Source organism: Pagrus pagrus (genome assembly GCF_965226575.1).
Source record: "Pagrus pagrus genome assembly, chromosome: 3".
Lineage (NCBI taxonomy): Eukaryota > Metazoa > Chordata > Actinopteri > Spariformes > Sparidae > Pagrus > Pagrus pagrus.
In genome coordinates, this window is record NC_140187.1 from 3,378,368 (window position 1) to 3,442,269 (window position 63,902).

The 63,902-nt window shown below is 43.8% G+C and overlaps 1 protein-coding gene across 1 annotated transcript; it reads right to left on the minus strand.

The window, feature by feature from the left end:
• Positions 1 to 34,309: 34,309 nt before the first annotated feature.
• mych (myelocytomatosis oncogene homolog) lies at positions 34,310 to 40,796 on the minus strand. The gene is made up of 3 exons (XM_084349020.1): positions 40,465 to 40,796; positions 38,281 to 38,830; positions 34,310 to 37,306 (listed from the first exon to the last, which is right to left on the minus strand). The coding sequence occupies exons 2-3, from the start codon at positions 38,813 to 38,815 to the stop codon at positions 36,708 to 36,710; spliced, it is 1,134 nt and encodes a 377-aa protein (XP_084205146.1). The 5' UTR covers positions 38,816 to 38,830; positions 40,465 to 40,796; the 3' UTR covers positions 34,310 to 36,707.
• Positions 40,797 to 63,902: the final 23,106 nt, after the last annotated feature.

The following is a 63,902-nucleotide window of genomic DNA, read 5'->3' on the forward strand; positions in this document are numbered from 1 at the left end:
TTGATCTAAAAACAAAAGAAGAAGACGATGATGAAGGTATCAACATGTCGAGTGCTGAGAGCGAGAAATACACATTTTTGGACTCATGAATGTTTTCACCACTCGCTGTGTTTTACCTGTTTGCTGCTTCTCAGCTTGTTTGGTATGTGACGTAGCAGGTCGACTGGATGAAGGTCCAGTCGGACACATTTGAGTCAATAAATCGGTTCTCCCTGGTGCTTGTATACTGGGACGATGGCAGTAGTCCAGTTAAATGTCCTGATCGAGCTCGTACTGACTGATTACTGCTGGAACAAACAGATATTTAACACTTATTTTAATAAAAAAAACACTTACAGCGTTTGTATTTCTTCATGTGCACAGAAGGAGCTGTTTGTTTCTTGTATCTGAAATATCTACGAGTAACAGCAGCCGTCTTATAAGTGCAGGATTAAAGGGGCACTACGTAGTTTTTAGGGAAGAAATTTTAATCAGATTTAAGAAATCATTGACTGATTTCTTTCTGCTTAAGCAAACTAAACAAACAAACTGTCTTTGTTTTCATGACTGAATAAACAACTTTCCTTACAGGACAACACAATTTCATTCTGTTTTACTTTGTTTATACGTGGCGGACCCTGCCACCTTTCTGGCTTCAAACAGTGTTCTGGCACCTTATTTTCAAATGAGAGCAGCTGGTTTATTCACTGATGGAAAACAGTTTGTATTATTACCTCATTATGTTGTAAATATTTAAACTCTTTAAACTATTTATTTCTCCAAAACCACACAGTGTCCCTTTTACCTGTTAGGGAGCCCCGAGGAGGAAAAAGGTGGTGCATGTGGTGACGGTGGACAGTAGAAGAAGAAAACAGGGTTTTGGATGAAGAGCAGCAGACTTTGAGACGATCGCTGCTCAGGGCGTCTCTCGACCGCTCAGACGAAAGACGCCCTGGGGAGGAAAGGGAAGAGATACAGGATGTGATCCATATTAGCCCGGATTGGACTGAGGGCTGCTCCTGGCTGATGTCTGGTTGCAGGAAAATGAAATGGAGGAGATAAGACAGACTCTGAGCAGAGAGCCGTCTCCAACACAACATCTCAGATGAGGCTGTGGCACTGGATGGATGCAGGATCCCGGCGATGCTTGGTGCTGAAACACAGTCAGAGCCGGTGGACGGTGGATTTGCAGGATATAATTGTTTCTGGAGCTAAAACTGACAATCTGCCAATTAAGCTAAAGCTGATTATTGATGCAGCTTGTGTTTGCGTGTGTGCATTGTTCAGTTTGTTATGGAGGAAAATCCAGAGTCCGGTAAGTTGATGACGTCGGAGGTGCTGTACAGACCTGAGTGGGCTTCCACCGAGTACGTTTGAAACCCGGTGGACCGACACACACACACACACACACACACACACACACACACACACACACACACACACACCCTTTATCTGTTTCTATATGTTTCACCGCACACACCCACATAACGGGTCCATATACAGTGCGAGCACACACAAGCAGAGAAAGTTCCCCTGTTGTATTTTCAAGTGTGTCGGGCTCATTCAGTGACTCAGAGCGACTGGAGGAAACCACACAGCTTCAGTTCAGGACTGACTCTGGGTTTTTTTTCAGTCCTCAGCCTTCGCTGCTGAAAGATGGAGAGGATGATCAATCAGTGGTCTGCAGAGGGGGACCGCCGAGCAGAGGGAGACTGATGGATGGCCCACAGCAAAAGGTTGCACTGTTTCTGAAGTGGATCTTAGGTGTTCTGCTCCATTTACTTCCATTTAAATGATCTTTCAGTCTGTATATTTGTGGTGGGTGACGTTTAACCCCGGCAGGCAGCAACAAGCAATTTTCCCGCTGCTCTGTGTAAACTGTATCCACGGCAGTGGCGCATGACGCAGGTTCACTCCGGGCACAGAGAGCTGCGCTGGAAATAAACAAGGCTGGAAGAAAAAAAAACAAATAACCAATTTCTACCATAAAACAACGTCTCCTACTCGAGATGGAAAGAAAGTCTCTTTGGAGAAACCTGCCTGCCAGCTGAACGTTATATAACGAATAAAACAACCGCAGACTATAAAAATACACGACCCATCATCCACTGAGCGCTTGTGGTCAACCGTGCGCTGTTGTATTGGAGGTTTATTCACCACCGCTGGCTTCAGTTGGTAGTTATCAGCCCTCAATTCAGCCTGTCAGCAGAGTCAGCAGACAGAAAGCTGCTCTCTGATTGGCTGATCAACCAGCGACTCAGTCAAAATTTGCCATAAGCAAAACAACAGCAAACAAAATCGTCAGAGTAGATGCTGGTTTGTTTTTTGCAAACCACACGTTTGTTTAAACTTCTGTATGTTTCTTTCGATTCAAATGTAACTTGTGACGGCGCTGTGGGTCTGGTCTGGTAAGGTTGTCTCTGGTAGCCAGCTCACCCTGCCGCTAGCCACTAAACCACCAACATCCCCTCCGCCTCACAACGTGAAAGTCTCATACGCATGAAAAGTGAACGTGATAGTAGACATGTACAAATGTGAACATATCTGTAGTTTGCACAAACATAAAATGCCGACATGTGCGGACCTTTATAGCTCGAGTAACATGTAACATCCTTTTCAACAATGGTACACATGTCAAATCACCAGACTCCCTTTAAAAAACGCTCAATTTTGTGAGTTGTGGAGTTCAGAGAAACTTTATAAACATTGTGAAACGCTGCCTCCAACGCATTCTTAACTATTTAGGTCTTCTTGTTAATTCGGCAAACACTGAATGAATATATTTCTTTATTTGAGTAAAAAAAACAAAAAAAAAACATCATATCCGTTTGGTCCATTGATGTATATTTGCATGAAGTTCTATATAAGACACATATAAGTCCCGATGTCACTTGAGTCATTTCCTCAGACTTGATAAAACTTCTCCAGAACATGAGAAGTCATTCTGTCACTTCACAGGCTGACTACACTCCCCAGTGACTAGTAAACTTGCCTTTGATATGTAAAATTGGTGGAGTCCCTCTTTAACATAGACAGATCGCCTGTTTGGTTTTTTTTACTGGGTTTTTTGTGCACAAAAAAGAGGCAGAGGGATGGTAGGAAACATCATCGTGTGTTGTCAGCCGTCTGTTATCTTATTCAAAATAATTACATCGAAAAAGTGACTTAAACTGAAACTGAATCGTCTTTAAAATGGAAAATAACGCTTTAAACTGCAAAGACAGGTTTTCTTGTGACATTCAATACATTCAAAATACGCCAATACGAGTTCAAACACACGTGAAGTGTAAAGACGTAAACTGTCGCTTTGAGGTCACACAGCAAACTGAAGACACATTTCTTGTGTAAACCCGTCTCTTCTTCTAGGAACTGGCTTTCCTGTGTGTTTTCTGTTCCTGTTGGGCGTGTTCAGAACCTTCCGGTAACAGACCCGTGACCCAGTTTGTGGCCAAGGGCCGCAGTTTGAGCAACTGCCGCAGGACAGTTTTTGGAAGTGCGATGGTTAGAGGTTTTGAAGGTGGGAAGGAATAGAAACGGTTGACTGGTTTCTGTATGAATGGATGTTTGTGTGTTTGTTGTGTGTGGTTGCTATATGAGGCATTTGAGGCTACATTTAACAGAACCCCATTTCTCGATATGTCTTGGAAAACCAGAGGTGTGAATGGCTTTGTGTTAGTCTTGTGACAGACTGGAGGCAGAGTGCTTGCTGGGTAAATTTTGTCAGATCATTTCCTTCAGGATGAATAAAGTTCTGGGTTATCTTTTAAAACAGTTGAGTTTTGAAGGATCTTTAAAGGCTCGCCGGCATCCTCAGGGAAAAACACGCAGATCCAGTTGTTGGCACTGGACGGACCTTCTTGGGGGTGTTTCGGCTGATTGAACCGGTAGAATCGGCGCCGGCTTGTCGGTGAGAGAAACCACTCTGATTCAAAAATCATGACAACGGTTTGTATATCCGCAGAGAGGCATTTCCTCTCACGTAGGCACAGAACGTACGAGCGTGTTGGCCATCGACTGGTTGGTGGTCTTTGTGGTGCGTTCAAGTGCGGCTTTTTCGCAGAGAAACAACAGTCGGCCTTCAACGCATCTAGCTGTTGATGTAAGTTCGGTGTGACCGGGCCTTAATGAGACTGGTAACCTTATCTTTTGGCTGTTTATCCACACACTCCATACGCCGTTCATCAACACTTACAGTGTGTGTGAGCTTGCTGAAAACACTGCAGGTTTTGGAGGATGATGTCCACACAGGGTCCGTTACAGTCTCACTTTATGAACTGTTTAACATGTTTTGTTTCCTTTTAAAACTTTCTTGTGGAGACAAACAGGCTGATGAAGCTCAGCGTTGGCTTCACCGACAGCTAGAGGCTGTAAGTGAAGCACCATTAACATTTTTTATTGTTTTGTTTTTCAGGAAACTGCTCTTTTTGAAGTTAGGGCCGCACTCACACTTGGCCCAGTTGCTCCGTACCATCCTGAAGCACGACTGTCCCTCCTCCCCAGTCCCCCCACTGACCTGCACTCACATTGCTCCGGCCAGAACCGGGCCTGAGATGGGGAACAACACAGAGATCATGACTTTACTGACTTTTTTGTGGCGTATTTCCTGTCGTTTTGTTCATAGATGTCCTCTTACATTCCTGGATTTCTTGACTATGCAAGGCGGCGTAGTACACATGATTATACTTCATGTCCAGGTTGCGTACCTGTGCTTGTGCTCGTGTTTGAGCAACGGTACCGTGCAGAAGCACAACTCTCCACAAGTGTACCGGGCTTTGGCACGGTACATGGGGCCTTACTGTGAGTGCGTCCTTAGTCTTCGGCTTCTTTCACTGATCATTCGTGATAGAAGGATCATCTTTCCATACCATGAACCCCGATCTATATCTTCCACTTTTAACGAGCCAAATCATGAAACACTACATTATTATTTCATGAGCTCTACCAGCCTGAATCAGCCCTGTGAGCACAGATCCTCCGGTCGTCTACAGGATGTTTCGTGGTCAGAGTGATCAACAGCCAGACTGAGGGACTCATCATGTATTATGTATGTTTGTTGCTGGGTTTACGAAGGGCTTATGAGGGGTCGTCCACCCCAGAGGAGCACCCTAAGTGTGCATCATTGATCTAATAGTGCAAAATGCACTTAGAGACAATAAGATGATGATAATGTGAAGCTCCACGGCCTCTCTTCAGCTTCCTCTGCTGTGACTGTAACCTGGTGATTCAGAGTTTAAGAGCTCGCTGCTGGAAAACTTCACAGTTTACTGTCACAACATTTGTCACCGGAGCAGCTGTGAGATGAAGGAAGTGTGACACACACACACACGTTCGAACAAACAAACAAGCAAACAAACAAAACAGCTGTTGTGACGAGGAACGACTTCCTGTGCAGTGTGAAGATTAACATGCACACGCACACACACACACACACACACACACGCACACACACACACACACACACACACACACACACACACACACACACACACACAAAAGGAGTGTGTGTGTTTTGAGGTGTTTTTTTGTTTCCATCCCTTCAGATCTTGGAAACACTGTCCGTCTGTCGTTCAGGGTTTGGTCAAATTATTGATTATTAGAGAAAAAGTATCATCAGCTGTTGTTGGCAGCTTCATGTTTATATTTTTAATCAAACGGTTTAATCATTTCCTTCAGGCTTTCTTCACTTTTCTCCTTTTCTTTCACTTCTTATAGAAAAACAAGCAGACGTGAAAAGATCTTTCTCTCTTTCCTTCTTTCTTTCTGTTTCTTTCTCTCTCTCCTTTTTTTCCTTCCTCTCTTTCCTTATTTCCTTCTCGTTATTCCTCTTTCTTTCTTTCTTTCTTTCTTTCCTTCTTTGCTTCTTTCCTTCTTTCTTTCTTTCCTTCCCTGCTCCCTTTCTTTATTTCCTCTTTCCTTATTTCCTTCTCTTTACTCCTCTTTCTTTCTTTCTTTCCTTCCTCTCTTTCCTTATTTCCTTCTCTTTCTTTCGTTCTTTCCTTCCTCTCTTTCCTTATTTCCTTCTCGTTATTCCTCTCTCTTTCTTTCTTTCTTTCTTTCTTTCTTTCCTTCTCTTTCTTTCTTTCCTTCCCTGCTCCCTTTCTTTATTTCCTTCTCTTTATTCCTCTCTCTCTCTTTCTTTCTTTCCATATTTCCTTCCTTCTTTGCGTTTTTCCTTCACTTTCTTTCTTTCTTTCTTTCTTTCTTTCTTTCTTTCTTTCTTTCCATCTTTCCTTCCTTCTTTGCTTCTCTTTCTTTCTTTCTTTCCATCTTTCCTTCCTTCTTTGCTTCTTTACTTCTCTTTCTTTCTTTCTTTCTTTCTTTCTTTCTTTCTTTCTTTCTTTCGTTCTTTCCTTCCTCTCTTTCCTTATTTCCTTCTCGTTATTCCTCTCTCTTTCTTTCTTTCTTTCTTTCTTTCTTTCTTTCCTTCTCTTTCTTTCTTTCCTTCCCTGCTCCCTTTCTTTATTTCCTTCTCTTTATTCCTCTCTCTCTCTCTTTCTTTCTTTCCATATTTCCTTCCTTCTTTGCGTTTTTCCTTCACTTTCTTTCTTTCTTTCTTTCTTTCTTTCCATCTTTCCTTCCTTCTTTGCTTCTTTACTTCTCTTTCTTTCTTTCTTTCCATCTTTCCTTCCTTCTTTGCTTCTTTACTTCTCTTTCTTTCTTTCTTTCTTTGCTTCTTTCCTTCTCTTTGCTTCTTTCCTTCCCTGCTCTCTTTCTTTCCTTCCTCTCTTTCCTTATTTGTTTCCTTCCTTCCTCTTTCCTTTCCTTCCCTTTCTTTCTATCTTTCCTTCCTTCTGTCTTCTCTTTTCTTCTTTCCTTCTCTTGATTCGTCTTTCTTTCTTTCTTTCTTTCTTTCTTTCTTTCTTTCTTTCTTTCCTTCCTTGCTCCATTTTTTCCTTCCTCACTCTCCTTCTATCCTTCTCTCCCTCCTTCCCCTCCTCCCTCCCTTCCTCCCACTCTCCACTTCCCAGTACCTCCTGTTTTTCTGTGTTTTGGGATCTGTTTGGCTCCACGTGGATCAGCGTCTCCCTCCTCGGCGCCCCATTGGCCCCTCGGCGGAGCTTCCTCAGAAGCTATTGGCTGAGAGAAAGAGGGGTCCCCTCGGCTGTGATTGGCTGTGAGGGAAACACTTAAACTGGCCTCCTGCTCTCCCCTCACATGCAGCGGCACACTTAAAATGCAGGCGCCAACACACAGTGTGCAGTGTGTGTGTGTGTTTCTTGGAAGAGCTGCTGTCTTCTGGCTACTCTGAGTTCAACAGGTGGTCCGACGGACTTCTTCACTCGCTGTTTACATTCACTCTAACAATCACATCTTAACCACATTATGAACATTGTCACCGTCTCTCTGAAACCTTTGGCTCCTGTTTTTTAAACATAGTTCTGGTTATATGATGTTTTTCCTCGATGCTCAGCAGGAGCCTCTCAGCTCAAACTCCACTGCTTGTCGGGGGTTGGGTTTATCATTGACAACGTTCAACAGGCACAAAGGACTCTGGTTTGTGCCCTTATTTCTGAAAAAGACAGTATTCCCACCGAGATGAATAACCACTAATATTCCTGTGCACATGCAGCCGTGCATATTCCCAATAACAAACAACAACAGTTCATTATTGTTCAACCGGCTTCTGACAACATCCCACTGTTTGTGCATATCCAGAAAAGTGTTGATTTCCAAGTCAAGTAAATAAGCACAAACTGCAGTAAAAAATCTCAAGTGAGATTCTTAAAGGTCCAACTTTTAAGACAGTTGTGGCTCAGGAAAGTAGAGCAGTCGCCCACCAATCGGAAGGTTGGTGGTTTGATTCCTGACCCTGCAGTCGACATGTTGAAGCATCCTTGGGCAAGATACTGAAACCCAAATTGCTCCCGGTGGTTCTTCCATCGGTGTGCATGCGTATGAGTTGTTATTGCTCCTGAGGGGCAGGTGGCACCTAGTGTGGTCCATTCACCTCTGTCACCAGTGTGTGAAGCGCTTTGATTGGTCGCTAAGACTAGAAAGGCGCTATACAAGTCCATTTACTGTAGTTGGTGGTAGCCTTCCAACCCAAAGCATCAGTGTTTGGCGAGTTGGGAATGAGACACAACTATCAACTATCTTCGAAATTGGACCTTTAATTGGAAAAAGTTCAAAATAAGGTCTGATTGAGGGAGAATATGTTGTTTACATGACCCGTATCAAATTCAGAATGTTGTTCATACATAGTTGGAAAAATAGTGGAATATTATTGTGCAACCAGAGTCATTTGAAGGACCATGCTTGAGTGATTGTACACCGATTCATTCATTCTAATTTTGTAGTGTTTACCTGAATTGCTGCACCGTGCAAAAATATAAGACTTGCGTATCTGCTGCTGAAAGGTCCGGACTGCCGGAGCTGCAACAAAGACCAATAGAAGTATTAAAAAAAACGACTTTTTCTATGAAAAGTCAGAAATTAGCATCTTTAATCACAGTTAAATAAGACAGCCAGGTGTTTAATATAAAGTCTGGGTAGAGGAGAAGTCGGATCACCGACCTGCAGCCTGCAGCATGTACAGAATAAGCAGACGTACAGTAACTTGGTATCTCTGACTCCAACGAGAAGCTTCTGACTGTGTGTTTAAATATTGCACATTACTTAGTTTTTCTCAATACTATTGCACATATTAACAATCTTTGAAAACAGTTTCCCAGCGTCCACGGTGAATGTAAAGCACGTGTGTGTTCACTTTAACATACACACAGTGTGGGCGACAGCAGCAGCAGCAGCTTTTTTTCAGGATGTGGATGGAAAGAGGAAAAAAAAAAAATCTATGAATAGTGAAAGGGTAAAAAAGGAAAGAACACGTGAGGAGGGAAAGAAAGAGGAAATCTATTGTCATCTTTTCTTGCTCTGGCCTCCCACCTCTCCTGTCAGCCCCATTGTCCTCCATCATAATGGAGGCCGTTTGATCATCTTAAAAACTGCTGATTACCAGTCAGGACGCTTTCAAGGTCCGACCTCAAAACAGACTCAACAATACAGAACAGAGAGGGAGTTCCTCTGAACAGTTTGGGCCCCTGCAGATTATAAAAGGACATGGCTTTAAAGGCGACCCCCTCCTTTCTCTATACCTTCCCCAAAAAAAAACCCACATTGGAAACGCCGTAATGCAGAGGATTGTGGTTATGAGTGGCGGCGGTGGCAGGGGGGAGAGAGGGAATCCAGGAGTGGGACGCATACCAGGAAAATATGGCTGCTTCTTGGAAGGAGACGTCGAGCACATGTTGGAGTTTTTTCTTCTAAAACAACATGCCAGCTTGTTTTCTCCATAGTGGGGTCAGCATGTGTGTGTGTGTGTGTGTGTGTGTGTGTGTGTGTGTGTGTGGCCCACAAGACGGTTTCATAAAGTTTCATGAAATCTTTCAAACATCAGACGTTGTTCTTGTATTTTTAGAACATTTACATTAATATATTGAAAGTCAGATTCAAGTTTTTGAACTTGTCACTATGTCACTGTTAATGTTCCTCCTGTGCACGCTGGCTGTGAAGACACAAACTGAGCCTTTCATGAAACTTGAATCCACTTTTGAAGCTTTCATCAAATTTGCAGCATGACAATATTTCTTGAGACACATCTCACTTATTAAAACAGACAAATACCTGAGGCCTCTGCATGAGAACGCATCAGGATCCCCTTTTCTGTTTCCACCGTGAGCTCGAACGATAATACGCTCAGGCAGCTCTTTAAAACACGCCAGCATGTTCGTTCCACCAACAGGCTAAATGGTAGCAGATTAACATGATAACTGAATGCGTGTTAAAGGAGGAGTTCATCCAAAAATATGCATGTTCCTCCATGTTGGTGGAAAGTCAGGTGACGTTTCGTAGTCCACAAAACATTTCTGGAGCTTCACAGCAAAACAGCGTTGCAGCGTTCTCCTAAACAACTGTGGTAGCTGGAGATGGAAGACAGTAAAATAAAATGGCTCCATGCAGCTTAACATGTTTTCAATCAGTCTGAGATCTCAGGACATCCAGAGTCTCCATCGGCTTCAGCTGTTTAGTGAACGCTGCAACACTGTTTCGCTGCGAAGCTCCAGAAATGTTTTGTGGACTATAAAACTTCACCCTTCTCTTCATCACCTCGGGGGTGACGGTAATAGATTTAATAGACAATGGCTGAACTTTAATATGCTAAAGTTAGCGTCCTATCCTGAGCCAGAGTTCCCAGTTTAAAGCATTTTAGCATGACAGCATATGTAATGCCCACAGTCCATGGTTGTCTCTATGACTTTACCGGCTGGTAGAGAGTGTTTATACACACACACACACACACACACAGACAATCACATACTGTACATTTCTATAAAACCCACAGTCAGCCCCTATAATTTTATAGGCAGTTAGCAAAGAGGAGGACACACAAACACCATCCCCTCAGTCCTCCAATCTGTCCCTGTAATTTTATAGTGGGATGCTGAGTTTTTTACACACACACACACACACACACACACACACACACACACACACACACACACACACACACACACACACACTCCTCCGCATGTCCCACATGTTTGGATGGCACCAGTGGTGGTGTGTGTCCGTGTGTGTGTTCTTTCTTCAGTCTCTAATTTCAGCCGTCCTGACAGCACGAAGCAACAAAGACATGAAGTCAGTTGTAATGTTTTATCAAAACTTTTATAATTATGTTTTGGCAACAAACATCAACAGAAAGAAAAAAAAAAACAAACAACACAGATTCATGGACAGAAGGAGAATATCGAGCGAAGACTTCAAAACTGAAGAGATGCTCAAACAACCGACCAGTAACTTCTTGTTGGAGTTGGAAGATAAAGACGGTAAAGACAGCAGCAGTTTGCTTGAATAAATAATGCTTCTTCTTCTTCTTCTTCTTCTTCTTCTTGTTTATTTGCAGCAGTGTTGATGCAACATGCCTCCATTTGGATCAAAGACCAAACAAATGAAAAATGATCAGAAGAACGACAACAAAGTGAAACATGGTGCAGACAGCAAACAGATTAACTCATAAAATGATTTAAAAATATAGAAAATACCTTTTAGTTTATTTATTTTTTTAATTTAGTTTCTCTGATCTCTGGATTTTGTATATCTGTGTGCTGATATCTTTACACTTCTTATTTATATGTCATACGTGCGCTCACAGCAATCTTTTGTACTGCAACTGCTGCACAACTGTTTCCCTCTGGATGAACACGTATCAATCAAATCTCGTTCAGGGGAGAAGTCACAATGCAAATTCGTTTTATTTCCCATCATTGATCTTTGGGAAATGTACCGTCCGCTGTTCTGCTATCTAAAAATATGAATAAAGAAACAACGTGTGTGAAAACTCAACTCTCAGCTCTCAGTACCAATTGTGATGGACACCTGTTGGTTTTCATATGAATGTCAGTTTCTGATGTTCTATGTGAACGAAATGATGAGATCTTGTCCATCCGAGTGTGAAATCAGATACCTGGAACATGGAAACAGTCTTCATGTGTGGGAGGGGAACACTTTTGTCATGTGAATGTGAATCCACGCATCTGGAGTAAAAACCTGTGACTGAAACTGTGATTGTGAAAACTTCCCTTAAAAAAATCTGCAGCAAATATATTATGACAAAAAGCTGCGATTACCAATATAAATATTATAGTCTTTCATGACACCAACTAAAAGGAAAAATGGTCATAGACGATTCAACACGCAAGCGATGTGATGCACCTTTTTGCTGACGACACCATGCGTTTTCTTTTAAATGCCGATCAACAGTTTGAGTCAGTAGCATGTAAATAAACACACTAATGCAAATCACAACAGAGGCGGTGAATGAACAGAGCGGTGGCTGACAAACAGAACAGGTTTTGAAACATGTAAATGTTTTATGAGGAAGGAAATTTATTCAACACCTCAGTCAGTGTTTAACATAACTTTGGGAATAAAGATGAAGCGCCGAAACTTTAGTCTTCTAATAAAAGTTTGTGGTCCGTGAAAACCTCTCTTTCTCCCAGTGGTCCAGAGCGCCTGTGCTAACGGTGTAAACACCAACACTCCCCTGGCAGTCCAGCTAGCTGCACGGCTAACTGAGCTAACAGTAGCTGCAGTCATGGATGTATAATAAGAGCCCCTATTTGTTTCCCAAAACAACAGTGAAGAGCAAATAACCACAAAAAGCTGAAGTCTGTTAATCGTCGGGCAGAAAACGACTGGTTCGGGTACATCTGGACTCTGGTGAAGGTTCTGGGATTAGAGTTAGTTCACAGTTTCATGTACTGTATGTGTACGTTGTTAACAATCATGGATTTCAATCATCTTGTCATTTATGTATCAGTACGTTGAAGAGAAAGAAAAGACAAGATATAGAAAACAACATGTGGAGGAGGAGATGACAAGGAGAGGAGGACAACGATGAAAGACACTGAGAGTTTAGTTGATAAATTATTTGTGGTGAGTTTCTAAGTTAAACCCCAAAACTAAGAAACACTCCAGATTCAGAGCTGCTTAAGATGCTCTTATCTGAGGAGAAGGAGGAGGAACAATCTTTTAAGCTACAGAGGGATTAATGATCCTCCTTGAGATGCTCTTGGAAAACTGGGCCTAATTAAATGTTCCAGTCAAATCAGTTCTCGTCTGATTGGCACGCTCGGAGAGAGTTTTTAACTCACACCGACAAGGAAAATTACCGCAACAATTACATATTAAAGTTCGAGTCAGAAACTCGTCTCCACAGGAGGCGTCGTGGGGTCAGAGGTCGGTGCTCTGTAACTGAATGGACTCTTCCAGCTCGGAGAGAAGAACAGGACTCTATTGTTTCCTGGAAGTGGATCCTCAAAAGACCTTTGACCTGTCACGGATTTAAGATCATTAGCTGGTGACCCCCCTCCCATCTCCTCAACACCTAACTCACCCTTTCACCCCCAAATCCCCCAGCTCCCCCACCCCAATCTCACCCCCGACCCCCTGAGGCCAGTTTAAATCCTGACAGTGAAGTGGCTCAGGACGGACACTGTGTCCACACTGGATTAGGTTTTCATACCGACTCAGTGTTCAGATTCTAATCAGACTCACTAGGTAAAGTCATTTTGTTGCTTCTGATGCAGGATAAACATTCAAAGTTGGATGTAGCCTCACTGCAAGAAGGTCCTGGGTTTGATTCCCGGTCGTTGCATCGTTTCCTTCACCATCAAAAACACGTATGTAAAACCCTAACTTCCGGTTTAGCGCCCGGCTAACTGAAGACGGATAGAATAATTTCATTTAAATAGTCAATGCACGATTTTTTGGCTGGTTGACTGGCGTCTAAAAAACCTGTGTAGACCCGCTAATGTTGGTGGAAAAGCAGCATGAGGGCAGTACTCCTCGTCTCGGCTTTTTGAATCTGTGTACGTCTGGTTGGACGATGACTTGTTCAGAGATTTAAACTCCTCTGCTGGTCTCTGAGCTACAAATATAAAATGTTGTTGTATGACTACAATGACAAATGAAGTGTCTGATGTCTTATTTCCATCAACTAGTTTAGGGCACGTATTGTCGGGTGGTTTCATCAGCATTCGGCGATACAGGCTACTTTATGCATGGCTGCAACAGAGAAGACGAAGTCGAGGCAATGGACAACAAAACAAAAACAGTAGTTTGCTGACCACCGAAGAAGAAGTAGGAGAAGAAAACATGAAGAAGAAGAAACCACGAAGAAGCAGAATGAAAAAGAAGAAGAAGAAGAAGAAGAAAAAGAAGAAGAAGCAGCATGAAAAAGAAGAAGAAGAAGGAGAAGAAAACATGAAGAAGAAGAAGAAAAAGAAGAAGCAGCATGAAAAAGAAGAAGAAGAAGGAGAAGAAAACATGAAGAAGAAGAAGAAAAAGAAGAAGAAGCATGAAAAAGAAGAAGAAGAAGAAGAAGAAGCAGCAGAAGAAGAATCATCTACAAGAAAATGTGGGAATGAATTTAATGGGAATCAACAAGAAGACACCATCAGCAGGAACAGCTTCATCTTCTTCTCTTTTTTCCTGCATCGATGGACAGATGAAGGGATGAACAGAGCAGAGAAGAAGAGAGTTTATCTTTCCCTCACAGACACATCTCTCTCTCTCTCTCTCTCTCTCTCTCTCTCTCTCTCTCTCTCTCTGTTTTGTCAGTAAAAGTTATGTGTGCATCTGTCGCCTCCATTCGTCTTGCTGTCAGACAGAAGGATCCCACTGTGACTGTGTGTGTGTGTGACGACTGACCAAACACACACACACTCACACCTGTTGTCACGCCGTGTGTGCAAACACACTGTAACCTGAACGTTACCCCTCACCTGTCCTCAGCTCCTGTTGCACAAATCACAGCCTGTCAGCCCGACAGATCCATCCATCCATCCATCCATCCATCCATCCATCCATCTATACATCCATCTATACATCCATCCATCCATCCATCCATTCATCCATCATCTATACATCCATCATCTATACATCCATTCATCCCACCACATCAGACCTTTCAGCAACATCATTCTATCAATCGATTATTAGATCTGTCAATATGTCATCAATCTTCACACGCTGATCTTTATTTTAAGAAGGTTTTGTGTGTTTCCTTCAGTGTGAGTGAAGCCTCAAGTGTCAGTGTGTGTGTGTGTGTGTGTGTGTGTGTGTGTTCGGACATCCAGCTGCTCTGCTGTGCAGCTGTGATCAGTGTGTGTGTGTGTGTGTGTGTGTGAGATTGTGTGTGTTCTGCACGTGACAACATTATATCCATCTATAAGGTCGAATGTCAGACGTGTGTTCGAATGTATATGTGCTGTGAGACTGTTCTCTGTGTGTGTGTGTGTGTGTGTGTGTTGCAGCTGTGCATCATCCTTCACCTCGGCGACTGTTGAAGATGTTACTGCTGCTGTCAGAAGGTGAACCGGAGCCATTTGGTATTTGACAAATGGCGGCACGCTAACGACAAGATGCTGTCGCAGGCAAGCTAATGATGCTAAAGGCAGCGGGCTAACAGCAGAAGCAGACTGAGACAGAAAGCTGCAGACGCCACTGATGACTTCCAGGTTTCATGATTCAGGTGTGTCAGCTCCACTGCAGGAGGAGTTCAGGTGTTGGAGGTGTTTCAGTAAAAGATGAGCAAAGTTGGAAAATTCTGTTTTCACAGGAGAGTGAAATTTGTACCGAAGAGCAAAGGTGTCATTTACACTGGGGACATGTCAGACTGTGTCCCCTTCACTTTTTAAAAGCATAATTTGATTAAATGATTTTAGCAGCATTCAAGTTAGCCTGCTTGGGCGGCGATCCAGGTATTTACATATCCGGGAAGTCGAACATTTTGGGCTTCGAAACACCACCGAGCAGCTTTCATAGGCCGAGCCGAGGTGATAAAGACCCGGGTCTACTGCAGAATCAACTGACCCGGGTGCAAAGACAGAGTTCACACATTCACATTGGACACAAAAACTGATCTTAAGTGGGTTTAAGCGGGAATTTTGACCAGAGGAAAGGGGCGTTATAAAGATTTTGCACACATGAATTCAGCACTCTGCTCCTAAATGGTCTTCAGCAGGACAACTGACAAAAGTGAAGTCTAACGTAAAGAACAGGAGTGTTGTCTGTCAGCAGCTGTCCTCCATACATCTTGCTGCCAGAGCGAATCCACATACCATGAGTGAGAGTGTGTTGTGTTGTGTGAGCGTCTGTTAACGCACCGAAACCCTTAAACTGCATTTTAATCCCGTCATAAAACACTTCACAGCGTTTATCCGATGAATCATTTGTTCTGAGTAAAAATACAAGACGTTGAGTCAGAGGAGTAAAGTCGAGGATAGAAACACATTTAAGAGAGCTTATGGAGTAAAGAAACAATCAGAGGGGAGAAGTTCAGGAGAAGTTTAAGACTAAACAAACGATGATTTTATTAGGTAGCTCTGACACAAGCAGCCCGCTGAGGGACGAAACGCAACAAAGCTTTTCATTTCCCTCCACTGATTGGAAAACTCTTCCTGCAGAGTCACTCCGGCTCTCAGACCGAGCAGCAGAGGAATGTGGTGAAGGTGAGGAGGAGGAGGAGGAGGAGGAGGAGGAGGAGGTGGAGGAGGAGGAGGAGGTTAGTGTCGTCAGGTCGTTTGATATTCGACTGATGCCTTTCATCTTCGAGTGGGGACAAGAGAAGATAAGCTGGCTGGAGGGAGGGAGTCGGGAATTGGTGGAATTTCTTCGCATTTAATTGACGTTCGGGCTGATTAGAAAAAAAGCCTCCAGTCAAATAAGACAATGGTCGGTGCTGGTGTTGGTGGACGCGTTGGTGCAGGACGATCAGATATAAACCAGGAGGTCCAGTTCAAACACCAACAAAACCACAGAGCAGTTTTTAAACTCAGAGCTTCACACTTAAAGTCACGTCTCCATAAAAAGGTCGATAGCAGGAAGCAAATCTAACTACTGACCTGCTGCGTGTGATAACTTCACATTACAGTTGTTCGGGTTAACACTGACGTGTTTGTCAGTTCTCATGAAGTGTAATATTTCACACAAAGATAAATTTCCCTTGTGCTTTTTTATTGACTCATATAAGACTTGTGAGTCAAATATGGATGTCCACATCCAACCGTTGAGCAGAAGTTTGCAGACATGTGAACATTACATTGAAATGTGTTTATTGATCTTAAAACAGTTTGTACTAATCTGCAGCTATAACATCCTCCAGGTTTCTGCAGCGGCGTGTGAGGACACAACGAGGAGAGTGTCATCGTTTGGTCCATGAGCTCCAGCTGGATAGCGTCCAGGAGCAACAACTCTTTTAGATAAACTTTGCAAGTATTAGTCGTCTCATTTTACCAGCCGGTGTGATCGCTGGCTCATGAGAGCAGGATGTCAGGTTGCATTTCGATGAAAGTCGACTCTGTTCCTGGTTCGGTTTGTTCACTCGCCACTCGTGAGCCGTCCCATGAGCGACTCTTTGGGTTGTGTATGGGGTTACACTTCTGCAGGCAGAGAAGTTAAATGTTCCTCCGCTGCTCTCTCATGATCTGGCCCGGTTTGGCCCTGCTCTGGAGCGGGTCCATCGCCAGTGCAGCTCAGCACAACACTGCTGATGGAAAAGCAAATCGGCGCGGTGCGATTTGACTCGGAGCGGCCTAACGCGCTGGTGGAAATATGGTCATACCTTCCGTCGGCGTTCCAGCTCATCCCAAAGGTGTTGGCTGCAGCTGAGGTCTGGACTCTGTGCCGGCCAGTCGAGTTCTTCCACAGCAAACTGTGAAAACCATTTCTTCATGGAGCTGGCTCAGTGTGCGAGGGCTTTGTCACGTTGGGATTTCCCCCAAACAGAGTCAGATTACTGTCTGAAATATATTTATATGCTGGAACATTAACAGCCTCCTGATTCGATCTAGCGGCTCCGAGCAGCCTCAGACTGATTCTCCTGAAGACACAAAGTAAATAAAAGTGTGACGGCAGTTTAATGTTTACTAGATTTTCAGGGTTGTGGTCTGGTGAGATAACAAATACAGCGTGTGTGTTTTCTGTCTGTGGTGATACCCCGTCTGTGCCAACGCTGCAGCGGTGACACGGACATGAATGAGGAGGCTGCTGCTGTCAGTGTGAAAGGGCCGTTAGCACACACACACACACACACACACACACACACACACACACACACACACACACACACACACACACACACACACACACACACACACACACACACACACACACACACACACACACACACACACACACACACACACACACACACACACACACACACACACACACAACCGTTAGTGTGTACTCACCCCACTGCTGCTGACTTCCTCACACACACACACAAACACAATTGAAGCCCACTTTCAGTTCTGTATTTGAGTTCCCATCAACGCATCAGGTCTTACAATAAAAGAGGTGGTGGAGGGGGTGTGTGTGTGTGTGTGCAGGGTGTGTGTGTATGTGTGTGTGTGTGTATGTGTGTGTGTGTGCAGGGGGTGTGGGGTGTGTGTTAAGTGTGTGCAGGGGGTGCGGGGTCTCTGAAGTCTTCCTGTTTCCTCTAAAGACTCGTGTCTCTTCTTCTCAGTCTAAAAAAGTAAAGTTGTCACATAAACCTCCTGAAGCGACGAACAGAGAACGACAACGTCAAAAGCCCTTTTTTCTTTACACAGACATCCTGCAGCATCTGCAGCACCGCCGTGAAGACGACCCGTCATCGTGCCGGCTTTGCTTGTCTATACCGAACCGAACGTGCCGCACGACGCCGCCTCAGGGTCTGATTCTGCATAACATGCCACCAATCCGGAGGCAAAAGAAGCGTGACGTGTGACGCAACAGCATCAGTGTCTATTGAGTCTTACAACACGTATCAGACATGAGATTTTTAATAAAGATGACGGTGCTGTGTGCGTCTGTGCAACGTGTTTTTGCGACTGGTTACTGCTCCTCATTGAGTCCGCTGCTAACTGCTGCTAGCTGCTTTTTAAATTCCTCCAGTGACGGACCCACAAACATAACATGTCGTCATGTCGATCGGCTCCGTTAAACCTCAAAAACCTGGAAAATGATATGAGTACTTATTAGCTGAACACTAACGCCAGTCTACTGCAGTGACAATGTTAATATGCAGATGTTTCGCTGGTCAAATGTCTCTATCATACTTTAACTTGTCAGCATACTAACCAAACAATCCAAGCTCTGCAGGCGTTCATTCATAAATCAAAGTATTGGACATTAGTAAATTAGGAAATGATCACAGAAAGTTATTAGAAATCATCCGGAGGGGGTCTGTTAATGTCTACAACAAAATTCATGTCAATCTAACTGACAGCTGTTGAGATATTTCAGTCTGAAATGAAGAAGCGAACCAACATTAGCATCCACAGAGCCGTTGGATAATTCATAACACTTGGAGGGTCGTTGTGAATTATACAGGAGTTACAAGGAATAACAAAACACAACAACACTCAGAGCTAACATCAAAACTAAAGTTGAATTAAAACTAGAACACAGCTCCAGTAAAACCTGATGGAAACACCTGCGACCCATCTGCTCGCCTCCTCGGGCCAAAATACCTCCGAGAGACGCTCTGCACGCTCCTGGAAACAACAACGACCTGAACTTGACACTTTTTCCTGGAAGATGCTGCTCGTCTTCTCTCAAACAACTTCAGTGGTGTTTTATTTACCCTGAAACAACTTCCTGAGGGAACGAGGATATTTTTCTTCTCATATTGATCGTCAACTCGTTCTGTTTGCCTTCAGACTATGTTATTCATCCCTGCGTCAAAGTTTTGGTTTAAAAGATCCGATCAGGTGATTCACAACCTGCAGGAAGCGCACAGGTATGTGAAGAGCGACAGAAATGAGGACAACAAGAGTCGTTGGGCTGGTTCATGCGAAACCTCCAGTTTGAGCATTTGTTGGAGCTTCAGCCCGTCGTTAACGCTGCAGGCACCTCCCTCTTTCATTTTCACAGGTTTAAACTGACCGGAAACAGTTTGTTGAGGCAGTTAACGTTCATAATGACTTCGCGTTCCAGGTAACGTTCTCGCTTTGACTGTGTTCCTGTAGAAAGTGAGTTTATGAATGATAATCTTAAAGCTCCTCTTTGTTTTCTGCTTGACTAAGCGCCACTTTTGTTTTCTGTGTTTGAGGAGTTTCCACATTTTTTCCGCTCGTAAACGGGCTTTAAAAGTTAACGACAGCATTTCACAAGCAGTCAGCGAATCAGTGTGATTCTGTTGAAACTGTGATTAGACATTTTATACGGACGTCCACAGCTTTTTGTGAGGGTTCCTGCATTTTTTCCACTGGCGCATGCTTGGCCACAGAGAAATGATGCAGACTTGAAAGAGGTGAAGGGAAAAGGAGGATGAAACACGACGACTGTCACGATCAGACCTACATAATGTGAAGGACGTCACACGATGTGGAGCCAGAACAGGCTGAAATTTATAAAGAGAGACTCCAATCAGGCTAATCAGGAGCAGGCGTGCACCAAGTCAGGCCTCAGCAATCAGCAGGAGCAGCTGCGTCCGACAACCGTGACATCAACTCACCTGAAAAGAGAGATTTTTAGGTTTGGTTACCTTTCACACATCTGATACTCATGCTTCTGGATCTCTGTGATCAATACAGTGAGAGAAATCAAATCAGAAGATCAGTCCATCAATCAGTTGAAACATTAAAACTCAATGCACAAAAAAAAAAGATAAAAATTGTTCAATCATTAGAAAAAAAAACAGTCCAAAGTTTGAATCAAATATGAGATTAAATGCAAAACATGTAACTTCTGTCGCTCTCAAAGAAACAAACATGTAGTCTGATGATTATGTTAAACAGCAAAGGATCATGGGAGATGTGTTTTCTTCGTTGTTAACAGCCACTATTTCATAAATGTTCACAGACGAGGTCACGGTTTAAGAAGTTGTTGCTACAGACGAACCTTGAACAAAATGACAGTTTTCTCTAACAAAAGTCTTTTTTAGACATTTTAGTGCAGAAATGTTACATATTACATCTTTAAAAATATGAAAGATTAAAGAATAAAGAAACCTGAGGAAGTTTTTATTTTGGATATTAGTTATATCATTTATTTTGTACTGTTTGTGTATTTTATTTATTTATTTTACCTTTATTTTACCTACGACATAAAGGAACAAGCAACTGACTTAAAACAATCAGCAAGACAATGAATTTCAGCTCTCAAATAATCTTTAATCTTATCTTTATAATCTTCGATGCTTTGTTCGACCAGAAACAGCCAGAAACAGCCACTAGTTTTGCAGACTCCATCTGCAAAACTAGTAATTTTATGATTGCACAACATTGATTCATTTAAAACTAAATAAAACTCACCAAAACGATCTTGGTTTGTCTTTTCCGTTGTTCTGACAATCACCAACTCTGCTTTGGTTTCATAATTGAGCCTTATTTCACCACATTACATGTAAATATTCTGTCTCTTCATGCAGTTTTCTCCCACTGACTCTCTGCTGTCGCTGCCATATTTTCACATCTAACTGGGTGAGTTAAGCATTTATTTCAACCAAAAACTAAAGTCTGTGATTGTTGAAGGAGCGGAAAGACAAACCAAGATGAACCATCGGTATCTAATTTTAACCAAACCAAAAATCATAGCGGCATTAAAATGGATGTATTTTCTGCAGTGGTTTGGTTTCTGAAGAAACAGATAAACAGACATCCTGCTGATGGAAACTTTGGATCAGAAAACACTTATTTGTGTCGTTCTTGATGCCATTTTGTAACTTGTCTTTTCATTTGTAAGTTTGACGTGTCTCCAGGATGAAGGTGCACAAACTTTGAAAGCACTTCCTCCAAAGACAGAACGTGGTCGAGGAACGATGAAGATGATTTGACTGAAGGTTGCAGCTGCGGAAATAAACACAAATAAAGAGGCCGTTCATGCACACATGAAGAGAAATGCACCAGTGTTCGACTCCAAAATTGCACAAAGACCGACCAACTCTCCTGAGCGAGGGACAAATCACAGCTCAGCACGATACACTGAATCATACATTTCCAAAGATACATTTGCAGGCATACGTATATAAAATATCACCATAACCATTATTTTTCCTGTGCACTGAAATAAAAACACACAGAGGAGCGACAGAAGTTTACAGCTTAGAAACTTCTGGATAATCAGACAAAAGAGCCTCAATCACAGCAACATTTTGTCGAATTTCACCCCTCGTTGCTTTTTATTGTTCCACCGAGGCTGTGATGGGACTTCTGGTGTCCCCTGAGGGAGGGCGACTGTGAGGTGACAGATCATGTAATGTTCGGGGGTTTTTCACTTAAGTTCAACAAAGGTCTGTGTTTGTGTGGCTGATTTGCTTCAGGGTACAGTTAGAGGATGCAACAGCGGGGGGAATACCCCATCCCCCTGGCGACAGCGCTGCCAGATGTAGAAAACCAAACACTCGTGCAAAAGACTTGAGAATAAGAGTATTTTTAAAGGGAAATATCAAAAGTTGAGATCTTACGTTGCAGCTGGGGGAGCGTGACGGTCTGCAGTAAATGTGTAGGTTAACGAGATGAGTGCAGTGGACTCACAGGCTTTAAGATACGCATTCACAGTTGATTGTAAGCACTAAAAAGTGCAGGAAATCAGGAATAAACCCTCTAAAATGGTGCATCGACACTGAGGAGGGAAATACCTCCCAAAGCAGCAGCTAATCCCACTTTGTAACTCTTCACTACCCTGCATTTTTTCTCTCTTTGTTTTTCTCAGGACACCCTGGAAGAACCCCCACTGCGCTAATACAGTGCTCTGATTGAGATGAATGAGCAGCCTGGGGTTTTTGTGCGGCAGAGCTATTGTTGCTGCTGAGGGTCCATTAGCTGGTGTGCTAATCAGAGAGGAGCTGACCCCCAAACGAGCTGCACACATTCCTGTTTTTCTCTACGGGCTCCAGATAGTGGACTTTACTCTTCTTGAGACATTTAGATTTCGGGTTCCTGGAGCGCACAAGAAATGTTTGACGTGTGAGGCCCGCTTGTGTGCAGAGCAAACACGCAGCTCAAAAACCAAACGGGAGCGCGTGAAGGCGAGCGCGAGGACGTGTTGACTGAGCCTCGCACTGGAAAGTTTACTTTTAACTAAAAAACACAATATTCCTGAAAGGATATTAGCAACAAAGACCAAAACCAACAATGTGTCGGCGTCAGTACCTCCCTGCTCTGACTCTGATATGGTTTCATTGTTTTAAAAATGCTCTGTACATTTCTAAAAGTGCTGTAATTTTCAGCAAATGCTACTGAAACTTGGGTTTGTTGGGAACTATTTCCTGCAGCGGATGAACACAAGCTCTGATTTCACCAAACAGAGCATGACGCTCTTTTTTTCCCGCTCCTTCTCACATTTCTTATTTATTGTGTGTCTTCTTTAGTTTGTGCTGATGATTCAACCGGTTTCGTCTCCATCCGACTGTCATAAAGTTTCCTTCACACTCACCTGGTTATTGTCTCGGGGACGACAGAGTCTCCTCTACACTTCTCACCTGAGCTGTTGTGTCATGATTCATACCGGTGAGTCAAACTTGCAGGGATCTCCCCCCCTCCCAAAAAACATTCATCTCCCCCACTGTGTCTCATCTCAAGCACGGGTGACACACACACACACACACACACACACACACACACACACACACACACACACACACACACACACACACACACACACACACAGGTACAGGAGCGTGTCAGGCAGCATCTCTAACCGCCAACCTTTCGTTGTGGCTTTCATTCTTCTCTGCATTCGTTTGATTGCGCTGCCTTTATCAGTTTAACACGTTCACACCCTGATACACTTATTGTGGTAACTTCTTCTCTCTTCTTCTTCATTCCTTACCCTCCAGTTTCTTTCACTTCTGCTGTCCAACGGTGTGACAGCGTCTGACAGCGCCGCTATGACTTTACCTTCACCAGAATTTGGATTTCTCCCACAAATGAAAAGACGAATAAGTGTTTTTTGATCCAGCGTTTCCATCAGCAGCAGGATGTCTGTTGATCTGTTTCTGCTTCAGAAACCAAACCGCTGCAGGAAATAAATCCATTTTTTATACCCGCTATGTATTTGGTTTGGTTAAGTTTAGATACCGATGGTTCATCTTGGTTTGTCTTTCCACTGTGTCAGCAAATCACAGACTCTAGTTTTTGGTTGAAATAAATGTTTAATTCACCCAGTTAGATGTGAAAATACGGCAGCGTCAGCAGAGTATCAGAATATTTACATGTAATGTGGTGAATTATGAAACCAAAGCACAGTTGGTGATTGTCAGAACAGAGGAAAAGACAAACCAAGATAGTTTTTGGTGAGTTTTATTTAGTTTCAGTCGAGTTTTAAATGATTCAATGTTATGCAATCATAAAATTACTAGTTTTGTAAATGGAGTCTGGTGGATTTGGTGGAAAGCAACTTAGTGGCTGTTTCTGGTCGAACAAAAATGATCTTAATCTTAAACAAGAGGAGTTTTATGTTGCAGCCCCGTGTTCTGGTCCACTGGACAGATATCAAAACATTGTGCGGCATCATTTACACAACATGATATGTAAATGTAGCAGCCGCGTTTAGAAATACCAGAATCCCCCTTTAAAGTTCGATGTTCATTCATCCTGATCTCACTGAAACTTCATCAGTGATGCAGTTTCTGACTTTATGTGTGCAGATTTTTTTCATTTCTACTCTGTGATCTTTACTTTTTTTCTGACTGAACTTAAAGGTGTCAAAACAACCTTAGACCTCCTTCTGCTGATGCTTAAAAAAGTCCACTACGCGAATACACCGCCCACCAAAATGCTCCACAAATTTCTGAGTCTAACCTCAAAAAGATGAAGGTTTCTTTTCTCTTTCTGTCTCTCTGTCACACGCACTCTTGATTTATAACCACAAAGGAAACAAGTCAGATGTCATGGGGGAATTTTTCACGACTGAAGACCGTGCATTTGTTTTTTCCACTCAAACTTTCATGCGAAGTCGGGACCTCCCCTCATCGCTCATTTACGTGCACCCAGTAACCCCGATTCTGCAAAGAAACAGATAAAAGGTATCAGTCCCGATCAAAGTGCAGGGTCAGCAGCAGCATGACCTCAAACATCTGAGTCCGCAGGGCATTGTTTTCACCGTGATAGTAATCTCTGTATCTCTGTTTGACAATCTAGATTCAATTACAAAAGCACAAGATCATTGTTTTATTGTGTTTAGTTTTTATGGGTCTTAAAGGAGGCGTGAGGGCGGCGCCGCGATGTTTCAGGCTGCTGTTGGTCTGCAGTCATTTCCGTCGATATGAAAATCACCCAGCAGGGACATGAAACTCTCTCAGATGCAGCGATCCATCATGTCTCATTCACATGCAGCTGATTAGAAAAGCCCTCCCTGGTGATGCATTCAAGGGCTCGGGGTATGAATACAGTATGTGCATTAATTAGCAGGGCTTTAAAACTTAACGAGGAAATCCAGGAGTTTATGTATATGAGAGAGGTTGCTGAGAAGCCTTTTGACGAGCTCCTCATCCCCTCCGCAGGCCATCGGCCCGAGGCTGCATCAGCCGCCGCCGCCGACACGAGGCTGCGTTCACAAACCGACTTTGTCTCGGTGTGAAATGACTAAACTCTCTCATTCATCTGAATGGAGCCGGTCCGGGTGCTGACAATGGAGCGGGGTGGGGGGGGGGCTCCTGCAACAAACTTTTGCAGCGTAAGATGATTCAACATGGCGTCGCTTCAGCCGATCAAAATGAGCGCGAACATTCCTGGTGGATTACTTTGTAACGTGAACGCTGTAATCCTTCCTGCTTACCTCACCGTCATCGTGACAGAAAGATAAAGTGGCTGGGTTTTTACCTGAGGGAACAACCATCCAGAGAAAAGCTGCCCACGCACTGATTTTTAACAATGGGCTGTTTTTTTCCCCAAAAGTGAATCTCTGACCAGGTTTTGACAAAGAAGAAAAAAATGTGTGGAATAAAAAGAAGACAAAAAGAGGACAAACAATTTATCTCAACTCAACTGTGATGAAAAGAAATAGTTTGTTTTTTAAATCTCAGACGTCCACGAGACAACAACAAGAAACATCTTTTTACAGCATCATGTGCAATATTTCTCATTTCATGTGTAAAATAAAATTATATTACTTCTAAAATCCTTTTCTTAGTTTATTTATTTTTCCTTATTTTTTGTTTTACAATTATTCTATCTGGCACTGATGTCAGCACACAACGATTTCCCTGTGTTTATGATTTGTTTTTGTATTTTATTCTTACGTCTCCGACACAAGAATTTCCTTCAGGATTAATAAAAGTTCTCTCTAATCTTAATAATCGTGTTTAAATTAAAGTAAACAGCAGAAATATTTTACCAAATATCAACTGATATTACACAACATCTGGACAATATTTAATAAACTAACAGGATAAATGTTAAAAATGCAGGAAATTATCGAAATATGAGAAAAACATCTTGTTTATTATATTTTTTTAACATTAAATGGTTTTATATGATTTGTTTTTCTTTATCATCATAAAGATATTTCCATCTTAGATCTGATATATTTATCACACCACATGGGTAATCTTTAATCTTTTTTGGTTTTCATTTGTATTACACAGATTTCCATATACATTATAAGGATGTTTTATGAAATATTGATGTGTTATCTGTCTAATAAATGTCCAATGTGTGTGAATCTGCTATAAACTCATAGCTGAGTGAGATTTTTATTGATTATATATGATTTTAATGTGTTTCCCTGTGTGAAGCACTTTGTGTCCTTGTTTTAAAGACTCTTCTCTTATTGCATCACTCTGAAACATCTTTTTTTTCAGCAGTAACTGAATCTCTGGTCGCTCTGATTTCAACTTCAAAGCTCTTCACACGACAGTCGACATAACTACAGTAAGATAATCATGTTGTTACCTCCTGCGTTGAAGCTGGAGTCACGTCAGAGTTTTTAGGAAGCAGACTCAGCGGAGTCTCTCAGCTACGATCCAACGACCTTCATACCGAGCGGAAAGAATACAAACGTGTGACGGCGACAGTTAGCCGCTTCCTTTTAGCAAGCTAATGATGTGTCGATGGCTTGAATGAGACCACTTTCACACATTAGGGAAAGTGACCGGCGGCGGGGGGTCGGTGGAGCAGGAGGTGAACGGGGGGAGCTGTGGCTGAAACGAGAGCAAACAGGAGGCGTCAACAAGCTTCTGAAAACCTGCAGCCGCCGCGTCTCAGCCGCATTTACACATGAACACAGTGACCCGCTGTCACCCGATCCCCGTTCACACATACGGACCCCGACACTCACTAATAACACCACGTCAAAGCTGAGGCCTCGGACATGCTTCCTCACACCAAACACCCACTGTAGACCCGCTGTAGACCCGCTGTAGACCCGCTGTAAGGTTGCTCTCCTGAAGCCATTTGCTGAAGGGTTTTACCACCCTGACATCAGGTGAGTGAGGATGCAGGAGGAACAGTGAAGTGCTCGTTCAAAGATCATCTGTGTGTTTCGCTTCATGTCTCTCTGTTACATAAATGCAGCATTTTCAAGTTGTTTACTTGACTTGGTCCTCAGGTCTCTGGAGGGTTATCTCAGATGTGTCAGTGAGGACAAACTGCTGCCTGCGAGGCTCAACACACATGAAAACACACAGCGAAGCTGTAAAAACTGGCCCGCTCTGAAGTGATCCATCAGAAATGTGTCTGTCTAACAGACAGCAGCTGCACAGCCGGGCCCGATCAATACACTCTGTTCAGTTACTGATCACATCCAAAAGGTTATAATGGAGACTCATCCGTCTGTATTTTGTTCAAACTGACCTGTATTAAAACTAGAAATCACCGTGAGGGAGCCAATCTATGTTCCCAAGGTCCCAGGTTAACATAGGACCCTGAGTTCCCAAGCTCCTATGATCACAGGTCCTTATTTCAATATTCAATTCAGTATCCTGCGAACACACATTGACTTTCCTTTGTCTGGGTCAAAACTCAAACCCAAACTCTTAAACCAAATATATAGAACTGGGGAACATAGGACCCTTTGAGATGTTCCTGCAACGTGCCATATAAATCTGGAGAACATGGGAACACGGGAACATGGGAACATGGGAGAACAAGTATGTAGAAATGGGGAACAGAGGACCGTTTGTCATGGTTTCATTATGTTCCACATAAATCTGGGAAACATTGGACCCTGGGAGAGCACATGTGTCGGACTGAAGAACATAACAGCCTTTGTTGTGTTCCTGTAATATATATATATATATTATTTTATTGTTTTAATATGTTTATTTGTCCTGTCGTGCAACAAAGTTAAGTTTAGCTTATGTTCACTTCTTCATGACGTGCAGTCGTTTACGTCTGGTTGCTGCTCCGTTGCTTCAGTGCAAAACTTTCTCTGGTACGTCAGAAAACAGGCTGGCGGCAAATTACGTTAATCTTCTCTACGTGAAATTAGTTTAACAAGAGCAGCTACACACAGAGGCACTTAGACAAACACACACACGCACACACATGCTCACAGACAGGCAAACAGACACACATTTACACTCTCCTGGCATCCCCGCAGGCTGCGCGCACACACAGCGTCAGCCCAGCTCAGGATCTCGTGGTTGTGACTGAGCTCTCGTATAATAGCCTTATTATTTTAACATGACTCTCATAGTCAATGACGTGCAAACAGGAAACGCACCGTCAGAGCTGGCTGCCGGCCCTCGGGGGAGCTCCTGGACAGGCACCAGAGCAAAGGTTTCTGGGTAATGGGTTACAGATGAGGGGTAATGTGGGGCAGCTGCGTCAGCCTTGCAACAAGAGAGAAGGACCGAAGACTTACCGGCTGTTGAGTCACATCCAGGCGCAGTGGATTCAATATCTCAGTGTGAACACACGATGATGAAGAAGATGACGGAGAACAGCTGCCACACAAACTTCAGAGGAAGAGCGTCTCACTGGTAGTACAGAGAGGAAACTCTGAGGAAAACCAAGTTTATTTAACAGTAACTTACTCATTTATCTCCAGAGCTGGAAGGTCAGCAGGCGAACTCACCAGAGCTCAGGGTTAGTGTGACTGCTTCAGACTCTGAGGATGAGCCGGGCTGTTTGAGTGTTTGAGTGACCCCCGAGAGGTCATGGGAATTATTTGAGTTGTCCGACGGTCACCAATAAAAACCTCCTCAGCAAATGTCGCTGGTTGTGCGACAGGATTTTATTCTCGAAGCACTCGCCAGCAGTAAAAGACACTTTCAGTATCAGAGCGGCTGTAAAAGTTATGCAGTTCTGTTGCTTATCTACAACTAAGCAACGAGTGTTAGCGTGGATCAGTTTCCTTCCTGCGTCGTGCTCCTTTATTTATTTTTCATCAACAAGTAGAGCTTCTTGGCTGCTGTGCTGTTGTCATTGTGACATGCAGCGCCCTGACCGCCACTTTCATCCGACATGCAGTGATCGCTAAGCGCTAGAGGAGCGTCGTTTGGAGCGACCTCACAGCTGTAAATGAAAAACGCTACTAACTGTGGTGTGTGTAGGAAAGCTGGTCGCTACTGTGACAACACCACAAGCTTATTTAAAACAAAAACACGAGAAGGAGATCGTATACCCACTCCTAGTTTACTGGGGAAAATTATTATGTGTGATACTTCCAGTGCTCGATGGAAGGAGCTTAAGAAAGCACTGATGCACTGGAGCACTTTCAAGGCTAAGGAAGCGTTAGCGAAGTTGGCTAAGCAAAAACGAAAAGCTTTACTTTATCACTCGTCAACGGTGCTAGGCCTATGCCGTACCAATCGCTCTGAGGAAGAGGATTACCGTCCAGTCACCATGGAAAACCACAGCAGCATCCAAAATTTGCGCAAGGCATCATGGGGGCTAGCACTAGGGTGGGTATAAACAACTACATTTGCTTTGCTCCATAGTTAAACCATCTCAACACACTGTATTCACCAATTTCACGCCAAAAAACACACACTATATTTAATTGCTAACATTTTGTACAGTGCCAGAATTGTACAAAATGCATTTAAAATATGTTAAAAACAAGAAACAAAACATTAAAACTAGTTAGGAATGGGAAATGCTAGCACGGTTAGCTGTTCAGATTTATCATGTGGGCTTTTACATCATGTTGCAGCAGAACCAGCACATTCGTGACTCGTGTGGTTCGGACCGGCTTGTGTTAGAAGCGAGCTCTGTCATTATTTCCTGCACAGTTGGAAACTAAAACAAACATCAGCCTCGCGGCTCCGTTTTCTCTCTCCTTCTCCACATTGTCCTCACTGTTTCTCCCTCCATCTTCTCCGTCTGTCTTCACCTCTTCCTCATTTCTCTCCTGTTTCTTTTTCCATCACTCCGAGCCCATCCCCTCTCTCTGTGTGTCTGCCGTGATGTGGCGGATCAGAATGAATGAGTCAGAATATTTGGGTCACTGAACCGCATGAGAGGCAAACAAAGTCAGCTAGCTACTGTACAACGCCCACACACACACACACACACACTGGGCTCGGTCTGTTACAGTTTGACTTTAAAACAGCACTCGAGCTAAATTATAACTAAATCAAACACCTGGTGTCCTGAGACAAGAACTTTTGTTTCCTCCTCCGTGGAGAGCAGCAGCTCTGCTCAACTTTGTGCCGCTTACAGGAAAGTTTTCAAGGCAGAAAAATGTTTAATGACTAAAAGAAAAGTGAGGCCATTTTTAGTTGTGGTTTAAACTAGCTGGGGACAACGTTTCTACAAACCACAGATACGTCCAAGGTTGCCATGTGTAGCAAACATGGCGTAGGACGTTCGACGTTATACGTTTAAAAGCTGACTTTAACATCAGGAGGTGGAGGGGACGGAGGTGGCCAGATCAAGACAATCCCACTGATATTTTGAAGGACACCTGAGGACATTTCCAGCCAAAAACTGTGTTATTTCAGGAGACATGGGGATATTTTGAGGTGTTTCTGTTGCGACCATAACCGGCTATTTTCACGGGAAGTCAGATCGTCTCCATCAATGATCGTGGTGACAAAAACAGGTGTTTTTAAGCCAAAGCTTGATGTTTTCCTGAACCTAACCAGAGCAGAAAGACAAGAGAAGAATAGAAGATTCAACATAAAGAAATCTACGTGTTTTTTCCAGAAAGGTTAAAATGTATTCTTGTGATTGGGTTGAACAGCAGGAAGCTCATCTGGGAATAGAGTCAAAATAAGCTACAGTGTGTGTGTGTGTGTGTGTGTGTGTGTTGATGTTGATGAAACAACATGTAATCCAGTGCAACAGTGTGACTCACTGAAGTGTTTTAATAGTTTATAGCCGTGTTTGTGGTGTAGCTGTAGGGATGGAGGTGTCGGTCTGTCCAGGTTTTTGTCAGATGTGCAGGTGAAAAGATCTGTGACGGCATGAAGCAGTAAGACAATAAGAGATAAAGACTAAATTAATAATGTAAACACGGCAGAAAACCTCAGCTGGTGCCAAGTTTTAGCAATGTGAAGTGTATTGAGTAATATATCGATAGCTGTAGTGTGTGTGTGTGTGTGTGTGTGCTATCAGGCCTCTCCCTGCGCTCTTTCATAAAACAACAAACCTAATCTGTCACTCGCCGATCAAAAGGGTTTTTCTTTTTTTTATGGCATCTGACCCGATCTGTTAGCTGCTATCAGACTCACCTGACAGTCAAATCCACTCGCCTACCTTGACCTACATAGCTACACACACACACACACACACACACACACACACACACACACACACACACACACACACACTACAGCTATCTATATATTACTCAATACACTTGACTGACTGACATTCTTTCTCAACCCAAAGATAAACTGATCGTGTCCTCCATCCGCAAGGAAAATGTCCTCGTTCCCTCTGTGGATATTTGAAAAGTTTAATTCAGAAATAAATTAATTAAACCTGTCAAGTCTTCACTTAAAGGGCAATTCCAACATGTCTTTTCTCTTGCCAACCTCTCAGACCTCTCATTTAAGTTGCCAACACCGTGTCCCAGCTGCACTGCGAGCGTCCGGCGAGACGTGACATCGGACGCTCGGGGACGACAACAACTTCGTCACAAATGAATTCTGTTCATCGTGTAAAAGAGATAGATAACTCTTCGTGTTAACTTCACGGATCGACCGTTCCTTGTCCATGTCAAGGCAGCTGAAGGGAAGGACGTGTCATTACATCACTGAATCTCTCAGCTGTATTGAAGTCTATGGGAGAAACATGCTAAAACCCAACATATCTACGTTGAACACACTTCAGAGAAGAGGTTAACGACATGTCGCTCGTGCCTGGATTTCGTCGGGGGAACAGCTCCTGTTCGCAGTGTAATTGCAGCCTCACCAGGGATATTTGGTGGGACCGGCCCTGTCAATCATTTGGAAAATAAATCAGTAGTTAACCTTCTCTCTGAAGTTTGTTCTTTGATTTACTGGAGCCACTTCTTCACCAGAAGTCATGCGACCTAGATATGTTGGGTTTTAACATGTTTCTCCATGTATCTCCCATAGACTTCAATACAGCTGTCACCACAGTCTGGCCCCAAAGCATGTTTCAGTGACGTGTTGACCCATTTTAGGTTCCTTGGTCTGCGTTGTGCTGATAAGGCGAGCGACAGGAATGTAGAAACAGGACGTCGGCCCACCGAACTTAAAGCGTCAGTATTTGCACGTTGGGAATGAGGCTTTGAAAACTGAACCTTCAAAATGAAACTGTGTGTAAAATGTGTTATAATGAATGTGTGTTACCGTTGAAATGACTTATTCAGTTTGTAAACAGTCGTTTGAAGAATCAAATCAGCCGGAAAATGGAGAAAATAACTGAACACTGAAGTTTTTGTCTGTTGAACTGTTGAAGCAAAACCTGCTCCAGGAGTGAATTTCAAAGACACACCTACGCTGCACAAGAACGAGATAACATACAATCTCTGTGCCGCGTAACACACACACACACACACACACACACACACACACACACACACACACACACCTGTATGGCACATGTCCACCTGCTCTACATGCACACTGGGACACATGGACCGAGGTCAGGTTGCACAACACATCTACCTGCTGCCGCCTCACACTTTGCCCTGAGACAACATTCACATATCTCTGCACCTGGGAGGGGCCGCCGGGGGCGACAGGTGTGTGAAAGAGAGAAAATGTGGTCGGACTGAAAATCCAGCTCGCTTTGTAAATCAGCGAGGGATGGGAAGTTTAATCTGGCTGAATTTTTGAGATCCAAATTCTTCAGGCTCTCTCAGACTGAGGTTTCGACGGACGGTGAAACAGGTCGATGACATGAAAGTATTAAAGCTGCTGCAGCTTGTGCCTACGATCCTCTCCCACCTGGTCTTCAGCTCATTATTCAAGCAGGTCTTTTAAAATTGTTCCTCCATTACAGTGTCGTCGTGAGAGGAAGGGATCACTTTCATCACTTTTCTTGTCAATGTGGACCGGAGAGATTTTTTTTTACTTTAAAGGCTCCGGACACCCACACAGGTGTTTCCACTTATTCTGGCTGATTAAACCTCTCGCTCAGATTGAAATTGGATGAAACTATGCTTTGGTTCACCATGTCAGCGTACCAATAGGTGAACATTTACGTCATGTAATAGGTGAAACAGGAGAGTGTTGAAGATAACACCAGATGCACCGTGGGACAGGAGGGGGTCTTTAAACCAATATAACACCAGGTCTTTACACGGAAAAACAGGAAAAACAGAGTTTCTTGTGTATTACAGTGAAATGAGACGACAGAAAAGTACTTCAACCTTGCTTGACTTTTGCAGCAACATCCTGCAATGCACTGCATCGCCTAATAAAACATAAGCGACTAATAAAACATAAGGGAACATAAAGAAAAGTTGTATAAAGTCTTTTGCGGCTGCAGAGAGAACTGCCTCAGGTGATGTCACTGGAGTCGACATCAGTTCGGTCGTGAGGCTGCAACTGAGAATCACAATCTTTAGGTCTGCAGCTCAAAAGAGGCGAGCTCAGCAGACCTCTGCACCTCGCTTCTTCATCTCTGCTTCAGGCTTGTGACTCGAGTCTACATCCATACCAATCGCTGACCAAAGGATCACCAGCTCAGTTGCATTGTGGGTAATGCAGGTGCCAGGTTTTTTAGTAAGGAAGGAAAAAAACTAGTTATCGATTTTGTTCCTTGTGGTTTTAAAGTGTCCGTTGCTAATGGAAACCCACTGACCAGTTACCCAAAACTGGACGTCATGGATCATATTCCATGTTTTTTGTTAAAACAAGTGCCAAAACAAAGTGCAGTGATTAACGCAGCGCTGCTTTAGGCCTAAATATCTCAGTGAAGTCAGTGGGTTCACAAACCTTCCAGCTGTAAACAGCAGCCAGGTGATCCCTGAATGCAGACCTGCCATTGGCCGGCTAGCAAGACCCATGTAAATAACTGCGGAGGTACCAGAAGATCCATTTACAGCTGAGGACAGCCAACCCCCGAGCATCAACCCTCCATGGCTAAACAAGCTTAATTTTTACATTAAATACAATGTGTGTTTGAAAATATCTATTTAACCTGCAGATTGTCGTCATCGAACGAAGGCGTTTTAGGACTTGTATTCTCAGTTAATCACTTTTATGTAAACATATATTGTTTTAAAAACCAAGTATGATAACAACAGCCGAGGCAGCATGCAGCTCCGGCATCTGAGACTTTATTGTTCCCGTTTTATTAATCTTATCAATAGTCCTTTAATCAGCTGCAGTTAGAGCTCTGCGGATATGCTTCACTATAATGTAGTGATCAACCTCGTAACCTGTGTAATGACACAATTTAAATAAATAAATACCTGTGTGTGGGCGTGTGTGTATATGTGCGTACATGCAATAAAACCACACAGACGTCCGAACTCTTATTCATTTGTTTAATTACATCAATATTAAAAAAAGTGCTGCTTGTAAAGAACATTTTTAAAATCCTCAAATTCAAAATGAACAAAGAAAAAAAAAAAAAAAAAAGACTAAAATAATTTATGATAATGATACCAAAAATATTTACATTTTTAAAAAAGAAATCTGTACAATATTTAACCAGAAAAAAAACATTACAAGCCAGACTGCAGGTGGAGGTAGGTCGTATCATGCTAAGAGAAAATAAAATCATCAACCCCCGCCGTCCGGTTAAAACCTCTGAATATCTCTTCAGCTCTTTGTGGCTGTGACGCTCGACAAGAAGGAAAAAACTGAAAGAAAAATGACGTTTGGAGGAAATTAAAGCTTCCCTGAAGAAAACTAGCTCGTGTTAGAAGCGGGTGAGGTTTTAACCAGACGGCGACATAATCAAACAAAGGAAACAAGGAGTCCTGAACAGAACACATTTCAAGGCAGAACAGGTATTTACCACTTAAAAACACCTCCATCCTCATTATCCCCACCGACCAGGGTCTGATCGAGTACACTCAGACCTCGAGGAGGAAGAACTGTTAACGATGCATTTTTAAGACATTTGACACAAATAAACAAATGTTTCTCATTTTTGCACACTCAATTGCAAACAGCACATTAAATGGCTAACATTGGCAATAATTGATATTTTTAAGTGGCTTTCATTAAATATTCAAACCTCATTACTGACATTTCAAACTTCTCAGCTCAGGTACGTGTTCAACAGGCAACAACAGGCTCTGATGAACATGTAGGGCCTTCATTTCTTTTTACTATCACCATCTTAAAATATTCATTGGCGGCATGGCTACATATTTAATGACCATGTGATAAAAAGTAATAGTTTGATTGGCTGGTGAAGGCTGTTGATCTTCTGTCAATCTGATTCATGTAGCCTGTACAAATCTTTTTGTACACGTCGACTTACTGTCGTTACAGTAAAATTAAAAAAGGTCATCCTCATAATGTGACGAAGCTCAACAGCGTTTACATTTTTTGGAAAAATTAATTCCAAATGTCTTCAGCAGGTGTTAAGAAAAGAAATTGTAATATCTCATTTGATTGAATGCCACTGACCAATGAAGCACGACGACATTGAAGCACTTTCCACTGGATTAACTGTTAAAAAATATCATTTTATACTTGGCAAATTGTCCGCTCTGCGAGCAACACAACTTAATGTCACAGTATCGCTGCTGTTGCAGCTTCCTCCAACCAGAACCATTAAATAACAACATGTCAGGACACCATCGGTCTGTCACTCTGTTTCCAACATTCAAATGTTCTCCAGAGGATTTCTCGTCCCGACTTTGGCTGATTTGCTACGACAAGCTCGGCTCACAGTTCAGTTCGCTTCCCAGTTCAGTCTCCTCAAACCTGAATGCTGTTTAATATGGCTACCTTTGAGTTTGAACAGTTTATTAATGACACAACATTTAAATACACAAAAGTAATTATTACTATTGTTTCAACTATAAAAATCACACACATACTCTGAAGTGAGCGAGCTGGTGGTGAACTGAACCGAGGCTGAGCATAGTTACGCGTACAGTATCAAACCTGGTCTATACAGTACTGTCATTAACACACATTAACCTGATAACAGAGTGGTGTGGGCCCGAGGGTCCGCCTGAGGCCAAACGAGGCTGAAAGCACACTGAAAAACCCTTAAAATTAAAAATATCATCATGTTTGGAAGTTAACTGGAACTGACACGACGTGCAGTCGACCAAATAACTTGAGAGCCACCATCACACACCTGTCAGAGTGGAGGGATCACTGGTTAGTATGGCTATAAGACAATCCTGAAAAACACAATATTCAAGTTTCATTCAACTACTGAGCTGACGTGGCTTCAAGTTATTTGACCCAACTGGTGTCATTTTTCCCCCCCGTGTGCCATTTGGCATCCCCTAAATGGGAGGGAATAAAAAGAAACCATAACAAAAGAAGTTAGTTCTCGTCTTTCAGTGTGCGTCCAGCCAAACTCAGAAAAAAAAAAAAAGAGAAATAAAAGATAATCTGCTTGCTCCCTCCTCGCGTTCACTTTTAAAAACATCCTACTCTCTACAACAGTCAGCAGTCAAGGCATGAGAATGATCAATTCTGAGGCAATGAGTGTGTTGTGTTTGTCCATGGCATAAAGTTGCTATGTTTCGCTATACAGTCCAGAGATATTGTTACCGTAAAGTTCTTGAAATGTCAAACTTTGTGCGTGCTTTTCAGCATGACACGCCATCCTTAATCCCCCGCCCATCCCTCTGTCTTTGTACAAAGTCTCTTCCCTTATCCACCCTCACCCCCCCCTCATTGTCTCTAAAGATCTAAAAAAAGAAAATGCAGCCCTGCTTTGTCCGTAAGTCCATTAGCTTCGAAGATTCTCCAATCGGGCTTTCAGCTCTTCCTGTTTCGCTCTAAGTTTGTCCCTCTTGGACTGCAGTCTGTGACCCTCATCTTCCAGGCCGTAGATGCAGTCCCGGGCCTTCTTCAGGATCACCACCTTGGACGCTTTGTCATTGTGCGACAGCTCGGGCACGTTGTCCCGCAGGCGCATGAAGCAGTTTTTTAGCTCGTTGCGCCGCTGCCGCTCCATCACGTTGTGTGTCCGCCTTCGCTCCTCCTCGTCCTCCGTCTCCGTCGAGTTACGGGACGAGTGGTGGTGGTGGTACCGCGACGAGGAGGATGATGACGACGATGAAGACGAGCTGCGAGAAGAGTGGTGGTGGTGGTAGCGCGATGAGCCGTCGCCACCTCGCGACCGCTTGTTGGAAGATGATGAAGGCGGCGGCGAGGCGGGACAGGGCGCGGCGTAGTTGTGTTGCAGCTGGATCTCAAAGTGGTGGCGCTGAAGAGCTCGCTTCTCCTCTTCCTTCTTCTGCTGGCGGACAGACAGGTCCGACAACGAGGGCAGAGGGTTGGGGCTGGAGGGACAGCGGACCACCGTCACAACATCAATCTCCTCCTCTGTTGGAAAGGAGAGAAGCGGGAGAGGAGGGTTAGAGTTTTTCTGGCACAACCTTGTTTTCTGACCCCGTGGGGTAATTTTAGCTGCTCTGCGAAGGCATGACGACACTTCAGAGGACACCACCAACAACAAGTGTGTAGACAGTTTACACAACACACCAATGTGGGGCTGGCGGTCACACAGGCAGTAGTGAGACTCTTTCCTTCTGCTGTAAACAACCGTAAATGTGAGGAAACGTACAACTGTTGGCGAGCCGTCACTGTGTTAATGAGTGAAGGCAGCTCCAGAGTACAGCAACAGTTAATAAAAAAAGGTATGAACAGCAGATTTTGTTAAAAAAAACTAAAATGAACATTAAAGTCCAACCATTTATTTGATTGCAGTATTATAACAAAGAGTAATCCTTCAGATATAATAGATGTGAGTCTGCCTCTTCCTGTCTGGTTCATAGCCAGAGATGCCAGAGGGCACCAGTCGGTGAAATGACTCATTACGAGTTAATGGATGGAGCCGCGACTGTTACCGCTGACTATGACTCACACACACCCTTACAGTCAATTCTCCCTCCTAAAAGCTCTCATCTACTCATGTCAGTCAACTGCTAAAACCCTGCCCACGCTCCAACAACATCCACGGGTCTTAAGGCTCCAGCAGATTACAGGTGGGCGGCCGGCGTTCAGATAAGCCGAGTGCAAAGAACAATTTGGGCTCGGTGCCACTAAACATTAACAGCTGAATTATCAATGAAATGCCAGAGATGGCAGTTCTGGGCGAGGAGTGTTTATACTGATAAGCTGCACAATAAACAAGGCGGGAATGAGATTAAAGTCTGATACCAGCATCAGAACTAAAACATCAATAAAAATCCAATTATTAAATTGAAAAAAGCCTAAAAGACTGAATCAAAACAAGTCCCAATGTTCTGACCCCAAAAATCATAAAAATGTGAAATGGTGATAAGTTCTGAACTCACCAGAGTCACTGGATGACAGCTCTCCACCGGTCGATCCGTAGTCCGATGTGGACTCGCTGGTCTCCTGAGTGTCCATCAGATTCTGGCAGTCCAGCGTGGAGCCGGCGATCTCCTCAAAGATGCTGGTGTTGATGTCAGACAGCAGCGGGCTGGAGCCGAGCACCGTGGAGACCAGCTTCTCCTCCAGGCTCTTGTCCGTTGCCAGGTACTGCCACAGGCAGTCCTCGCCGCCCTCCTCCAGCGGGGAGCAGGGCTGGCTGGGCTCGCCCTCCTTCTCAGCAGCGTCGGAGTGGAAGAAGTCGTAGTTCCAGTTGAGTTGCATGTCGTGGTCCTCCAGCAGGATGTCCGACACGTAGCTCAGCTGGTCCTCCTTGGACAGCGGCTTACTGCCTCCCACCCCGGCCTTCATTGGGGGGGACTGCGGCGGCGTCGGTAGCGACTGGAGGTCCTTCATCAAACTCTGGCAGAACTCATCGTCAAAAAGCAGCGGCTCTGAGTAAAGCCAGTCCTGCGACTGATTGAAGCTTTGCAACATGTTTGCTTTCAGAATCTGAGAGAAAAATGACAAAACAGGAGAAAAAAAAAACCCAAATCAGTGAGGCAGCGGAGCGCGTTAGGTTTAGATCCAGAGAAGCTGAGCCAGTAGTGTGTTTAAAGCAGCGCAGTGTCGGCGATGAACGGGGTAAATCCCAGCAGCACCAACACGTGTTGTAGTGAAAGTTTACACCAATTTCTCCAGACTGAGACCCAGACCAGCAGCGTGCCACCTTTTATCTGTGTTTACATCGCTGTGGCCCCGCCCCACAGGCTGCTCCCCGGGGAGGCTGTAAATCACCCCAAAAAGATTCAACACCCCCTCCCCATGACATCATAGGAACAGCTGGGAGAGACAGGGGCAGAAACTTAACACCTCTTTCCACAATTTACATTTTTTCCTTCTCAGAAAGTTAATAAAAAAAAAAAACCCCACAAATGGAGCCCGGCTGCCTGCTGACATGGAAAACAATAGTTTAAGAGAGAGGATGGGTGGCTTTTGTTTGCTCTTCTTTTTGTTACTCAACACTTTAAGCCTCTTGCTGCTGTTTCACACACATGACCGAGCACTTCAAGCTGCTCTGCAGGAAATCCACACAATCTCACAACTTCTTTCACATGATTTAAAAAAAGAAAAAAAAACTGCTTTGCTTAGCACAATGCCTGGATAGTTAACATAAAAAAAAATTTAAAAAAAGCCCAGAGGATCTTGTGTAATTACACCAACCAGTCAGGACATGCTGCTGTTAGTAAATCATTCATTCACCATAAAAAAAACAACTTTAAAATCATACTGCAAAAAAAGCTGTAAAATCAATCATCTGATGGCTGAAGCAGTGGTGTGGGAAAAGCCCTATAATATTCCTATGGGGTCTTATGGTATGTGTGTGTATAGCAGGCTGTGTTGGAGAACAAAGCAGCAGTGTGTGTGGTGCAGACAGGCTCTGGGAGTTAAAGGCTGCCTTTCTTTACCATCACAGCCTGGGAAACCTGAGCCAAAACCTAAACACAGACCAGTCTGCTGCGTGACAAGACAGTTAAAATAAGTAAATATTAGCTTTAATGATGACATTTTCCTAATCCAACACAACAGTTAACTACTGTTTATTACACGTGAATGAATGCCAGTCTCTAAAACTACCGGCGACTAAGTACAACGCGTGCATTTAAAGGCAGAATCTAAAATACACACATTTCTAAATGGGGCTCTGAATGCACATTCACCGCAGCGTGTACTCTCCCGTTAGAGCGCGTTGACTGCATGCTTCTGCACCAGACTCCCTTTAAATTACACTTGAAAAGATTTTTTAACAAGATTTTTTAAATGCGACATTTTTACTAAAAAACCTCAACATACAAGAAAGACATGTGTGAAGGCTTGTTCTGCAAATCCGCGTGAAATATGTCCCTCGGTGCACCAGAAAAAGCTCAAAGTCCTTAGAAAACCCAAAGGTGAACCCGCTGTAAGGGTCATTTAAAAACCCCGCATGGGCTGAGCAGCGCTGCCGGATCCCCACGTGAAACCGCCTGTCTGTCTTTAAATCACAAACACTGCAACAAAGACACGCACAACTCAACACGCAGCCATGAAGGTGCACGTCACATAACATTTAACATCCCAAAAATTCACCTGCATGCGAGCTGCCTTACCTAAATGTCCTCAAAGACGTGGTGGTGGTGGTGGTGTTGGGGAGGGGAGGGGGGTTCAAAATGAAGAAAAAAAATCGATGAAACGTCCGGAAATATCCAATAAAATCCACCGAGAGAGACGTGAAAGTGTAATTATCTGCTGACGGGAAATTTTCTGCGTGTAAAATTAAAGTTGGAGAAGAGCAGCATGGTGTTTGTGTCCTGTGTCCTGCTGCTTCTTCTGCTTCTTCCTCTCCACCGCTACGAGCAGACAGAGTGGGTGTGGCCGGCGGCTCGCTCCGCTTATATCGCCGCCGCTCGCCCTTCTCCCTCCGCCACTGGCAAAATCGCGCCAAAACGTTAAAACCGACCCCGGCTCGCTAATGACAACCAAACATAGTGTCCATATATTCGGTGTCGGTTCCGGTTTCGATTGAATCCAGGCGCAAAAACAACGGCGGAGGCGCGTCTGCGTAATTCGGCCTCGAAATCGGGGTCTATGTTGTCTTCACGGCGGAGTGATACCGTGCAGGGTGGGATTCCAGGAAAATGGTGGCGGGTAAAAAGTTGGGACAGAACACACGTGGATTGTGCGCAGATGCCGGGTGTCTCACCGCCTGTCTGTCTGCCCGTCTGTCTGTCTGTCTCTCCTCAGGACGTCAACTAGAGCCGCACAGACGAGCGGAGACACATTCAAACTATTATTATTATTATTTTTTTTTAATGTTTAATCAGATTTGCAACGCGTTTCGGTGCGTGTTAATCTGTATTTAGGTGACGCATTGCACAGAAATGTTGCACTTTCTCAGTCATTAGTGGGGAATGTGTGGTGGGTACAGGGAGCAGGTTTTGGTATTTTTACGAGGTCGTAGGTGTAAAAGGCACTCAGCCCCCCGCCACACTGCACCTCCTCGCTCCCTGTAAGCCTAGTTGTAGTAATCTAGGCTATGGAGGGGAGACAGACAGACAGACAGGCTGAATGCTTTTAGAGCCACGTTGTCCTCCAATTCCAACTCTTGCAAGTGTGTTTCACCATCCATCCGTCAAAACCCAAACCCCACCTCCTCCTCCTCCTCCTCCCACTACTACTACTACTGTTACTACTACAACTGCAACCAGCGACTATCTCACCTCCATCTCCAACTGTCATCCACAGCTTTAAAAACTGTTTCTCTATCAGCGTTCAGTTCTTGCACAGTGAAGCTTCCGGACACTTTAATGTTATTTTACAATTGAAACTACAAACTTTAAATATAAATGCACGTGTAGATTAATTATATGCAATATGATAATTGTGTTTTCCTTTCCTCTAATTTTCTGTAATTTTTTTGCATTCTTGCACACTTTCTCTGTTAGACAATAAAACACCTGAAATAATAAATAAACAGCCTGCATGTCACCATGGAGATGAATCAAATAAAATAACCGAATAGATAATAATAGATAATATTATTATAATAAGTGGGTGTGAGGGCTGTGAGCACTGACATGAATGAACTCCACTCTCAGATACCGCAGCCCTCCTCTTCCTCCTCCTCTTCCTCTTCCTCCTCCCCCCCCCCACGTCGCTCCTCTCGTGCGCCGCACGTTACATAACGGACAAGGATTCGCCGGTACACGTGCGGAGGAGTCGACCAATCAGAGCGCGAGTCAGCCTCGGTTCACGTGAGTTCTCAGCAAGGAATCTTGTAATAAGACCCCACAGTGTTCATATGGACATTAATTTAAAGGCTGCACACACACACACACACACACACATACACACACACACACACACACAGGGCTATCTGACATCATAAGATCCACATGGTGGTCATCTGTAATTAGCAGATGTGTTATAAAAAAGACATGCTAAATATTTATAACAGCTTTGTTGCTTTTAATGTGTGTTATTGCAACAACAATGCGAATTTATGTTAAAAACGGTGAAAATATGCATGGAGTCTGGTGCGCACACACAACAAAGGCTGGTGAAAGAGGCTGGATTACGCCCCTCTGTCTTCATACATGTAAATAAACAGCTCCGGCATGTTTATTGTTATTGCAGCGTGCCTTCTCTTCATGCCTTCTGCACTTTCAGGGGGATAATCACAGCTTTTGTTGGGAGTCGGTCATATGGAAACTATTCTCGCCGAGTGTAAATCCACACCACATTTCCACAAATGGAGGAAAAATGCAGCATAATCCCGGAAAAACGCTGTATTTTCTTTTTAAAAGTGTGCGACGCCGTAGTATTTGTAGGATGGGGTCTGTGTGAAGCAGCTGATGTAGGGCGGATCACAGCAGCACAGCAGAATAGAACATTCTGCACCGGCAGCAGAGGACAGACACACAAAGAGCTGATCTGGGAGCGAATAACTGGGTTAATGTGCCACCTACAGGCTAACTGGCAGACTGACTGACTGGCCTGGTTTCAGCTCCTGCATACTAAAACCTCCTGGCTTGTCTGACTGACTGACTCACTGGTTTAAATATCTCACTAACTAAATCATTCTGGGATTTTCCAAACTGTTTCACGTAAATGCCACCACGAACTGATCTGCTTTTAGAGCGTAGAAATCAATTTTTAATGGTCTTTTGTTGAAGTCACATTGCAGTTCGCTGTGAAATCAACTGATTGTTAGTCATCAGCTGGGGATGAATGGATACAATGCATGTTTGTCTGATGGTTCTGAAGTTATATTAGTTAAGTTGTGAATCACTTCTGGTTTATTACACAACTCTCCCTGCGTGTCATGTGTTTGGTTCAGCTTTTCTAAATTCTTCTTAGATTAAGTTAACTCACAGTTTTAAGGCGGCAGGAAAAAGCATGTATTTCCAGACGAGTATCCAAGAAATCGTATAAAATTAAATTAAAAGTTAAAACATTTAATTTGATAGAGCCTCATCCAAAATTAAATAAAACATATTAAAATCAGCTACATCCAGATTTTATGTCATAGTTCCAGCCACCTTAACACGCCTGATTGTATTCATCATGATCCATCCATTAATCGCTGACAAATAAACAAAAAATGTCGAGAAACACAACGTTAAAGAAAGTGCGAAAAAATTCACAGATCCGTCCTTTTATCAAGATCAGCACCAGAAGTTAATGGGGTCTTTTCTGGGTCGAGACGCATCCTCGGTCAAAGTTTTGTGCAAATGTGTTCTGTAGTTTTTGTGTAATCCTGCTGACAAACCAACAGACTTGTGTTTGGAAAAGGGGACCAGAGTAAGACTTCACCACCACAACTTAGCAAACTTATACAATACCTAAAATACCCCACACCGACAGTTTTCACTGTCAGCAGCATCATAAATCATAAAAGAGTTACTCTCTCCCACAGAAAACACTTTAAAAACGCCTGGTTTGTAGTTGAGCCTTAACTTCTGTAACTTATGTGCGTCACTATGTAACAGGCGTTATATATATATATATATCTTTATATATGTTATAAAATAAATACACTCCAGTCAGGCAGCAGACACACAGCTGCTACTGTTGTAGTGGCGTTATTTTAGATCACACTACCTTGCTCGGCATGACCCGCCCTACTCTGCCTCTGATTGGCTACATCCTGCCCGTTAATATGCAACTCTCACCAAAGATTGAACAGAGGCGAGACGTCTCACCCCGTAGCTAAAACGGAGCGTTCAGGACACAGTGTGTAAAGGGATGCAGCAGCGATGCACCTTATGAGAAAAATAATGTGTTTTTTGAAAATTAAAGTATGTAAACTTACTCTACTAGGACCGCCAAATAAATATATTAACCTGAAAATTAGCATAAAACGACCTCTTTAAAGTATGATTTCATCAGGTTTAAAAATGCATCCTTGTTAATACTCCACAACTTCCTCCTCCCTTTAAAGCCAGAATCCCATTGAACATGCATCGTCGATGTCTTGCATTGAAATTACTGGCTCATGTTGCATAATGTTGCACTTCTGTTTTCAGGTGTGAAATCCCCGTGAGAACCCTGGACTCCTTTCACGTAACCTCTGAACTCCTGAATGTTTAAATGATGAATAACATCAGTAATCTCTCCGTTAGGATGAGGAGATCTTCACTGACTCACTCGTTTGCTGACTAATTCTGAGTCACTGAACTTTAAATGCTCATCATCAACTCGCTGGTTTCCATTAAAGTGACAGTCTAATCCTCTTAATCTCCTCACCGGTTGTTGACAGGCTAAATCACCGTTAAGCTGCTGACTGAGCGTTTTTAGTTATGATATAAGGCACCTCTTGCATGAACATTTAAATAAAAAAAAGCAGCGGGATGGTCGATTTCTTCAGATTCCCACCTTCATTTCATCGTTTCTCATGAATAATGAGCAGGACAGTACAATCCTCCCCTCAGGAGAATCTGCCAGATGTCATAAATGTAAAAATAAAGTCAGATAATTTAAAAGTTATGTCAAATAATTCGTCTGTGTGCCGACTTTATGATTTAAATAACAAACATTCGAGCTGGAAATGTTCATAAATCTGAACAAATCCTGACTGTAGCTGTTGAAGTTGTGATCCTGCAGCCCGGTTCGACGCTTCACGTCTTCATGTTTCCTCCCTGTTTGAATGCGACGGAGGGTAAAAGGTTAATTAAGTGACTGACTGACCGACAAATACACTGACTGGTTGACTGGCCCACTGAACTTGATGACATAAGAAAGCTAATAGGACACACACACAGCCGACATCCCAGGGGGGAGAGAGACAGCCTGGGAATGGGATTACTGCTCTGTGTGTGTGTGTGTGTGTGTGTGTGTGTGTGTGTGTGTGTGTGTGTGTGCGCCCACCGCTGTGATCTGCTCCTTATTAGGACTCTTCATCCTGCAGTGTGTCTCAGTGCAGACAGACAGGCTGCTGCTGCCTGTCTGTCTGCCTGCTTTAATTAGAAAGCAGCAGCTACTGAATAAGCTCTCACACACACACACACACACACACTGAAGAAAGTGGTTCTCAAAACTCTGGTCCGAGGGCCGGTTCCGGTCCAGCAGATGTGGATGGACGGACCTCGGGTTAGGGACTTTTTACAGCCCAGTCACCAGAATAAAACGTTGGCAGTTAATGTTTCTGCAATATTGACATTTCCAGAAGTCGTGTCGTATCACGTTCACATTGAGTGTCGACCTGAGTTTCATATCAGGAAGCGGAGGGATTGTTTCTGGCATTACAGCTAAGTGAGAGACCACTGTTCAGGACTGTGTTTGAACATTTATAACCGTGACGTCCCTGGATTATCTTTTAAGGAGACCTCGGGACGATCTTCAACCGAGTTTTTGTTGACAAAAAACAGTTGTCACAACATAAAATTGACAATTGAAGATAAAGAAACATCCATTTGGTACATAAATTAATATCACGTTTCATTTCCAACATTTATTCTGACGACTGGGTTGTGATTCAAAGTCATACAAACTTTAATTCAACTGTGGCCTTCACTGGTGCCTGATTTGAAAGGTCTCAGTTCAAGGTGAGATAACACCGACAGGAAGTGAGTGGGCAGCCATCTTTATCTGTATATCACTTTAAACGGACAACATATGGTGTAAAAGTATTTCTCATGCTTGTAAAACTAGAAGCATGACTGTCAACTTCAGAAAACATCACTTCCATTAGCCGTTAGCGGCTAACATGTGGTAAGTGTTAAGTCGTGAGCACCAATTATATTAACAAGACCTTGAGCTTTGAAGTGGAAATATTTTATGTACAAAAAAAGTTTCATTCTGGAAGCATTTATTTAAAGTCATTATGAGAGCGAGACCCCACAAAGTCATCAAAAGGTTTTCTTAATGTTAGCTAATTATCCTGACTTGGCTAGTCTGCCTAATTATAATTGCTTTAATGTAAAGTTGGCTCCATGTATTTAACACCTGGAGGAATTAAATCAACACTTTTAGCAGCAATAATCTGACACGCAGTTCTCGGGTCAGAGCAACACGTTAAAAGTTTAATTTATTTCACTTATGTAATCTAAACATAGTCATCAGTGTCCTTCAAACATTTGCTGAATGTCCTCTTGTGTGATATATAAAGGTGTCAGCTGAGCCGCCTGCTCACTAATTTGCCTCACAAGTCATATTGCTGCGCTCAACACAGCGTCCAGGCCGGTTCACAGCGGGACAAAACCTGCTGATGTTATTTCCACTGCGTCAAATGTAAACATCCGTGTCGTGCATACCCTGCAGGGAGCTAAAGAGGACATGTGAGGAACATGATCAGCTCTGTAATTGTGTCTTTTTTAAGTAGATTTTGGTTCAAAAGCATCTTGTTGTGGTAATTCAGACGAATGTGTCCTCATCTGTCTCATGTTGCATCTTCAAACAACTGGTCATGCTTCAGCGTTTATTAAGACATGATTCAAGCCCCTCGGGCTCATGAAGCTAATGACCAGAATAAATCATAAGGTGTCATGAAAGTATGGATATTTTTTAGTTTGGGCTCTCTTTGTGGAGTTGGGCAAAACTTGTGGTTCTGGGCAGCTGTAGCTCAGGAGGTCGAGCGGATCACCAAAAAGAGTGATATCATATCCAACGTTGGCAAAGACGTCCAATGGAGAACCAGAACGATGACGATGAACGTGTTAGACGTCCCTTAGACCTTCACTGATGATGATGATGTTCAGGTGACGTCCTTACAGGGATTAAAAATAAAGTACTTACAATATACTTTCAGACATCTTTTCAACTTCAGTCCCAGACGTCTAAAGGACTTCTTTTGGTTAAAAGTTAAAGTTTTTATGAGGCCAAATTTGAATCCTTCCAGGAAAAAACTACAGGGAGGATTCAAACCCCAAACCTCGACCTCAGTGGGCTGCACGAGGCGTGTACTTTACCAGGGGAGCTACTCATCAGCTTTATTACATATCATGTTTTGGTCATCCAACCTTCAGGTCAGGCTAACGACTAAAACATGAGATATGATGAAGTAGATGAACAGCTCTCCTGGTAAAGCAGACGCCTCATGCAGGCTGCTGAGGTTGAGGCTCAGGGTTCAGATCCACCCTGAAGCTTCTGCTGCATGAAGTCAAGTTTGGCCACTTTGAACCCTGTAACTAGTGAATGTTAAAAAGACGTCTAAAAAACTTTCATTCTGGCTCCTCGCTGGATGTCTTCTGGATGTGTTTTTGCTCTGGACATGGTTGAAATGTGGGGATGATGGGGTTTCACACAGTCTCTCCTTGAAGACCGTTATAGTTTACATGAAACGTGCCACAGATAGTTGTGCAACAAAGGAAAGAAAACGATAGTGGAAGAAAGATGTTTGAACCCTGGTTCCTTTCTCACTTCTGCACATTTTATGCATGTTTTGCAATATCACATTAGAAAAGGTTGAAGGTTTTTCTGAATAAGTTCTGACATTGCAAACATTTAACTCACATGACTGATCAGCTGTTTCTGCTCCGAGAGAAGACACGAAAAATAGAAAACAAGTGTTTTCAACACTTTATGTTTTTAAATCACTTAATTACGCCATCTTGTTGCAGTCGTCTTCTGTGATAGTATAATCGTTTCTGAGTGGCAAGTTGTCGTAAACTGAAGTGGCTGGAACTTTTGCTGGAAAAGGATTTGGCAAAAATTTGGATGGAAACGTGGTTAATAACGGTCTGAAGTGGGAGTCAGTGTTGAGTTGGTGACTTTGAAACTTACAGGAATTGTCGGACCCCCAATCCAAAGTTTGGATGGTGTTGGGGGAGCAGGTTTCTGAAGCTATCTAATCATCCGAAGCCCTTTTCACACAGAGTCGCTGCAACGAAGGCTCGCCTCTACGCCGCCTGTGTTTGTTCACACCGAGTGTGTCTCTTCATACAGCCGCATCGTAACGTTGAGATCAGTTTCCACCTGCTAATCTAAACATGTCTGTTTATAATCATATGAATATTGTGTGTTTGAGATCCTGACCCACCATGCACCCTGGAAAGTGACAAAGTTAAGTTTTTTGCTCTGAATTACATAATCGCCATCAGTAAACAGAGGACGCTGTCTCAACAAACACTCCTGAAGAAGCACAGACAGCTTTCACTAGTAACGGCCGACAGCTAAACTTATCGAAAAATATCAAATCAACGTTCGTAAACTTTAGTCTTAAAACTAAAATGTGAGAATTTATTTTATGGAGGCATCTTTTTGTAGCCACGACAGAGGTTTGCATTCATACCTCGACTGTGTGAGCAGATCTTTGCCCCAACATAATTAAAACAAGTACCTCATGTCTTTATACATTGCTGTAAATGATAATAAACGTATCATTTATTTATATTTATTTATTGCTTTACTGTCTTCAATGAAAAGCAAATGAGCGGTAGATATCTGACATGTTATATCAGATGAGCGACTCGGAGCGTTCACATACATCGATACTTCCTCAGGATGCAGCATAGACAACTTTCACAGCCTCTTTACCAGAAGTAAGGGAGAGGAAATGGGACAAAAATAGACACTGAGAAACTTTTTTTTTTCGGTCATTAAAACAGTTCACAAAGGTCACAGAGAGAGAAAGAGACACTCGTCCTCGTCCTCCCTTCATTCCTCTGAAATTACAGCTCTCACAGCACGATCTCACCAAACTGTGTAATAACAGACCTACACACACACACACACACACACACACACACACTCTCTCTCTAAATGTTAGTGTGTCGCAGAGCTGTATATAAATTTGTCCTGGAGAAAAATCATCCACACGCCGCACAGCCAGTGATGCGTTTTATGTTTCCAGGTTGCTTCCAATGAGCGGACGAAGTCGACACGGGCCGTTACCACCAGGGCCGAAAAGCAGAGTCCAGAGCGCCGGCACCATCACGGTGTGAGCTGTAACAACTCCAGCTCCAGAGAGGACGACGAGCGAAGACCACACATGAGCCGTGACTAAGAAACTAAGACAGTAGAAAACAGGAAAGAAACTACAAACTGGATTGGAAACATGTCCTGAGGAGAGTTTTATACAACATCAGCGGTGTGTGAGACGTGGAAAATGTGCTGTGGTGCAGAAAACAAGCCAAATATAACCAAACACCATAAACCCAACCAAAGGGAGAGGCACACATGCTTATGATCAGGGCTTCAGTTGTGCCGGAGTCTGCCGGGACAGGAACAGACTGGGCCCGGCACCTATTTCAATGGGTTGGATTCACAAATTAAACACTGCTGATGATAATAATGTAAAATATCTGCAGCTCCCTTTAATAACCTGTTTGATTTGTAAATTCAAGGTTTGGCTGATAAGCTTTGGTTTATTTTTTCAGTGCTTTCATAAAACTGTCTCTGCCTCCGACCCAAAACAATAGACACGTTTTAATGACAGGTAACCGAGCCCGCAGGAGGAGCGCCGGGCTCTGAAGTCAACCGGACATGGTGGCCAGAACATGTAATTGTGACGTCACGTGATGCTCACCGGCCCCAAAAGACACATTTTGTGTCACAACTGCCGCAAAATCACTTGTTTCGCAATCACAATTTGATCCGTTCAGTCATTTGGGAAGTCAAGAAGCTGTTTTGTAGGTATTTTAATGGTATTTCACGGTTTGTAACTCCCTGAAAAAGAGACTCATCCTGCACTCGGGCGTATCGTAAGTGTCCAATAAACGTTTTCTTTATTTTATGACGCGTAAAAAGAAGATCGGCACCAGAGGAGCGAGCTGCTAGAGACCGGACCTCAACGATTACTGTACAAAACACAACTTTATCATTTTCTTTACGCTTTATTCAGTGATTTGGGAGAAACTGCGTCGTGTTTTATGGATGAAATATTTCCTCTGCGGCTCTCGGGCTTCTCTGGACAGATAGCTTTATTATATTGCCCCCGAGAATGATGGCGGAGGACAGCCACAGTACCGATTTATGGCGTTTCCTGGCAGACAGATACCAGTAGCTTTGTTGCTAAAGTAAGTGCTGTACTGCTGCTAAATATAGTTAGCTACCATTAGCTTGTTACGAGGTCCATGCTGACCCGTCCCCAGGTTACCAGGACCTGGCAAGAAAATCACCTCAGTACCGTGTGTGCTCCGTTAAACTGGCCTCCGTCATCTCAGAGGGTCGGGGAGAGCTGCAGTCGGGGCGTAATGTACACTCGGCGCTGTTGGCTGTTGTTTTTACAGGAAACACACAACTAAGCACTGTATTAAATGCTTCATGGGAGCTTTGACAAGGCTCTGTTGTACCAGTGATGTGTTTATTTTTATTTTTATTTCTCATTTATTGTTGGGAAGAAATGCGAAGACTAATTTCAGTGGGGCCAAAATGAGAATCAGCTTCAGCCAAACATTTTCGAGGCCAGGAATAAAAACATCTAGACGATGACGTGCAGGTAAAGGTGAGACATGAATGTTGGAAAAAAAAGCAAATAAAGTCAAAGTTGTTTTGAATTTAAATGCACTTTTAGACGTTCTGTTCCTTGTATAGGAAAAGGAAATGCCACACAAAAGACAGCACAGGTTTTTTTTTTAAAACACCAGCTTTGTGAACGTGTAACCTTCATAGAAGCTAATAACAAATCCTCACAATGACTATTGTTTTCATACCCGGGAAGCGTTTTCTGCCATACTGGAAACTATCTCGACTCGGCATCACAGCCAGGAAAAAAGAACAATATAACAAAAATACCAAACAGAGCCAGGACTGTAAGGAAAGACCACCAGCAGCTGTTTTTTAAAGCGTTTAAGTGGTTTCAGGGTGGAGTTTTTTCTTCAAGGATTTTAATGGAAGCGAGCGAGCGTACGTCTGACCTCAGTCAGCTGCTGGAAGACGGAGGAGGAGGAGGAAGAAGAGAGGCGGGCGGCCGCGGAGCATTCCTTCTGGGAACAGCCTTCATGTGGTGTGTGTGTGTGTGTGTGTGTGTGTGTGTGTGTGTGTGTGTGTGTGTGTGTGTGTGTGTGTGTGTGTGTGTGTGTGTGTGTGTGTGTGAGTGAGTGGTTCGGCATGCTTGGTGGTAGTCATCAAAGGAAGTAACCACAGCTTTGCCAGGAACATGTTAAAGTGCATCCTGTTGCACTTTCTCCAGGGCTGTGTGTGTGTGTGTGTGTGTGTGTGTGTGTGTCTGTGTGTGTGTGTGTTCCTGTAATTGTGTTGTTATAGGGATCAAATGCCTCTTTCTTAGACATTAAATGTGTTGGGGGGGGGGAAATAGCTGGCAGTTCTGCTGCAGACGCGCCGGTCGTCCCTGCGCTCTCACAGGTGTTTTGCGTTAATCCGTCTGATTCTCTGGACGTCTGCTGAGCTTGAAGCTGAGCGCTGAGGTGTTGAGGTTTTTAAACACAGGTAAAACCCACCTACACCAGAACACGCTACACTACCTCTGGTTGTTAAAAATGGCGGTCATAAGCAGTTTTAGTTTGTCCTTGGACCCCTGACGTAAGTGGTTCTTTGTTCTAGACCAGCAAAGTGTCCGGTTTCCTGGCCGGAAGCCGGTTCTTTTGCTGTTGAAGGGCAAAGAACTGGTTCCAGAGTAGGCACCGGCTCCGAACCAGCACCTGAACCGCCTCTGTCGTAAAGGGTCCTTGTTCTTCAGCTCAGTTCAGTAGGTGGAATAATAAAATGCAGTGTAGTTCCTGAGGACACACTGATAGCAGCGGCTGTTTTACTCGACTTGACCTCAGAAAAGTATAAAATGATTTTATGAATTAAGAAGCAGCTTCAGTCGGAGTGAACGAAGCCGAGAGCCACAGACACATCAGACGACTTTCTACTGTACGATGAATTAAACGAGGACATGGTGTCGGCGTGACTCGTTTCTCTATAGCAGCACAGAGCAGCACAGCCAGAACCTACAGGCCGACCCGAGGCTCCATCAGCTGATCTGAGAACAGAATTCATCTGTAAGATATTTAAAGAGATGTAGATTTATAGAGACGTCTGTGTGTCTATGAACAGCAGGTTCTGTCGGTTCATAAGCACAAAGACGTGTGTGTGTGTGTGTGTGTGTGTGTGTGTGTGTGTGTGTGTGCAAGGTCAAAGTGAAGTCAAACATCCCTGTTCGACTTTAATTCATTAAAAAGATGTGTGTTTTAGGGGTTTTGAGTGCAGGAAAAGTGACTTTGTAAACTTCTTAAGTAAGCTGATTACATTCATGTTGTCATTGAAAAGCCCAGTCCAGTCCAAAGATTCCCCGTCTCAGCTCAGCAGTGTGTCAGTGGTGTGTATATGATCTGCTATACAAGCGTACAAACAGGCCACTATTTGTATTTTTAACAGATGAACGCCTCCTTTTTACAGAACTGGGTCAGAAGGTCTCAATATTTAGATTAAAGGACCGTTACACAGGAAGAGCCTCTATCTGACAGAGTGGTTTGAAGAGTTTCTATTATTATTTATTGTTTCCTGGCACCTGCAGCCTTTGATAAGCGCTGACGAGACAGATGGAAACAGCAGACTGAATGATAAATAAATAAATGAAATAAAAGCTGAGGGATCGGAGCTAATAATTCATCTGAGGGTGCCTTTTACGTGCTGCCAGTCTGGTGGTGCAGCAGCAGATACTTGTGTATCTGTTGTCAGAGGGCAGCAGGGTGAACAGACTGTGTTTGGGGTGTTGTCCTTTAGTTTCCTCTGGGCTCTGTGCAAACATCTCACTTCACCGGAGTCACTGATGCTCTGTAGATGGTATCAGTGATGTTCTGGGTGGTTTTAATCACCCGCTGCAGAGCCTTCCTGTCCTGGACCGTGATGAACCAGGACAGTTTGTGATGTTTCCAGTCAGGATATATTGCTCATCTGTGTGGCCAGAATTTAGCCTTAAGTACCGTAGAGCCCTGTCTGTGCTTCTCTAACCAGGCTGGTGATGTGTGAGGCCCAAGATACGTTGTCAGTGCTGGTAATTCTGAGGAACATCTACCTGCTTCACCTCAGCTCCACTGATGTAGACAGGTGTGTGTGCGTCTTCGTCTTTCTAAAATCAACTGTTACGTCCCAGTAAAGTCCGGGGATGAGGGCGGCAACACAGTGAGTATACCGAGAGTTAAAGAAGGACGGAGAAGCTGAATGTCGGCGTTATAACAAAAAGAAGATTGTCATCGGCACCAGCAGTGTTTAAAACATCACCAGGCCTACATGGTGATAGGGATCAGGTCTGCACCACCAGGAGGAGGAAGAGGGCGGCACCTGAGGGAAAACAAACACAAACACAAACACAAACACGTCCGCAACATCAACAATCAGCTCCTTGGTTTTTGCCCAAAATCACAATCACATCGCCTCAGTGGGCTTTTTGTACAGTGAACGACATCCTCTGTCCTCAGACCCTCGACTGGAGCGAGGAAACACTTCACATATTGAGAAAATCATATCATATATAATCTATGTAAAGTGTGTGGATCCAGGAGACATCGAGCCGGACGAGGCCTCGAGCCACACGACCTCCTCTGCACCGTGGTGACCTGGACGAGGACACGCAAGATGATCAGCGAAGAAACCTCGAGCAGAACCGGACTCGGTGTAGCCGTCATTCTTATCGTTGACACTTTGATATCAAACACAGTTAATACAAGGAAGTTGTTTCGGGTTCCTTGAATCTAAATGTTTTGATAAACTTCACTTTCCTTTGTATTAATAAATAAAGAAGTCGTGATGATCCGACAGCAGCTGGTGAAGTAATACATGACATAATCATCATGTAACGGTTTGATTATTAACCTCCGGCTGCAGGACTGTCTGTGCTGCCAGTGTGTTTCAACAGAGAGGAAATCAGTTGATTGTGTGTGTGTGTGGTGTGTGTTGTGTGTGTGTGTGTGTGTGCGTGTGTGTGTGTGTGTAATCAGTCGCCTCCTGTGTCAGGACTGATAAGTGAATCCTGACTGACAATCAATGGAAAAACAGAAACACACTGTTCATCCCCAGAGCTGCTATCAGCAACAACATGCTGCACACACACACACACACACACACACACACACACACACACACACACACACACACACACACACACACACACACACACACACACGCACACCAGACCCGGGCTCATTGATAAAATAAAAAAAAGCTGGTGGTGTAACAGCGTCTGATCACACAATATCACTTGACTCCACACACACCCTCTTCCTCCTGCCTTTACCCGCCACACACACACCCACACACACACACACACACACACATACACACACACACACACACACACACAACCAGTTTCACAGTTACTGAAACTCTTGACTTCTCCTTAAGTGAATGAACGTTAGAGAAAGTGGTTTTTCCTCCGAAACATCTCCCAACACACACACACACACACACACACACACACACACACGCACACACACACACACGCACACACATTACAAGAAAATGGAGATGAACCTTGTATGACTGCTACGTGTGACCACAGATTGGCCTGAACACTGAGCGTGTGTGTGTGTTAGCAGGTAAAACGCCGACCGTCCTCTCCGCTACACCTGTAACCATGGTAACCAAGATGGCAGCCGTGGCGGCCTCATGGGGACGATCGAGTCTGGACGCCCTAAATAAATTAATCGGGGCACAGACACAAAGCCTCCACGCAGCTCCCATTCCCGTCACACTGAGGCAGTTTTTGGCAGCCTCGCCGTTGCCAGGCGACGTGTAACGGACCGGCGGTTCCTGCCGGCGGCCGTGTTCGATCACAAGGATCAGAAATAGAAGAAATTCCTCCGAGAGAGATGTTTATAGTTTATTTTATGGTGAATACTGACGTCAGAGACAAAGCAGCAGTGAGTTTCTGACGCGCATCAGACTGAAATATCTCAACAACTGTACGATGGATTGGGATTTGACGTGATGCAAACATCAACGGTCTTCAGAGGATGATTTCCTCAGATCTTCGTTATACATTATTCGAGAGGTTTAGGTTTCCATCTTGTTTTCCATCATTCGAGCTTCGACTGGAGCTCCTCGGGACGTCACCTCGTGTCCTCTTCCTCCTCTCCGATGGCTTAATGCAACAGGCAGGAGAATTATCTGACAGCTATTGGATGGATCGCCATGATCAGACCTTCATTTCCTCCTCAGGATGAAGTGAAATGACTCTGGTGATCCTCCGAACCTTCATCGTCAGGTCAAAATATGTTCAATACTTCGGTTTATGAGCAAATACCAGCAACACCTCAGCTTAAGTTCATGTTCACTGCCAATTATAAAATGCTAGCATGCTAACAAATGTGTTAAAAGCACCAAGTATGGCATGGCTGCAGACCCTCGTCCTTCATGTGATGATGCTCCAATGTGAGAAATACTTAAATGTAGGTTAGCAAACTGGCCCGGTTGGAAAAAACGATCGAAAATGTGCCTATTTTCTGCAGAAAGCTGTCCAAACTGTCGCTGTATCATGACATATTTCTCTAATTTACAGTTCAAACACCACAAGATGAAATGTGAGGTGGTTTTCGTGTCTCCCTGAACCTCCTGCATCTGTTGCTGAACCCTCGTAATCTCGTCATTTCCTGCCTTCTTCCAGTCGTCTGATCTCCACACCTGCCTCTTGTTTTCTCAGTCAGCCACACGTTCAGTGCACCTGCACAGATACACTCCAGTCGATCGGGTGTGTTGTGTCCTCGTCATAGATTTCCAGCCCCTGCATGACCCCTGTAAACAACTTTCATAAACCACTGGTATCAGCAAGCGAGTGAGAGTCGTGATAAAGACGAACAGTTGGAGCTCGAACACAACATCAGCAGATAATCAGCGGCAGCAGACGTGATGCCGGTTCTCCGCTGTTCAAACTGACAACAAACAGCAGACGAGCTGAAAGTGAGACGTTACTGCTGAAACGCTGCAGGACCGGATCATTGATGTGACAGTCGGAGGGGCAACCAGGTGTTGAGTTGTACACACTGCACACACACACACACACTCATTCACTCACGTGTTCGTCAGGAAGCTGCTCATTCAAGTTTTAGCTAAAAGAGGAAGTCCGGGGGCCGCCGACAGTCGAATATCTGAGTATGTCATGCAGCATGAAGGGAATTATTGACCTTTGACCTGGTAGAGTTTGGATTTTAAAACAGAAAACTGTAGATAATTAATTATAATTAATCATGTTGGCGTCCAGCTGCGTTTATTTTGTCGCATGTCATCTTCAATTTCTCTCATTTTTTTTACTGCAACTACTGAAAAAAGACATAAATGATCTAAAAACCAAATTATCTGACTTTGTGAAGTTTGTGGAAACATTTAAAAACATGCAAATCAGACGTATATCTTTAAAATGTTTCCCTAATGACTCACACAGAAATAAATAAATCATTTAATGTCAGCCTGGTCTCTGGGGACTCTGTCGTACTTCATGTGTCCGGACACTGTGAACATTAGAGAGCAGATAGGAGCAGCAGGGTCTTTGCAGATCGTGCTGTTAAGCTTCACAGCTGTTTGGTGGGAGGAAGCTGCTTCACTCTGAGGCTTTTTATACCCATCAGTGAGATCTTTATCTGCATCACTGCTGCTGAGAGGAATCTATAAATGTCACTGCTGCAAAGGCTGGATTGCTTTATTGTCAAAGTGAAATGGACTGTTTAAGTAGCAGGTAGTGGCCGGTTAGTTTTAAATCAGACGTTCACGTATCTGGTATGTTTGTTAGCAGTTACTTTAGCGACACGTTAAGCTATCTGCTGCTCCCGAGTGGCCCGAGGGCCGCAGAGGAGAAAACCAGAAAATACTGAATCCATAAAACACGACACAGTTTCTCCCAAAACACTGAATGAAGTTATAAAGTTGTGTTTTTGCACAGTAATCGTTGAGGTCCGGCCCCGAGCAACACACTCCTCCTCTGGCGACGTTCATCCACGGCAGCGTCATAAAGTTTACAAACTCTAAAATATCATAAAAATAGCAACAAAACTGCTTTTTTCCACAAGTTGTTGAGATATTTCCAGAGGGAGCTTGGAGAACGAGTCAACTGAGGTGCTTCAACTTTCTGATCAGGATGCCTGCTGGACGCCTCCCTGCGGAGGTATTCAACCCGCACTCAACTGGGAGGAAACAGAAAAAATGCTGGAGGGATTACGTATCCCATCTGGTGTAGGAACGCCTCGGGATCACCCAGGAAGAACCTGGAGGAGTTGGCTGGAGAGGAATGTTCTTTCTGCTTTGATTAGCCGGCTGCCAGCGTGACCTGGACCCAGATTAAGGGGAAGACGATGCATTAAAAGGACAGAAGACAGAAGTATGTCCACAGCTTTGTTAATCTGCCGATCAGAGTTTGTTATGTGTGCTTACAGGGACGTAATGATCCACTGATCTGGACCTGAACTGTCCTCTGGGTCCACTCAGGCTGCAGAGTGTCTGCATGTCAGGTTCAGGTCGGGGTTTTTCCAGCATGACGGGTCAGTTTTGAGTCTTGAACTCTGTACAGGAGCTTTGAATGACGTGGCTCTCTGACATTCATACTCACATTTATCGAATGACCCAACAGGCATGAATGATAAGACATCTGCCTGCAATCTACACTACACACACACACACACACACACACACACACACACACACACACACACACACACACCACTTCTCCATTCAGCCTACCAGTAACCTGCTCATTCATGACTTTGCAACAGGATGAAGGGGGAGGAAGAGGAAGAGGCCTCTGTCCGCTGCAACCGCCCCGTTCTCTCTTCCTCTTTCTGCTTAATAATAGAAAGTAGAGGATGTTCTGGACTCTGCGTGTCGCAAGTCTCCTTGACAACTTGTTGCATGCAGACCGCTGTTCATGCAACGGAGCCGCTCATGGCAGCACAGCGGTGTGAAGAGCAGGCTTCCCTCCTACGAAACTCTGTTTGTGGCTGATGTTGCGCAGCTCTGATCTCGACAGAATCCATCAGAACTTTTCCAGAAGCTGCCGAGCAGCGCCGTCCCGCCTGCAGGAGGCGTAGCCTTGGAAATCTTTTAGATTTAGTCTTGAAAACAGACATTAAAAGGTGTTTGGGTAATGATGTTGCTTCATGCATATAAAAAATCCTGACTCCTGTAATATCTGCTATTGCATGATTCCCTAAAATTCAAGCTTTCTGCATGCTTGCCAACCCTTTCCAGATTTGTACAGGAGCCTCCTGTTTCCCAGTTACCTCTCAGCGACACAATTCTCCTGGTTTTCTCCAGATTTATGACAAATATTTGTCAAAACGTACCTGTTTCTGGCACGATACAGCGTTTATCAGCCCTACGACTTGAAAAAGTCACTACGCTATCACCAAATGTCGTTTCCTGCTCTCACCTCGTCCTCCTCAGTGCGAGAGACAGAAAGAGAAATGGAAAGTACGAAGAGAAAGAAATACTCGAGCAAAAGAGGAATTACAATTTCATAACATATGTAAAGAACAGTCGGACGGTCATTTATCCTCCCTGAAGGGAAATTAGGTTTGTGTGAACAGTATCAGGCAGCAGAGCAGTGAAGTTAGAAAGAAAAATATATTAAAAAGTCAAATTAAACATTTGCATGGGTAACGTTAGCCACCAGACGTGAGCACGCAAAGACAAAAGGGCAGCGCAGTGCAGAAACATGACAAGAGACAGAAAAAAAACTGTGTGTGTGAGTTTCTGATGTTCGTGTTAAACTCAAACCTCCTTTTCTTTTGAAGATTTCTTTCACGGTTGATTCTGTGGAGATAAAGCGGCTGAAACAGGAGCCAGCAGCGAGCGCCGAAGCGCCGCCGGCTCCGAGTGAGTCGTCCTTCGCCCGCTGAGCCACCGGCCTGCTCCACTTATGGTACAGTCATTTAGTTACACTGCTCCTATTGTCACTCGGCCAATATTGTACACAGACATAAACAAAACACACTGTCCTATTGAGCTGGAGTTAATCCCCCGCAGGCCTCTGAACACACAGTCACAGATGCTCCTTTGTGTGATCGAACACCCGTTCGGCCCTGTGGAGACATTTTATCTGTGTCCTTGAGTGTCTCATCACATGTCTGTTTTTCCGGTTGGTTATTGCATTATTGAGGGCAGGAGCTCCGGGACGTTTTAATGTCACCACGCCGAGCTCATCACATCAGTTTGGGAACATTTTGTCCCTGGACCCCGTCGTTGTTCAGCTTGATTTGATTTCAGACAGAGGGAATCCTCTGGTTTGGACAAATGACAACAATTTACAATTTCTCACCACAGATTGTGGTTTCGTATCCACGTTACGACCCTGATGTAATTTAAAACATATTTTTTCTTTTAGTTTTATTCACTTCATTTCCTGTCTGAAGTTATATTTAGCCACGTGTGTGTGTCTGTAGGACAGATTTCAATCTTGTTGCACCTTTCTTGGTTTCCCCCTGCTGCGTGGAAATGAGGCTAAACTCAGATGGTGTCGGTGCACTCGACGCTGTCACCAACCGCTTCACTTCCTCAGTTTATGTGTCAAACTAAAGTGTTGCTGTATTTTGCTGTTTAACTAAGTCACAGGCCAGATGTAACAGTCACTATAGTTTAAAAATGTTCGACAAATCATGAACAAAGACTGTCTGACAATGACACAACAGCTTTACTGCATGTCTGTTCGGTATGTCTCCTCTGAACCCTCTTTTCCTCGTTTGCGTGGAGGGATACCTGCACTGGCTCCGCTGAAAGCAGGTAGTCCCGTGAGTAGGCGAGACTACCTGGGTTGATGGTGAACAGCTGCGGTGGTCATGAGCAGAGTCGGTTTACGTGCCATATACGGGTGATCATAAGCGATAAGCAGGCCAGATATAACACTCACTACGTTTACATGTTGTTAGTCCGACTGAAATCATACTTGATCGAATTTCTGACATAAAAACTGGACTACAAGCTGCTGGCGTCCATGTTTTCCTGAGCAGATGCAATGGGACACAATTAAGTCTGACTCAGAATACGCGAGTCTTGTGGTTTTTTTACCCATGCCCAAACATTAAAAAGTCTACCATCGTGGTATTTGTACGCAGATTTAAGCAGTTCTGCTGACAGTATTCACTTCTTTTAGCTCCTGTTTGGTCTCCACCGACTCCTGAGAGAAACATCTGGATGTTTAGCCGCTAAATGTTCCTCTTTCTTCAGCAGCTCGTCTCCAAAGTGTCTGTCTGGTGTTTGGTGATTGTCTCCTCTTTTAAATAAATATACATAGATTTAAAGAATCAAATATAAATCTATACGGTCTGTAGGTTTTGCAGCTATTCAACTAAGCTTACTTTTAAACGGATGTATATTTAAATGCTGTCCAGTTCACACACACTGTAGAAACAGACGTGTCTATTTTAGGCCAATAGGGCAGCTGCACACACGCAACGAGCCAATCAGAGGGGCAGATGGGGCATACAGACAGAGACATAGATCTCGCATGTGAACTACATGTGGAAAGACAGAGAGAGCAAGACGTCGTCTGGAGCCAACCACAGTTTTTGGAAGCTGGCAAAGCTTCTCAACGTTCCTGACGTTCCCTGAAACTGGAACTGTGGAAGATTCTAGGAACTTCAGGAACGGACCAGGAGGAGGAGGAGGAGGAGGAGGAGGAGTGGAAACAGGGCGGGAGATCAGGGTTAGTGTGGCGGAGTGGTGTTACCAGAGGACTTTATTTTTAGGACTACAAGATGAAAGAAATGCAGAAATATTCATACTTATTTGAGCATTTCTAACCGAGTGTTCCTGCTGGAGCTTCATGCGTCTTCTTGCACGCTGCATCACTTCTGCATTCAGCAGACACACGCAACCTTGTTCAATCAGGCTTTTCTGAGTCTTTCCAACACATTTTCAGACACGACTTCCCCTTTAGCTTTCGAGGGAAAACCAAAACTAATCGAGAGAAAACAGCAAGTGGGCAAGAGAGGAAGGCGATGAAGTGTTTGCAGGATGACGCTGAGCTGGAAACTGTGCAAAATACACCACTGGTTGTTCTAGTCAGTTTAGCAATCGCCGAGAGGATCTCACATGGTGGTAGCTGCTAGCATGAGCTGTTAGCCATCAGACAGAGCACACTAAACTTTTAAATTTAGTATTCAAGGGAACATTTGTGCTTTGTAACATGTGAAATTGCCAAAAAGCTCCATAAAACAAATGATAGAGTCAGTATCGATTACGAAGCTGGATGAAGTTTTGGTGGGAAACACAGCCTGATATACCGGACACTGAACCCCAAATACTCCTGCTAATGCTAACAGCTCCTGCTAATAATACTGCAGTTTGTGACATACTGACAAAATGTAATGCATCAGAGGGAGAAGCAAGTACATCATTATCTGTATCTGTACTCGGTAAGGACTTCCCAGAAGTTGATGATTTAAGCCTGATAAAGATCTGTGATAATCAGTCGTTGCTGTTTTTACTAAGACTTCTGCAGAACAGCCTCAGATTTGAGCTTCAGATCAAAGTTTCTTGTGTGAAAGAAAGAGTTATTTATAAACTCAGCTACTATGAATTGTCCTTCATCACGAGGTGGAAGTTGACACTTTGAAGTATTTTTGGGGGGTTTATTTTGTCTTTATTGACAGTCAAGGAGAAGGCGTCATCATCAGCATATATAGTGCGCTCGCTCTGCCAGCTGAGCTAACGAGGGCGCCCGTCTGGAAAGTTAACTCGAATGACACTACTGGATTCTCATTTCAGCCGAGTACTCGCTCAACTCTAGTACAGGATTTGTGTCAATGAGCAGAAATCCATTTCTTCGTCACACTCGGCCTCGACCCTTAAAGGTGCTCTGTTTAACAATTTACCTGTATTAATCGTTTAATCATCTTTCTTTTGGCCATGTGTGCAGATTGTAACGTGACGTGACAAATGACACCTTCCCCGTCTCTCTCAGTCGTCCATAAAAGCCTGCGGACGATTACTTTGAGTTGTTTAATGCCGCTGGACTGAAGATTTATTTGTGAACGACTAAATTGGACGGTCCGAGTGTCTCCGTCCACTCCACTCACAGGAGTCGTAGATAGATAGTAGACAAGATAGTCGTGCTCAGATTCAAAACGAGTGTCCGTGTACTGTGCTGTGATGAGTGTTGGACTTTAACTTGCTTTGTTCAGAAGCTCTGGTGTGAAGTGTTCAAGTTATTTTAGGACAACCCTCAGGAAAGTGTGAGCTCCGTGTATCTGCGCTTCGTCTCCGTCCTGACCTCACACCAGACGACCACTTCAGTGTCCTGAGCGTCCGAAAAATAAATTGGATTTGAATGCGAGTCTGTTTATTAGTTTTGTGCTGAGATGAAAGCACACAGCGTGTCCAAAACATGTCATCTGATACCAATAAAGAACGAGAACAACTTTTCGAGGACACACTCTCTCTCTCTCTCTCTCTTTCCCCCTCGCCATATTTGGCAGCCTGTTGCTGCTTCACACTCACACACACACACACACACACACACACACACACATTCCCCCGCTGTTCGCTCTCTCTCTCTCTTCAGGACCGGGCCTGAACCCAAGAACCTGACGACCCGCCTCGCTCACCCATCCTCCTCCTCCTCCCCTCCTCCTTCAGGTTCACTGGGTGAGCTTCTGGGAATCAAAAGCAGCAGCGCTCTTCTTGGACAGCTGGTTGGCGGGAGTTTTTTTTTCCGCCTCTCTTCAGGCGATGTGACAAAGTGTTCGCAGAGTGACACCGAGCCAGAACTCTTTCCATATTCGTCAGGTTTATTTGCAACCTTGCTGTATATCATGATCCACTGCGGCAGAAATGTGAGAACTATTTAAAGAATGATGGCGTAACCCTTTTCTCAACAAACCTCTTTAGATATTGATTTTATAAAAAAGACTCGGACGTTAAGTCGTCGTCTCAGCGGAGGTGATCCCACCGCCGGTTGGCTTTGGCCGTGCATGCTGCCGTGGCGTGCCTCGCTCGGGGGGTTCTGGCCCGCTCCGAGAATAAATGTGCTACTATGTCATCACCGAGGACACGATCTGTGTAATGCAGCTGAGCGGGTCGGGTCGTTGAAATCCAACACTCGCTCTATTTCAGGCAGGAATGTGTTGGCTGCGGCTCGCTGCCTCGACACTCCCGAGACTAAAATAAAAAAATAAAAATTAAAAAAAAGATTTGTCAGGGTTCGTCACAGGCTCGAACACCTGACTCTGCTCTTTAGATATCCACCTGATATCTGCCTCCACTAGAAGACCATCTATCTACTGATATGTAACACCCTCTGTGGGTTATTAATAGAGACTCACACCAGTAACTCGAGTTCAGGATGATCTCGGCTTGACTTTCCACGTACACACAGCTGCACTGAGGTGTAATATTGTTAGAAAGGTAAAACACATGCAACTCCAGTCTCCTCACTCCCACTAGTCTCTTTTAAATCCTGCGTTTTATTCACATTTGATGGTGTTTTAACGATGCATTTTCCTCCCAACTCGTTAAATTGATCTGCAGGTTTCTGCACTCAACAACAGAACAAACACAACATTTATTAAAAAGTTGAATCCAAAATATTTCAGCCCAGACGCCAGGATATAATGTTAGCCGTGTGGATCCAACGCTGGAGGCCTGCGGACATGTCAAGCTGTCGATCAAAACCGGCTTTTTTTTATACAGGAAGTTGGACCAGGAACAGGTATTTTAAGCCAAACCAGGATGTTTTTCTGGA

What these genes read in the sequence shown, in the direction of transcription:
- mych (XM_084349020.1), bottom strand. Translation starts at nt 38,815, where the DNA reads ATGTTGCAAAGCTTCAATCAGTCGCAGGACTGGCTTTACTCAGAGCCG. An exon ending in GCTGTCATCCAGTGACTCTG is followed by an intron (nt 37,307 to 38,280) that starts GTGAGTTCAGAA and finishes CCTTTCCAACAG; the next exon opens with AGGAGGAGATTGATGTTGTG.